Source organism: Panthera pardus, unplaced genomic scaffold, assembly GCF_024362965.1.
Source record: "Panthera pardus isolate Hobbes unplaced genomic scaffold, ASM2436296v1 HiC_scaffold_316, whole genome shotgun sequence".
NCBI classification, from domain to species: domain Eukaryota; kingdom Metazoa; phylum Chordata; class Mammalia; order Carnivora; family Felidae; genus Panthera; species Panthera pardus.
Genome location: NW_026526895.1, coordinates 628,392 through 700,480, shown reverse-complemented (window position 1 = coordinate 700,480; position 72,089 = coordinate 628,392).

Genomic DNA, 72,089 nt, shown 5'->3' with positions numbered 1-72,089 from the left:
CCTCACTTCAGCCCTCGAGGGAGATCACGAGACCGGAGTCGCTTCGGTCCTGGCCACGTCCCTGGACCGAACCCTAACCCTAGCTAAGGCTCTCTCCCCAAGAGGACCCAATGCCAACGTCTGACAACACCACGCGCCTGGGGTCCGGAAGAGGTGCAGACTGACTCGGCATGGAACCTGGAAGCTCACCATGTCGTTTCCCAGGCCCGGCTGCAGCTGCCGAGAGGATTCCGGAGGCCTCCTCGACCAGGGGCCCAATCACGTGTGTGGCCTTGGCAGCCAAAGACGGATCCTGACCGGCACGGTCCCTTGTGCCCTCCACTCAGCCCTTCGGGGAGAACACTGCCCTGCTGTGGGTTGGGCGCCTGGAGCCTCCTGGGACCTAACCCTACCCCTAACCGTACTGCGAACCGGGACCCTCCACCGCAACGTAAGCCTGCCTCGAACCCTAACCCTGCAATGGAGCCGCCTTCTGGCATGGGCCCTCGCTTCAGCCCTCGAGGGAGATCACGAGACTGCAGTCGATTCAGCCCTGGCGACGTCCCTGGACCAAACCCTAACCCTAGCTAAGGCTCCCTCCCCATGGGGACCCCATGCCGAAGTCTGACAAGACCCTGCGCCTGGGGTCCAGAGGCGGTGCAGGCTGACTCGGCATGGAAGCTGCAAGCTCACCATGTGGTTTCCCAGGCCCGTGTGCAGCTAACCTAGAGGATTCCGGAGGCCTCCTCGAACAGGGGCCGATCGACGTCTGTGGCCTTGGCAGCCAAAGACGGATCCTGACCGGCACGGTCTCTTGTGCCCTCAACTCAGGCCTTCGGGAAAACCACTGCCCTGCTGTGGTTTCGGCGCCTGGAGCCTCCTGGGACCTAACCCTAACCCTAACCCCACACCGAACGGGGACCCTCCACCGAAACCTAAGCCGGCCTCGACCCCTAACCCTGCACTTGAGCCGCCTTGCTGCATGGGCCCTCACTTCCGCCCTCGAGGCAGATCACGAGACCGGAGTCGCTTCGGCCCTAGCGACGTCCCTGGACCGAACCCTAACCCTAGCTAAGGCTCTCTCCCCAAGAGGACCCAATGCCAACGTCTGACAACACCACGCGCCTGGGGTCCGGAAGAGGTGCAGGCTGACTCAGCATGGAACCTGGAAGTTCACCATGTCGTTTCCCAGGCCCGGCTGCAGTTGCAGAGAGGATTCCGGAGGCCTCCTCGACCAGGGGCCCAATCACGTGTGTGGCCTTGGCAGCCAAAGACGGATCCTGACCGGCACGGTCCCTTGTGCCCTCCACTCAGCCCTTCGGGGAGAACACTGCCCTGCTGTGGGTTGGGCGCCTGGAGCCTCCTGGGACCTAACAGTAACCCTAACCGTACCCCGAACCGGGAACCTCCACAGCAACGTAAGCCTGCCTCGAACCCTAACCCTGCAATGGAGCCGCCTTCTGGCATGGGCCCTCACTTCAGCCCTCGAGGGAGATCACGAGACTGCAGTCGATTCTGCCCTGGCGACGTCCCTGGGCCAAACCCTAGCCCTAGCTAAGGCTCCCTCCCCATGGGGACCCCATGCCAAAGTCTGACAAGACCACGCGCCTGGGGTCCAGAGGCGGTGCAGGCTGACTCGGCATGGAAGCTGCAAGCTCACCATGTGGTTTCCCAGGCCCGTGTGCAGCTGACCGAGAGGATTCCGGAGGCCTCCTCGAACAGGGGCCGATCGACGTCTGTGGCCTTGGCAGCCAAAGACGGATCCTGACCGGCACGGTCCCTTGTGCCCTCAACTCAGGCCTTCGGGAAGACCACTGCCCTGCTGTGGGTTCGGCGCCTGGAGCCTCCTGGGACCTAACCCTAACCCTAACCGTACCCCGAACCGGGACCCTCCACCGCAACGTAAGCCTGCCTCAAACCTAACCCTGCAATGGAGCCGCCTTGTGGCATGCGCCTTCACTTCAGCCCTCGAGGGAGATCACGAGACCGGAGTCGCTTCGGCCCTGGCCACGTCCCTGGACCGAACCCTAACCCTAGCTAAGGCTCTATCCACAAGAGTACCCAATGCCAACGTCTGACAACACCACGTGCCTGGGGTCCGGAAGACGGGCAGGCTGACTCGGCATGGAACCTGGAAGCTCACCATGTCGTTTCCCAGGCCCGGCTGCAGCTGCCGAGAGGATTCCGGAGTCCTCCTCGACCAGGGGCCCAATCACGTGTGTGGCCTTGGCAGCCAAAGACGGATCCTGACCGGCACGGTCCCTTGTGCCCTCCACTCAGCCCTTCGGGGAGAACACTGCCCTGCTGTGGGTTGGGCGCCTGGAGCCTCCTGGGACCTAACCCTAACCCTAACCGTACCCTGAACCGGGACCCTCCACCGCAACGTAAGCCTGCCTCGAACCCTAACCCTGCAATGGAGCCGCCTTCTGGCATGGGCCCTCACTTCAGCCCTCGAGGGAGATCACGAGACTGGAGTCGATTCTGCCCTGGCCACGTCCCTGGACCAAACCCTAACCCTAGCTAAGGCTCCCTCCCCATGGGGACCCCATGTCAAAGTCTGACAAGACCACGCGCCTGGGGTCCAGAGGCGGTGCAGGCTGACTCGGCATGGAAGCTGCAAGCTCACCATGTGGTTTCCCAGGCCCGTGTGCAGCTGACCGAGAGGATTCCGGAGGCCTCCTCGAACAGGGGCCGATCGACGTCTGTGGCCTTGGCAGCCAAAGACGGATCCTGACCGGCACGGTCCCTTGTGCCCTCAACTCAGGCCTTCGGGAAGACCACTGCCCTGCTGTGGGTTGGGCGCCTGGAGCCTCCTGGGACCTAACCCTAACCCTAACCCCACACCGAACTGGGAGCCTCCACCCGAAACCTAAGCCGGCCTCGACCACTAACCCTGCACTTGAGCCGCCTTGCTGCATGGGCCCTCACTTCAGCCCTCGAGGGAGATCACGAGACCGGAGTCGCTTCGGCCCTGGCCACGTCCCTGGACCGAACCCTAACCCTAGCTAAGGCTCTCTCCCCAAGAGGACCCAATGCCAACGTCTGACAACACCACGCGCCTGGGGTCCGGAAGAGGTGCAGGCTGACTCGGCATGGAACCTGGAAGCTCACCATGTCGTTTCCCAGGCCCGGCTGCAGCTGCCGAGAGGATTCCGGAGGCCTCCTCGACCAGGGGCCCAATCACGTGTGTGGCCTTGGCAGCCATAGACGGATCCTGACCGGCACGGTCCCTTGTGCCCTCCACTCAGCCCTTCAGGGAGAACACTGCCCTGCTGTGGGTTGGGCGCCTGGAGCCTCCTGGGACCTAACCCTAACCCTAACCGTACCCCGAACCGGGACCCTCCACCGCAACGTAAGCCTGCCTCGAACCCTAACCCTGCAATGGAGCCGCCTTCTGGCATGGGCCCTCACTTCAGCCCTCGAGGGAGATCGCGAGACTGGAGTCGTTTCAGCCCTGGCGACGTCCCTGGACCAAACCCTAACCCTAGCTAAGGCTCGCTCCCCATGGGGACCCCATGCCAAAGTCTGACAAGACCACGCGCCTGGGGTCCAGAGGCGGTGCAGGCTGACTCGGCATGGAAGCTGCAAGCTCACCATGTGGTTTCCCAGGCCCGTGTGCAGCTGACCGAGAGGATTCCGGAGGCCTCCTCGAACAGGGGCCGATCGACGTCTGTGGCCTTGGCAGCCAAAGACGGATCCTGACCGGCACGGTCCCTTGTGCCCTCAACTCAGGCCTTCGGGAAGACCACTGCCCTGCTGTGGGTTCGGCGCCTGGAGCCTCCTGGGACCTAACCCTAACCCTAACCGTACCCCGAACCGGGACCCTCCACCGCAACCTAAGCCTGCCTCGAACCCTAACCCTGCAATGGAGCCTTCTTCTGGCATGGGTCCTCACTTCAGTCCTGGAGGGCGATCACGAGACCGGAGTCGCTTCGGCCCTGGCCACGTCCCTGGACCAAACCCTAACCCCAGATAAGGCTGCCTCCCCATGGGGACCCAATTCCAACGTGTGAGATCACCAGGCGCCTGGGTCCAGAAGCGGTATTGGCTTACTCGGCATGGAACCTGGAAGCTTACCATGTCGTTTCCCAGGCCCGGCTGCAGCTGCCGAGAGGATTCCGGAGGCCTCCACGACCAGGGGCCCAATCACGTGTGTGGCCTTTGCAGCCAAAGACGGATCCTGATGGGCAGCCTCCCTTGTGCCCTCATCTGAGGCCTTCTGGGAGACCACTGCACTCCTGTGGGTTCGGTGCCTGGAGCCTCCTGGGACCTATCCTTAACCCAAACCTTACCCCGATCCGGGACCCTCCACCGCAACCTATGCCTGCCTGGAACCCTAACCTTGCAAAGGAGCCGCCCTCTGGCATGCGCCCTCACTTCAGCCTTCGAGGGAGATCACGAGACCGGAGTAGCTTCGGCCCTGGCGAAGTCCCTGGACTAAACCCTAAGCGTATCTGAGGCTCCCTCCCATGGTGACCCAACTCCAACGTCTGAGAACACCAGGCGCCTGGGTTCCATAAGCGCTGCAGGCTGACTCGGCATGGATCCTGGAATCTCACCATGTCGTTTCCTAGGCCCGGCTGCAGTGGCCCGAGAGGATTCCGGAGGCCTCCTGGACCAGGGGCCCAATCACGTGTGTGGCCTAGATAACCAAAGACGGATCCTGACCTACAGCCTTCCTTGTGCCCTCAACTGAGCCCTTCGGGGGAAACCACTGTCCTGCTGTGTCTTCGGTGCCTGGAGCCTCCTGGGACCTAAACCGAACCCTAACCGTACCCCGAACCAGGACCCTCCACCGCCACCTAAGCCTGCCTCGTACCCTAACCCTGCAATGGAGCCGCCTTCTGGCATGGGCCCTCACTTCAGCCCTCGAGGGAGATCACGCGACTGGAGTCGCTTCAGCCCTGGCGACGTCCCTTGACCGAACCCTAACCCTAACTCTAACCTTCAACCTACCCCTACCGGGCCACTCCACCAAAACCTAAGCCTGCCTCGAACCCTACCCTGGACTTGAGCCGCTTTGATATGTGTGCCCTCACTTCAGTCCTCGAGGGAGATTACGAGACCTGAGTCGCTTCGGCCCTGGTCACGACCCTGGACCGAACCCTACCCCTAACTAACTCTCTCCCCATGGGAATCCAATACCAATGTCTGACAACACCACGTCCCTGGGGTCAACAAGCAATGCATGGTCACTCGGAATGGAACCTGAAGTCTCACCATGTCATATCCCAGGCACGGTTGCATGTGCCCAAGACGATTTCTATGGCCCTCCTGACCATAGGCCCATCGACGTGTGTGGCCTTGGCAGCCAAAGACTGATCCTGATCGGCACCCTCCCTTGTGCCCTCAACTCAGCCCTTCGGGGAGACCACTGCCCTGCCATGGGTTCGGGGCATGGAGCCTCATGGGACCTTCCCGTAACCCTAACCCTACCCCAAAACTCGACCCTCCACTGAAACCTAAGGGTGCCTCGAACTCTAACCCTACATTTGAGCCGCCTGGTCGCAAGGGCCCTCACTTCAGCGATTGAAGGAGATCATGATTCCTGAGTCACTTTGGCCAATGCGACCTCCTTGCTCTGAACCATAACCCTAGCTAAGGCTCTCTCCCCATTGGGACCCAATAACAAAGTCCAACAACATCATACACCTGGGGTCCACAAGCGGTGGAGGCTCATTCTGCATGGAACCTGGAAGCTCACCATGTTGTTTCCCTGGCCTGGCTGCAACTGCCCTAGAGTATTCCTGAGGCCTCCCGACCAGGGTCCCATCGACGTGTGTGGCCTTGGCATCCAAAGACTGATCCTGACCGGCACCTCCGTTGTGCACTCCTCTTAGCCCTTTGGGGAGACCACTGCCTTGCTGATGTTTTGGCGCCGGGTCCTCCTGGGACTTAACCTTAACATTAATTCTGCCCAGAGACAAGACCCTCCACCGAAAACTATGCCGGGCTCGAACTCTAACCCTACAGTTGAGCTGCCCCTTCGCATGGGCCCTCACTTCATCCATCGAGGGAGATCATGACACTGGAGACGCTTTGGGTATGGCGACGTTCCTGGACCAGACACTAACCCTAGCTAAGGCTCTCCTCCATGGGGACCCAGTACCAAAGTTTAACAACACCACGTGCCTGAGGTCCGAAAGCTGTGCAGGCACACTTGCCATGGAACCTGGAAGCTCACCATGTCCTTTCCCAAGTGCGGCTGCAGCAGCCCGACAGATTTCCTGAGGGCTCCCCGACCAGGGGCCCATCAACTTGTGTGGTGTTGGCCGCCAAAGACTGATTCAGACCGGCACCCTCTCTTGTGCCCTCAACTGAGCCCATCGGGGAGACCAGTCCCCTGATGTGGGTTCGGCGCCTGAAGCCTCCAGGGCCTAATCCTAACCCTACCCACGAAAGGGACCTCCAGTGAAACCTAAGGGGTCCTCCTAACCTAACCCTACACTTGAGCCGCACCATCACACATACCCTCACTTCTCCCCTCAAGGGAGTTCACGAGATCGTAGACGCTTCAGCCCTAGCGACGTCCCTGGACCAAACCCTAACCCTAGCTAAGGCTCTCTCCCCATGGGGAACCAATACCAAAGTTTGACAACACCACGCACCTGGGGTTCACAAGCGGTACAGGCTAACTCGGCATGGAACCTGGAAGCTCACCATGTTGTTTCCCAGGCCCGGCTGCAGCTACACAAGAGGATACCTGAGGCCTCCCCGACCAGGGGCCATCGACGTGTGTGGCCTTGGCAGCCAAAGACTGATCCTGAAAGGCACTCTCCGTTGTGCCCTCAATTCAGCCCTTTGGGGAGACAACTGCCCTGCTGAGTGTTTGGCGCCGGGAGCCTCCTGGGTCCTAACCCTAAGTCTAACGTACCCCAACCCGGAACCCTCCACCAAAACCTAAGTGTGCCTCGAACCCTAAACCTACACTTGAGCCGCCCCATCGCATGTTCCCTCACTTCAGCCCTCGTGGGAGATCACGAGACCAGAGTCGCTTCGGCCCTGGTGACGACCCTGGACTGAACTCTAACCCTAGTTAAGGCTCTCTCCCCATGGGGACCCAATACCAAAGTCTGACAACACCACGATCCTGGGGTCCACAAGCGGTGCAGGCTCATTCGGCATGGAACCTGGAAGCTCACCATACATTTCCCAGGCCCGGCTGCAGCTGCCCGAAAGAATTCCTGAGGCCTCCCTGACCAGGGGCCCATCCACGTGTGTGGTCCTGGCAGCCTAAGACTGATCCTGACCGGCACCCTCCCTTGTGTCCTCAACTTAGACCTTCAGGGAGACCACTGACTTGCTGTGCGTTAGGCTCCTGGAGCTCCTGGGATCTAAACTTAACCCTAACCCTACCCTTGTCGGAACCCTCCACCGAAACCTCAGCCGTCCTTGAAACTTTACCCTCCACTTGAGCTGCCCCGTCGCATGGGCACTCATTTCAGGCCTTGAGACAGATCGCCGGACCAGTGTGGCTTCGGCCCTGGTGACGTCCCTTGACCGAAACCTAACCCTAGCTAAGGCTGTCTCCCCATGGGGACCCAATCCCAACGTCTGACAACACCACACGTCTGGGGTCCAGAAGGTTTGCAGTGTCACTCGGTATGGTATCTGGAAGCTCACCATATCGTTTCCCATGCCGGTTACAGCTGCCAGAGAGGATTTCTGAGGCTTCCTCGACCAGGCGCTCATAGAGTTGTGTTGCCTGGAAGAACAGAGTCTGATCCTGCCCGGCACCCTCCCTTGTGTCCTGAACTCAGTCCTTCGGGGAGAACACTGCACTGCTCTGGCTTCAGCACCTGGGGCCTCCTGGGACCTAACCCCAACCCTACCCTTAATCGGACCCTCCACCAAATCCTAAGCCGGCCTTGAACCCTAACCCTTCGTTTTAACCCCCCCTCGCATGGGCCCTCACTTCATCTCTCAAGGGAGATCTCAAGACTGGAGTCGCTTCGGCCCTGGCTACGTCCCTTGTCCAAACACTAACCCTAGCTAAGGCTCTCTCCCCTTGGGGACCCAGTTCCAAGGTCTGGCAACACCATGTGCCTGGGGTTCCAGAAGCGGGGCAGTGTCACTCGGCATGGTGCCTGGAACCTCACAATGAGGTTTTGCAGGCCCGGCTGCAGTTGTCTGAGAGAATTCCTGAGACCTACCCGACCAGTGGCCCATAGAGTTCCGTGGCCTTGGAAGCCAAAGACTGAAACTTACCGGCCCTCTCCCCTGTGCCCTCAACTTAGACCAATCGGGAGACCACTGCCCTGCTGTGGGTTCAGTACCTGGAGCCTCTTGGGTCCTAAACCAAACTCTACCCCTAACCTGAAACCTCAACCAAATCCTAACCCAATCTTGAAACCTAGTCAAACACTTGACCCCCGCTGTCTCCTGGTCCTTTACTTCATTCCTCTAGGGAGATCAAGAGACTGGAGTTGCTTTGGCCCTGGCTACGTCCTGGACCGAACCTTAACCCTAGCTCAGACTCTCTCCCAATGGGGATGTAAGTAACAAACCATAAATCGTCTATGAGAAAAATTGAAGAAACCCAAAGAAATGGAAAACATTCCATGCTCACGAATTAGAAGAACAAACTTTGTTAAGATGTCAATACTACCAAACCAATCAACACACTCAATGCAATCCCTATCAAAATAACACGAGCTTTGTCCACAGAGCTAGAACAACCCTAAAATGTGTAAGGATCCAGAAAAGATACCAAAAGCCAAAGTCATGTTGAAAAAGAAAACAAAGGTGGAAACATAACTATTTTGGATTTGTGGTGTATTAGAAAGCTGCATTCATCAAGACAGTATGTACAGGCACAGAAACGGAGACAGACGTCAATGGAACAGAATATGGAACCCAGAAATATACCCTCCAACATATGGTGAGTAATCTTTGTTAACACAGAAAGAATATCCAATGGAATAAGAGTCTCTTCAGCAAATGGTACTAGGAATACTGGACAGTGAGAATGATGAACCTGGACACTTGTCTTAAACGACACACATACACACTCACACACAGACACACACACACACACACACACACACACACACACCTCAAAATGGATGAATGATCTAAATGTAAGTCAGGAACCATCAAAATCCTAGAGGAGATAACAGGCAATGTACCTCCTTGATCCTGGCCGCAGCAACTTCTCGCTTGTCATGTCTCCAGAAACAAGGGCAATAAAAACCACAATGAACTATTGGGTCCTGAAGATAAAAAGCTTCTGCACAGCAGGGGACAAAATCAGCCAAACTAAAAAGCAACTGAATGAAATGGGAGAAGATATTTGCAGGTGACATATCAGATAAAGGGTTAGTATCCAAAATCTATACAAAAACGTATCACACTCAACACCCAGAAACCAAATAATCCAGTGAAAAAATGGGCAAAAGACATGAAGAGACACTTTAAGAAAGATGACATCCAGATTGGTCACACATGAAAAGATGCTCAATCTCACTCGTCATCACTGAAATACAAATCAAAACCACAATGAGATATCCCCTCACCCCTATCAGAATGGCTAAAATTAACATCTCTGGAAACGACAGATGTTGGCAAGGATGCAGGGAAAGGGAACCCTTTTGCAATGCTGGTGGGAATGCAAAGTGGTGTAGCCATTCTGGAAAATAGTATGGAGATACGTCACAAAAACAAAACATAGAACTACACTAGGACCCAGCAATTGCACTACTGGGTATTTATCCAAAAGATACATTAACGCTGACTCGAAGTGGCACATGTACTCCAGTATTTATAGCAGCATTATCAACAATAGCTAAGTTATGCAAAGAGCCCAGATGACCACTGACAGATGAATGGATAAAGAAGATATGGCATATTCATACAATGGACTATTACTTGGCGATCAAAAAGAATGAAATCTCGCTATTTGCAACAACGTGGATGGAACCGGACTTTATTAAGCTAAGCAAAATGTGTCAGAGAAAGACACACATCCTATGATTTCTCTCTTATGTCGAATTTAAAAAAAAACTGATGAACATAGTGAAAGGAAAGCAAAAATAAGATACAAACAGAGAGGGAGTCAAATGATAAGAGACTGTTAAATAGAGGGAAGAATCTCAGGGTTCCTGGAGGGTTACTGAATAGGGGTATGGGCTCAATGGGTGATGGGCATTAGGGGTGGACCTTGGGATGAGTATTGGGAATATTTTGCACTTGATGGATCACTAAATTCTACTGCTGAAACTGTATTCCTCTATAAGGTAACTAACTTGGGCTTAAATTAAAAAAAAAGAAATATTAAAAATAAGTAAAGAAATGTACCACCAGGCAAAAGAAAAGAATATTTAAATCGGGCTGTTGAGTGGAAATGAAAGACTAAAAGTGTTACAAACAAGAAAGGATCAGAGAAAACATCAAGAAACAATGACAAAACAACTAGTAGAATGGGACTAAATATATACCTATCAATAATCACTCGGAATATAAATGGACTAAATGCTCCAATCAAAAGACATTGGATAGGGCGTCAGAATGGACAAAACAAACAAACAAACAAACAAACAAACAAAAAACAATGTCTATCTAGATGCTGCCTACAAAGCCTTATTTGGACTTAAGTCTCCTGCAGATTTGAAGTGAGGGAATAAAGAAATATTTATCATGCCAATAATGTCAAAAGAAAGCCAGTAGCAATACTTATATCAGGCAAAATAAACTTTAAAACCGAGACTCTACTTTGGTACCCTTAGGGTAAATACCTAATAGTGACATTGCATGCACCCAATATTTATAGCAGAATTATCAACAGTAGCCAAACTATGGAGAAAGCCCAAGTATCCATCAACTGATGAAGGTATAAAGAAGTTGTGGTGTGTGTGTGTGTGTGTGTGTATACGTATGTATATGCATATGTACATATGTGTATGTTCATATATACATACATATGTAGGTACAATGAAATATAACTCAGCTTCAAGAAGAATGAAATCTTGCCATTTGCAACGATGTGGATGGAGCTCGAATGTATTTGCTAAGTGAAATATGTCAATCAGAGAAAGACAAATATATGATTTCACTCATGTGGAATTTATGAAACAAAACACATGAAAACTAGGGAAGGGGGCAGGAAAAGAGAAGCGTGGTAACAAACCACATGAGTCTCTTAATGTTAGAGAAAAAAAAAGTGAAGGTTGATGGAGGGAGATGGGTCAGCACTGGGCTAGATGGAGGACGAGTATTAAGGAGAGCACTTGTTGTGATGAGCACTGGGTGTTGTATGTAAGGGATGAATCACCGAATACTACTCCTGAATCTGAGAATGCCCTGTATGTCAACTAAGACTTAAATTAACTTAAATTAAGATAAATAAATAAATAAATAAATAAAGCTATAATGAGATGAAGACAGACACGATCTCATACTAAAGGGGACAGCCAAACAAGAATATCCAATGATTGTAAATTTTGATGCACCCAACATGCCATCGCCAAGTATATAAAACATTTAGCAACAACCATAAAGGAACTCATTTATAATAATATGATGATAGTAGAGGACTTTAACACATCACTCCCATCAATGGACAGAACCTATAAACAGAAAGTTAACAAGGAAACAATGGCTTTGAATGACACACTGGACCAGATGGGTTTAACAGATATATTCAGAACACTCCATACTAAAATGGCAGAGTACACAATCTTTTCAAGCATACATGGGGCGCTCTCCAGTATTGATCACATTCTAGGTCACAAATCAGGCCTCAAGAGGTACCCAACGACAGAGATCAGACCAAGCATCTTTTCTAACCACAAAGCTAGGAAACTTGAAGTCAACCACAAAAAAAGGGCTGGGGGGGGGGGAAGGCCACGAATAAAGGGAGGTTAAATAACATGCTACTAAATGAATGGATCAAACAGGAAATCAATGAGAAAATACACTGAAACAAATGAAAATGAAAATGAAAATACACTGGTAAACCCTTTGGAATGCGGCAAAAGCAGTCTATGATGGAAGTATATAGCAATACAAGCCTACCTTAAAGAGCAAGAAAAATCTCAAACAATCCTAACTTACACCTAAAGGAATGAGAAAAAAGAGCAGCAGAAGGAAGGAAATAATAGAGTTTAGGGCAGAAATAAGGAATATAGAAACCAAAAAGACACTAGACCAAATCAATGAAACCAGGGGCTGGTTCTTTGAAAACAGTAATCCACTTGAAAACCTCCTAGGCAGACTCTTCACAAAGAATACAGAAAGGACTCAAATAAATAAAATCACAAATAAGAAAGGAGAAATAACAGTCAACACCACAAAAATACAATTAGAAGATAATATTATGAACAACTACATGCAACATATTGGACACTCTGAGAAAAATAGACAAATTCCTAGAAACACACAAACTACCAAAACTGAAACAGGAAGATATCTAAAATCTGAAAACAGAAAGATACCACATCAGTAATTAAAAAAATCTCCCCCCAACACAAGAGTTCATGGCCAGATGGCTTCATTGATGAATTCTACCATCCATTTAAGGAAGAGGTAATATGTATTCTCCTCGAATTATTACAAAAAATAAAAAAAGAAGGAAAACTTACAAATTCATCGTATGAGGCCATCATTACCCTGATACCAAAACCAGATGAATCCTCCACTAAAACCGAAAACTGCAGCAGCACCTGTGTGGGTCAGTCGGTTTACTGTCAACTCTTAATTTTGGATTAGGACATTATCTTGCGGTGCGTGGGTTCGAGTCCCACGTTGGGCCCTGCCATGACAGTGTGGGGCATGGCCAGGATTCTCTCCCTCCCTGTCTCTCTGCCCCTCCCTCACTTTTATGTACTCTATCTAAGGAAAGAAATAAACATTTAAAACAATGTTTAAAAATTTTTAAATAAAACTGCAGCCCGATAGCCTGATGACTATGTATGCTGAAATTCTCATTAAAATACCTTCAAATTAAAGTCAACAATACATTAATAGAATCATTTACCATAATCAAGTGGGATATATTCCTGGGCTGCAAGGGTGGTTCCACATTCACAGATCAATCAACATGATGCACCACAGTAATAGAAGAAAGGATAAGAACAATATGATGCTTTCAACAGATGCAGGAAAACTATTTGATACAATGCCACATCCATTCATGATAAAAACCCTCAGCAAAGTACATTGAGACTCAACCTACCTGCACATAATAAAGGTCATCTAGGAAAAACCCACAGCTCATCTCATCCTCAATGGGTAAAAATTGAAAGGTTTTCTTCCAAAGTCAGGGACAAGATAGGAATGACCCCTCTCACCACTGTTATCCCACATAGTACGGGAAACCCTAACCAGAGCACTCAGACAACAAAAAGAAATAAGAGGCATCCAAATCGGCAAGGAAGAAGTAGCACTTTCGCTATTTGGAACTGACATGATGTGTTCTATAAAAAGCATGAAATATTCCCTTAAAAATTGCTAGAATTGATATATGAATTCGACAAGTCACAATATACAGAAATCGAGGAACATAGATGTATTGAATTTCTAACACAAATCATGAATTAACACAGAGAGAAAGTAAGGGATCAATCCCATTGACAGGCTCACAAATACCACAAGAAACCAGGAATAAACCTAACCAAAGAGGTGAAAGACCTTTACTCTAAAGGCTATGAAACACTGATGAAATAAATGGAAGAGGACACAAAGAAATGGACATACATTTCATGTTCATGGATGGGAAGCACAAAATACTGTTAAAATGTCTACACTCCTCAAAACAATCTACACATATAATGAAATCCCTATCACACTAACAAAAACATTTGTCACAGAACAAGAACAAATAATCTCAAAATACGTATGGAATGACAAAAGTCCCCAAACAGCCAAAACAAACTTGTAGAAGAAAAGCAAAGCTGGAGACATCACAATTCCAGACTTTAGGTTACATTACAAAGCTATACTGATCAGAACAGTATGGTCAGTATGTCAGTACTGAACAGTACTGACAAAACAACAACAAAAAATAACAACAACAACAAACTCATACACATAGATCAATAGCATGGAAACCCAGAAATAAACTCACACCTCTATGGTCAACTAATTCTCAACAAAGCAGGAAAGAACATCTAATGGAAAAAAAGATAGTCTTGGGACACATGGGTGGCCCAGTCACGAAAGCGTGTGATGGTGGATTCAGCTCAGGTCATGATCTCAGGGCAGTGCAGAGCATGCGTGGGATTCTCTCTCTCCATTTCTCTCTGCCCCTCTTCTGCATGCTCTCTCTCTCTCTCTCTCTCTCTCTCTCAAAAATAAATACATAAATTTAAAAAAAGGCTCCTCAACATATGGTTTTGGAAAAACTGGACAGCAATCTGCAAAACAAAACAAAAACAACGGACCACTTTCTTACAACATACACAAAAATAAATCCAACATGGACAAAGACCTATACGTGAAACCCGAAACTATAAAAATCCCAGAGGATAACACGGGTAGTATCTTATTTGACATTGCCTGTACAAACGTCTTTGTAGATATATCTCTAGAGGTAAGGGAAACACAAGCAAAAATAATGAGGCTTCATAAAAATTAAAACCTTCTATCACCAAGGAAATAATCAACAAAACTAAAACATCAACAGAATGATATTTGCAAAAGACATCGGATAAAGGGTTAGTGTCCAAAATATATACAGTTATACAGCACCCAAAAAATGAGAAATCTGATTAAAAATGGGCAGAAGACAAAAATGGACATTTCCCGAAGGAAGACATATACATGGCCAAGAGACACATGAAAAAATGCTCAACAATACTGATCTTCAGGGAAATACAATTCAAAAGTACAATGAGATAACACATCACATCTGTCACAATGACGAAAATCAATGAAGGATGAAACAGCAGGTGTTGCCAAGGATGTGTGGAAAGAATAACCCTCTTGCACTGTGGGTAAGAATGCAAACTGGTGCAGCCACTCTGGAAAACAACATGGAGATGTCAAAAAAAAAACTGGAAATAGAAGTACCTTACAATCCAGCGATTTCACTACAAAGTATTTCCACAAAGAATACAAAATCTTCAAAGGGATACATGCACCGTGATGTTTACAGCAGCATTTTTTACAAAAGCCAAATTACGGAATCTATCCAAACATCCATCAACTGATGAATAAATTGAGATGTGGTATATGGAATGTAACATTATTTAGCCATAAAAACATGAAATCTTGTCATTTGCCACGAGGTGGATGGAGAGAGAGAATGTTATGCTGGGTGAAATAAGCCTGTCAGAGACAGACAAATACCCAATGATTTCACTAACACATGGCAAGAAAACAAAACAAAGGTGGGGGGGGGGAGACAAATGGACTCTTAACTAGGAAACAAACTGAGGAGTTCCACAGCGAGGTGAGGGAATGGGTGAAGCAGCTGATGGGGATTAAGAAGTGCACCTGGGAAGAGCACCGGGTGACCTGTGGAAGTCTTGCTCTATATTGGACACCTGAAACTAATATTACACTATTTCTTCACTCACTGGAATTTAAATTAAAAGATAACATAAGGTTAATGAGACTTACCTACCAGGTTTTCTGTAGTTTTCAATCGCTTCACTAGGTTGGAAAAATAACCATGAAATTTTTAAAAAAGCATGTATGATGTGTGGGACAGTTTGTGCCCTTACCTTGGTCTCTGGTTCCAGCAGGACTCGGAACATGGGTCCCAGCTCATTCTTCTAGAAGGTCGTGAGACGAGCATTTCATGTATCCACGTCCTAATTGAATGCAGCTCCCGTGCTTCTGAATTTCTGTTAGGGTTACTTCCCGGAAACAAGCCTGAATGTGGAACAAACCATCGACTTCATCTATGAGGTGATGTCGTGGGACCCCGCAATCCACAAGTCCTTTAGTAAAATACGTCTTGTTCAAAAACTGTCCGGGAAGGGGTGGAATGAAACACGGGAACAGCCCAGAAAATGCAAAGGCCTGTGCAGCTCAGCAACCAGCTTGACCAGGGAAGCCACCCGGCGCCCCCTCCTCAACACTCAGTACAACAAGGCAGCTTCTCTCTGGCGACTCAGGAGATGCCAAGTTGCTATAAAGCTCCCAAGGTCTCCCCTGGGGCGGGTGGCAGAACCTGCTGGAAATGCAGCTCTGCTCTCTGTACTGAGGCACCAGCAGAGGCCTGAGTCCTCTGAGAGCAATCTAAGCCCTTCCTGCTCTGAGGTGCCCTGGGTCAGAAAAGCAGATGGTGCGCCCTCTGCTGGCTATCACTGCCCAACAGAGGAACCCGCCCCTCGGGGGTCTGTGGTTCTTGAGCTCTCTCTGCTGGCCACCATGGGAATTCCTTCAATGTGGAAGGCCCTGGTTGCTCAGCTGAGAGACCGAAGGTGCTCTGGGCAACTAAGCCTGTTCTCCTCGTTGGGAAGGTTTTAGTGACAGGGTCTGGGACACAAAATCTTTTCCTTTTCTTTCTTGTGAGTGAAGAATGAAACCGAATTTATTAACGTAACGACATCATTTGTAATGTTTTAAGCAATATTCACAGAAAAATAGACCACCGATTTACACATGCTGAACAAGAGGTAATTTGTTTACCACCAAAATACTTAGGTTAGATAAAGAATGGACACCTTTGAGAGAGAGAGATACCGGCGTCCAGCTATGGAGTGAATGAGTCCTCGGGATACAAGGGACAGCCAATGGAATGGAGTCAATCCCGTCATAATATTGTTGCATGCTTTCACATGATAGCTACACTTGTGGTTGAGTACAACATAATGTATAGACATATGGAATGACTGAAATGTATGTCTAAAACTAACACAACAAATGTGTGAACAATCTTTCAATTAAAAATAGACATCCTTTACACTATCTTTAATTTCTTCTTCTTTGCCACTAAACTATCCTTCCTGGGGCGCTTGGGTGGCTTAGGCGGTTAAGCGTCCGACTTTGACTCATGATTTTTCAGTCCATGAGTTTGAGCCCCACATCAGGCTCTGTTCTGAGAGCTCAGAGCCTCGAGCCTGCCTCATATTCGGTGTCTCCCACTCTGTCCCCCTCCCCAGCTCGGGTTCTCTCAAAAAAAGAAACATTAAAAATGAAAAATCATTCCTCATTTAGAATCTGCGAATTTCCATTTATACCAGATTCTCTAACATCACCTTCTTGATGTTGAAAGCTTATCTGAAAAGTCACTAATAATATCTTAGATGAAACATATGTGACAAGATCAGAATGCAACTTCCAGGGAGCTACACATCTGTTGTGAATTTACAGTGCGTATCCTTGGCTAATATTTCCAATGAAATGTGCTTTAGGGATACGGATGGATGAAATAACGTCCATCAGTCATATAGGTCAATTTCCTATAGGACTATTATGCCTTCAATTACTAATTGCCATCTCTTCAGAACTAAAAGAAAGCTGGGTCAAGAAAATGTCTTTGAATTTGATGTAAGAGAAGACTATGGTGTTTTAAAGGGTCCACCTACCTTCTCGATTCCTCAGATTGGTTGTGGAGAGAAGGATAGCAACCTATGATTTGGATGCACACCGCTAGTCCCAGAGGGAGGATATGTATCTTATTGACAAATATTTTTTTTTAATCAATATTACTAGTCCACCTCTGCCTGGTCCAGACTTCAGGACCTGGGGGCAACACAATGCCTGATGCCTGGGTTCAGAACTTGAGGAAGGCCAGCTGGTGGGGGAGGGGGGAAATCCAACAGAGCCTGGGGCAGTGAGGGAGATGGCCCTGGGACACCTCCCCACAGGGCAGGCTATGGAGTTTACCTGCCAAAGAGCAGCACACTCTCCCTCAAGACATCCCTCTCCATGACAGAACGTGAGGCTGAACCTCACAATTCCAGAAGAAATGAGGGCTACCCATCTTTTCAATTCCAATGGCCTCTGCAGAACTTGGACCCAGGGATGTTGGAGTCTTGGGGCCACGGAACTCTGATGCCCATGATAGACGCCCTTTCTGCCCCAGCACTCAGAGCCACTTCATACATCCCCTCTCCCCTGGCCCATCTAACCCTGTCCACATACCCAGACCAGGTCTCTACTTTCCTTCTTGTACTTCCTCTTTGTCTCTGTTTCTCTCTAACCACATCTCTCTCTCTATTTCTTCCTTTCACTCTCTAGGGAGTGGTGTAATATACGGTGCCAAACTTTGTTGTTATACATGGGAATGTCCAATTTTCCCAGCACCAGTTATTCAAAAGACTACTCTTCTCCACTGTGTATTATTGACTCCCTTGTCGAATGCTAGGTGACTGTGATGCATGGGTTTAGTTTGGGCTCTCAATTTCTGTTCCATTGTCTTGTGTGTGTGCTTATGCCAGTGACATAATTGATTTCTTTGTGTGAGAATGACGCTTGAAAGCAAGAAGTGTGATGCCTCCTGTTTTGTTCTTTGTTGCGTTGGCTACTTGGGGTCTTTTTGTGCTTCCAAATAAATTTTAGGATATGATTTTCTAATTGCATAAAAATTGCATCGGAGTCTTGATAGAGATTGCACTGAATCTCTAGATGGCTTTGGGTAATATGGACATTGTATCTGTATTAATTCCTCCGAAAGTTGGATATGGGATGGCTTTTCACTGACTTGTGTGTTCTCCCCTTTCTTTCACCCAAATTGAATTTCTTCCATTCCTGCACACAGGTTTTATAGTTTTCTGTAAAGAGAGTTTCATTTCCTTGGCTAAATGTATTGCTATAATTTTTATTGTTTTTGATGCTATTGTAAATGGGATTGTTTTCTTTACTTCTTCTTAGATAATTGGGTTAGTGTATAGGAATGATACAGAATTTGATATGGTGACTTTCTAGTTTGGAACTTCACTGCATTTCTTGGTTAGATATTAACAGGTTATTTTACATTAAATTTTTTATTTCAGTCCTTTACCTTGTTTTAAAAAAATATGTTATTTGGAAATAGCTGACACACTATGTTACATTAGTTTCAGATGAACAACATAGTGATTGGACAAATGTATACATTCTGCTACGCTAACACAGGTGTAGCGATCATCTGTCACCATGCATCACTACTCCAGTACCATTCTCTATGTCCCCTATGCTATATCTTCTAGCTGTGATTCATTCATTGCATCACCAGAAGCCTGCATCACGCAATCCCCTTCACATATCTAGGGCATCCTTGTCTTGTGCCTGATCTTAGTGGAAAATCTTTCACAATTTCACTACTGAGTATGATATTAACTGTGGGCTTCACATACATGGCCTTTCTTATGTTGAGATATGTTCCTTCTACACAGAATCTTAAAGAGATTTTTAGCACAAATGGATACCAAATTTTCTCAGAACGGTTTTTCTGTGTCTATTGACATCATCACATGAGTTTTCTTTTTCTTTTTTAACATGTACTTATTTAGTTTAGTTTAAATGTATTTATGTATTTCTTTAGTATTTATTTTTTCAAGTTTTTATTTAAATTCCAGTTGGTTAACATACAGTGTAATGTTAGCGTCAAGTATAGAATGTAGTCATCCATCACTTACATACAACACCCAGTGATCCTCACTACTAGTGCCCTCCTTAGCCCATCACCCATTTAACCCATCCCCTTACCCACCTCCCTTATAGTAACCCTCCGTTTGTTATTTATAATTAAGAATCTTGTTTCGGGTTGATTTTCTTTCATTCAATTATGTGAGGGGTCATACTGATTGATTTGCATTTCTGAAACATCCTTCCTTTGCAGGGAAAAAAATCCTTCATCACGGTCAATGATCCTTTTAATGTGCTGCTGAATTTGGTTTGCCTGTCCATTATTGGAGATCATTCATCTATATTCATCACGGGGATACTGGCCTATAGATTTCTGTTCAGGTAATATCCTTCTCTGGCTTCCTACCAGGGTAATTCCAGTGTCATGAAATGAGTTTGGTGGTGTTCATTCCTTTTCAATCTGAGAGAGGACTGCTGTTAGTTCTTCTACAAACATTTGGTCAAATTCACCAGTGAATCCACCTGGCCCTGGGCTTTTCTTCCCTGGGAGAACTTCGATTACTGATTCAATTTACTTGCATTGGTTATCTTCTTGTATTGATACAGTCTTCCTTTAATGGGTCTGTGCAAACCTTCTATTTCTTCCTGGTACAATCTTGGTAGGTTGTGTGTTTCTAAGAACCTATCCATTTCTTCTAGGCAGGCGGTTTGCTGGCATCTAATCTGGCCATAGTCCCCTCTTTGTCTCCTTTATGTTTCTTCGGTATAAGGCGTAATGTCTTCTCTTTTATTCATAATTATTTTGAACTGCGTACTCTCTGTGTCTTAGCGTAGTCTATGTATAGTCTTGACAATTTTGTTTCACTCTTCTGAAAACCCCTGTTGGTCTTCTTCATATTTTCTATTGACTTCATGGTCTCAGTTTCATTGGTTTGCACTCTCGTATGGATTACTTTCTCCCTTTTGAGTACACTGTACATAGATTGTTGTTTTTTTCTAGTTCTTTGAAGTTAAAGGTAGGTTGTTCATTTGACTCCCAAATCTATCCTCCACGCATGCAAATCCAGTGGCTCATCAGAGAACCTTCAATAGGTCTTTTCTATCCTATTTCTCATTTTCAGAACTCCGAGAAATTAGAATCAGAAAATTTATTTGAAGACACAATAGATGAAAACTTCCCTAATGCGGGGAAGGAGACAGATCCAGAAGCAGGAGGCACAAAGAACCCCCAATATATTCAACGGAAGCAGATCCACACCAAGTCATATAGTAATTAAAACCCAAAATATCGTGACAAAGAAAAAATTTCAAAGCAGGAAAACAAAAGATGGCATTTACCTACAAGGGAAACCCCATAAGGTTATCACTGGATGTTTTTCAGAAGAAACTTTGAAACTGTAAGTGACCAGCATGGTATGGTAAAGTTGCGGAATGGAAAACATCTGCAGCCAAAGAGAGTCTATCCAGCAAACTATCATTCAAGTGGGAGGAGAGATCAAGAGGTTCCCAAATAAATACTCAGCGAGCTCAACACCAACAAACCACCCCTGCAAGAAATGTTAAAGGGGACTCTTTAAGTGGAAAAGAAACACCGAAAGTGACCATATTAAAGTGCGAAATGCAGAAGCAATAAAAAGGTGTATATCTGTAAAACATCAGTCAAGGTATTCATGATATTAAAGGTTTTGAAAGAGGAACACTACATAGCTATAACACGGGGAGGAGAGGAGTAAAGAACCGGTTCAAACTTAAGCAACTATCAACTTAATATAGACTTCTATATGCAGAAGTGGTTAGGTACAAACCTCATAATAACCACAGAACAAACACCACTAATACATATGCAGAGTATAAAGACAAGCAATTTCAACTGTGAAATTGTGATGAAACCCAGCAAACCAAAAAAAGAGAAAGAGAAGAAAGGATCAGAAAAATTCAGAAACAACCAACATCAAGTAGTAATAGGACACATACATGCCTATCAATTACTTTGAATGGTAACAAAATAAATGATCAAACCAAAGGCACTGGGTGCCAGAGAGGGGCAACTGCATGGCTCAATCGCTTGAAATTTAGACTCTTGATTTCGACTTAGGCTATGATCCCAGGATCATGGGATTGAGCCCCAATTGAGCTCTGCACTGAGCATGTAACTTGGGGAGGATTAATTCTCATTCTTATTCTCTCTCTCCCTCTTTCTCTCTTTGTCTCTCTCTTCCCCCATTCCCCCCACCCCGCCCTACCATGCCTGTGCTCACTCTCTTCATAATAAAAAGCACTGGGTGATAGAATGATTACAATATAGGACCCATCTATTTCCTACCTAGAAAAGACTAGTTAAGGAACAAAAGCGTCAAAAGAAAACTGCAGTAGCTCTACCTATATCAAACAAAATAGATTTAAAAATAAAACGGTAACAAGAGACAAAGAAGACACTATACTAATAAAAGGTACCATCCAGCAAAAAGATGGAACAATTGTAAACATATAAGCATTCAACCTGAGAGCATCCAAATACACAAAACAGTCCAAAACTAAAGTAAAGAATCGATAGTCATACCATCATAGTAGGGCACTTTAACACCCCAATGACATCAATGGAGAGATCATTCCATCAGAAAATCAACAAGGAAGTAGTGACTTTGAATGATAGAGTAGACCAGATGGACTTAACCGATATATTTTAGACATTCCATCCTAAAACAGCACAATACACATTCTTTTCATGTGCACATGGAACATTCCCACACTCGATAAAAAATTAGGTCATAAAACCAGCCAAAACAAAATCAAATTGATCAACGTCATACCATGTGTCTTTTCAGACTATAATGCTATGAAAGTAGAAGACTACAACAAGAAACAAAAATCTGGAAAAGGCACAAAACATGGAAGTTAAATAACATGCTACTAAACAATCAATGGTTCAACCAAGAAATCGAAGACAAAATCCAAAATGGCATGGAAACAAAAGACAATGAAAACACAGCAATCCAAACTTCTGTAAAGCAGGAAAACTGGTTCTAACAGGGAATTTTACAGCAATACATGTCTGCCTCAAGAAAAAGAAAACCCTGAAATAAACTCCATGAGCTTATAATTATAAAAGCCAGACAGAGGACAACAAACACAACCCCCAAAGAGAAGAATGATGAAAATAATTAAAGGCAGAGGAGAAATAAATGATATAAAGATTAAAAGGATGCACCCCAAGGACCAAAATTGGATGAGGCAGTAAGTGAAATCCTACCACACCGAGAGAGGGCAGGGTGATGGCGTGAAACACTCCACACCCAAGCTGGAAAGGGGCGAGGCAAAAACAATCTCCAGTGCAGGAAGACAGGGGCGATATAATGAACACAATCCCTCAGGATGGAGGGCGGTGTCCACACATGAACATCCTCCCACTACATTTGGGAGTGCAAACATGACCTACTTCTTGCTGTAGCCCTAACGCTAACACTAACCCAAATCCCACACCTAAACCTAGCAGCTAACGCTAACCATGGAACTAATTCTAAACCCTGCCCCTATCCCTAGGTCTAAACCCAACCCTAACCCAACCGAACTGTAAAGGTAAACATATCCCGTACTAACCCTAACCATCTTACCAGAATCCTACAACTCTAATCCTAAAACCCTAACCCTAATGCTCTAACTCTACCTGCTAACACTAAAATTATAAACCCAAACACTAACACTAACCCTAACCATAAAATCCTAACACTAACCCAAACGCTAACCCCTGATCCAATCCCCTAACCCGTAAGCGAACCAAAGTCCTAGACCTAGATCTCACCTTATCCCTAAACCTAAGGCAAACCCTAACACTAACGCTAACACCTAACCCTAACCCTACCATCTAACCCTAACCCTAACTCTCAAACCCAAACAATAACCCTAAACCTAAGCCTAATCCAAGTCCAGAGCTAACACCTAAACCTAACTCTAACTCAAAACCCTAACCCCTAACCATAACCCTAAACACTAACCATAACCCTAAACCCAACCCTAAAGCATAAACCTAATTCTAGCCCCTAACACTAACACCTAACACCAACCCTAACCGTAACCCTGACCCCTAACACCGAACCCAATCCCAAACCCTAAGCCAACACACACGACACACAGGAATGGTGTCACCTCGGCACTGGTGAAGTCCCTGAACAGAACATTAACCCTAGTTAAGGATCTCTCTGGATGGGGACCCAATTCCTATCTCTGAGAACACCACAAACAAATGGCCCAAAGCGGTGCAGACTTACTTGGCATGGAACATCAAACATCATCATGACATTTCCAATGCCCTCATGATGCTGCACAAGGGGGTTGATGAAGCCCAACTGAAGATGCCACACACAGCTGGCCCTGGCTCACAAAGACTAAGCCTGAACAGCCCGCTCCAATGAGGCCTACACTCAATCCTCTGGGAAGACCACTACCCTGCAAGAGTTTCAGCGCTTGGAGCTTCGTGGGACCTAACCCTAACCTTAACTGTGACACTCACATACCGCTCAAACTAAACCTCACCCCAACTCAAACCTAACCCTACACATGACCCGCACCTGCGCATGGACCCTCATCCAGACTTCCAGGGTGATCATGGCAATGGTGTCGCTTCGGCCCTGGCAACGTCCCTGGACCAAAACTTAACCTTGGCTAAAGCTTTCTCCTAATGGGGACCCAATTCCTAAGTCTGAGGACATGACGGACATGGGCCCCAGAAGCGGAAGAGGATTACTCAGCATGGAACCTGGAATATCACAATTTCATTTCCAAAGACTAGAAGGAGCTCCACAGGGGACTTCTTGAGGTCTAACCAAGGAGTGACCCTGGCACCCAAAACTCAGCCTGACTGGGACCCTCCTTAGACCCCTCTACTCAGCCCTGCGGGGGGACAACTGCCCTACTGGGGGTATAGTGCCACGACCCTCCTGTGCCCAAGCCCTAATCTTAACAGTGACCCACAGTATATACGTGAACCTAAACCTCACCTCATCTTTAACACTCACCCAAAACCTGACTCGCACCATGCATGTGCCCACACATCATCGATACAGGGAGATCACAGGACTGGTGTCACTTCAGCCCTGGAGATTTCCCTGGCACAAAACCCAAACGGAGCTGAGGCTATCTCCACATGGGGACTGAATACCACAGTATGACAAGAGCACACACACTGGGTTGAGAAGCGGTGCAAGATAATTCTCTGTGAAACGTGGAACATCACCATGTCATTTCCAAAGCATGGCTTCTGATGCACAGGAGGAATCTTGAGGCCTACATCCTGAGTGCAAAAATAGATGTCTGGCCTTGGACGCAAAGACTACTGCTGATCAGTACCCTTCTGCACACCAGTCAGCCCTTCGGGGAGACAACTGCACTACTGTACAATAAGGGCTTGGAAATGCTTGGGCACTAATCTTACCCCTAAAAAGAACTGTAACTTAACCCTAAACCTAAACCTAATACAAACTCTCACACTAACTCTACACCAGACCGACAACCGCCCAAGTGCCCACATTTTAGCCCTCCAAGGAACTCATGTGAATGGTGTTACTTTGGCCCTGGTGATGTACCTAGACTGAACACAAACCCTAACTGAGGCTCTCTCCCCATTAGGGACTTAATACCAAAGTCTGACAACACTACGCGCCTGGGGTCCAGAAGCGGTGCAGGATGCCTCAGCATAGACCAGGAACCTCACCATATCCTTTGACACAACCGGCAACAGCTTGCCGAGAGGATTCCTGAGGCCTACCCAACCAGGGGCCCATAGAGTTGTGTGGCCTTGAAAGCCAAAGACTAGTCCTGACTGGGACCCTCCCGTCTGCAATCAAATCACCATCTGGGGAGAAAACTACCCTGCTGTGTGTTCAGCATCTGGAGCCGCACAGGACTTAACAAAAACACTAAACCTACAGAACCCTAACCAGAACCCTAAACCAAATATAACCCTATATAAGACACTAACCCTACATTCCCCGGCCCCCAAGTAACATGGGCCCAGAAATCAGCCCTCCAGGGAGATCACAAGACTGGAATCGCTTCGGCCATGGTGACATCCTTGGACCGAATCCTAACCCTAGCTAAGGCTCTCTCCCCATGGGTACCCAATACCAAAGTCTGACAACACCATGCACCTGGGGTCCAGAAGCGGTGCAGGCTCACTCGGCATGGAACCTGGAAGCTCACCATGTCTTTTCCCAGGCCCGGCTGCAGCTGTCCGAGAGGATTCCTGAGACCTCCCCGACCAGGGACCCAAAGACGTGTGTGACCTTGGCAGCCAAAGACGGATCCTGACCGGCACCGTCCCTTGTGCCCTCAACTCAGCCCTTCGGGGAGACCACTGCCCTGCTGTGGGTTCAGCACCTGGAGCCTCCTGGGACCTAACACTAACCCTAAACCTATCCCAAAACTGGACCGTCCACCGAAACATAAACCGGCCTCGAAACCTAACCCTACACTGGAGCCGCCCCGTCGCAGGAGCCCTCAATTCAGCCCTCAAGGGAGATCACGAGACTGGAGTCACTTCGGCCCTGGCGACGTCCCTGGACTAAACCCTAACCCTAGCTGAGGCACTCTCCCCATGGGGAACCTATATCAAAATCTGACAACACCACGCGCCTGGGGTACATAAGCGGTGCAGGCTGACTCGGCATGGAAATTGGAAGCTCACCATGTCGTTTCCCAGGCCCGGATGCAGCTGCCCAAGACGATTCCGGAGGCATCCTCGACCAGGGGTGCATCGACGTGTGTGGCCTTGGCAGCCAAAGACGGATCCTGACCGGAACCATCCCTTGTGCCTTCAATTCAGCCCTTCGGGGAGAACAATTCCCTGCTGTGGGTTCGTCGCCTAGAGCCTCCTGAGACCTAACCCTAACCGTAACCCTACGTCGAACCGGGACACTCCACCGAAACATAACTGGGCCTCGAACCCAAAACGTACACTTGAGCCTCCCCGTCACCTAGGCCCTCACTTCACCCCTCGAGGGAGATCACGATACTGGAGTCGCTTCGGACCTGGCGATGTCCCTGGTCCGAATTCTAACCCTAGCTTAGTGTCTCTCCCCATGAGATCCCAATACCAGAGTCTGACAACACCATGCGCCTGGGGTCCACAAGCCGTGTATGCTCACTGGACATGGAACCTGGAAGCTCACCATGTCCTTTCCCAGGTCCGGCTGCAGGTGCCCGAGACAATTTTGAGGCATTCCCGACCAGGTGCCCATCGACGTGTGTGGCCTTGGCAGCCAGAGACCGATCCTGACTGGCACCCTCCCTTGTACCTCAACTCAGCCCTTCGGGGAGACTACTGCCCTATTGTGGGTTTGGTGCCTGGAGCCTCCTGGGACCTAACCCTAACACTAACCCTACCCTGAACTGGGAACTTCCACCGAAACCTAGGCGGACCTCGAAACCCAACGCTACACTTGAGTCACGCTTTCGCATGAGCCCTCATGTCTGCCCTCGAGGGAGATCACGAGACCAGAGTCGCTTCAGCCCTGACGACGTCCCAGGACTGAACCATAACTCTAGCTAAGGCACTCTTCCCGGGGGACCCAATACAGAAATCTGATAACACCACGCGCCTGGGGTGCACAAGCGGTGCAGGCTCACTCGGTATGGAATATGTAAGCTGACCATGTCGTTTACCAGGCCCAGCTGCAGCTGCCCGAGAGGATTCCTGAGACCACTCTGACCAGGGGCCCATCGACGTGTGTGGCCTTGGCAGCCTAAGACGGATCCTGACAGACACCCTCCCTTGTGTCCTCAACTCACCGCTTTGGGGAGACCACGGCCCTGCTGTGGGTTCGGCGCCAGGAGCCTCCTGGGACCTAACCCTAACCCTAACCGTACCCCGAACCGGGACCCTCCAACGAAATCTAAGCCGGCCTCAAACCGTAAAGGTACACTTGAGCCGCCCCATCGCCTGGGCCCTCACTTGCGCCCCCCGAGGGAAATCACTAGACCAGAGTCGCGTTGGCCCTGGCGACGTCCCTTGTCCGAACTGTAACACTAGCTAAGGCTCTCTCCTCATGTGGTCCCAAACCAAAGTCTGACAACACCATGCGCCTGGGGTCCACTAGCAGTGCAGGCTCAGTCGGCATGGAACATGGAAGCTGACAATGTCGTTACCCAGGCCCGGCTACAGCTGCCTGAGAGCATTCGTGAGACCTCACCAACAAGGGGCCCATTGATTGACGTGTGTGGCCTTGGCAGCCAAAGACGGATCCTGACCGGCACCCTCTCTTGAGCCCTCAACTCAGCCCTTCGGGGAGACCATTGCCCTGCTGTGGGTTCGGCGCCTGGAGCCTCCTGGGACCTAACCTTAAGCCTAACACTACCCCGAACCGGGACCCTCCACCGAAACCTAAACCGGCCTCGAAACCTAACCCTACACTTGGGCCGCCCAATTGTAAGAGCCCTCACGTCCGCCCTCGAGGGAGATCACAAGACCAGAGTCGCTTCGGCCCTGGGGACGTCCTAGGAAAGGACCCTAACCCTACTAAGGCATTCTCCCCATGGGGACCCTATACAAAAATCTCACAACACCACGCACCTGGGGTCCACAAGTCATGCAGGCTCTCTCAGCATGGAACCTGGAAGTCACCATATCGTTTCCCAGTCCCGGCTGCAGCTGCCTGAGAGGATTCCGGAGGCCTCCTCGACCAGGGGCCAATCAACGTATGTGGCATGGGCAGCCAAAGACTGATCCTGACTGTCACCGTCCCTTGTGCCCTCAACTCAGCCCTTTGGGGAGACCACTGCCCTGCTGTGGGTTCGGAGCCTGGAGCCTCCTGAGACCTAACCCTAACCCTAACCCTAACCCTAAACGGGCCCCCCCACCGAAATCTAAGCCTGCCTCGAACCCTAACCCTGCATTTGAGCCACCTTGTCTCATGGGCCCTCACTTCAGCCCTCGAGGGAGATCATGAGACCGGAGTGGCTTCGGTCCTGGCGACGTCCCTGGACCGAACGCTAACCCTAGCTAAGGCTCTATCTGCATGGGGACCCAATGCCAATATCTGTCAACACCTAGCGCCTGGGGTTCAAAAGGGGTACAGGCTAACTCGGCATGGAACCTGGAAGCTCACTATGTTGTTTCCCAGGCCCGGCTGCAGCTGCCCGAGAGGATTCCGGAGGCCTCCTCGACCAGGGCCCATCGACGTGTGTGGCCTTGGCAGCCAAAGACTGATCTTGACTGTCACCGTCCCTTGTGCCCTCAACTCAGCCCTTCGGGGAGACCACTGCCCTGCTGTGCATTTGGCGCCTGGAGCCTCCTGAGAACTAACCCTAACACTAACCCTGCCCTGAAACACGATCTTCCAACGAACCTTAAGGTGTGTTCGAACACTAACCCTACACTTGACCCGCCACGTCGCATGGGCCCTCACCTCAGCCCTGAGGGAGATCAAGAGAACGGTGTCGCTTCGGCCTTGGCGGCGTCCCTGGACAGAACCCTAACCCTACCTAAGGCTATCTCCCTACGGGTATCCAATACCAAAATCTGACAACACCACACGCCTGGGGTGCATAAGTGGTGCAGGTTCACACGGCATGGAACGTGGAAGCTCACCATGTCATTTCCCAGGCCCGGCTGCAGCTGCCCGAGAATATTCCTGAAGCCTCCCAACCAGGGGGCAATCGACGTGTGTGGAATTGGCAGCCAAGGACTAATCCTGACCGGCACCCTCCCTTTTGCCCTCAACTCAGCCCATCCGGGACACCACTGCTCTGCTGTGGGTTCGGCGCCTCGTGCTTCCTGGGACCTAACCCTAAACCTAACCCTAAACCGATCTGGGACCCTCCACCAAAACCTAAACCGGCCAGGATCCCTAACCTTACACTTGAGCCGTCCAGTCACATGGGCCCTCACTTCAGCCTACGAAGGACATGAAGAGAACTGAGATGCTACGGCCCTGGCGACGTCCCTGGACAGAACCCTAACCATATGTAAGGCTCCCTCCCTATGGGGACCCAATACCAAAGTCTAACAACACTACGCACCTGGGGTGCACAAGCAGTGCAGGTTCACTCGACATGGAACCTGGAAGCTAAACTAGTCGTTTCCTGGGCCTGGCTGCAACTTCCTGAGAGGATTCCTGAGGCCTCACCGACCTGGGACCCATCGATGTGTGTGGCCTTGGAAACCAAAGACTGATACTGACCGGCAACCTCCCTTGTGCCCTCAACTCAGCCTTTTGGGGAGACAACTGCCCTGTGTGGTTTCAGAGCTGGGAGCCTCCTGAGACCTAACCCTAACCCTACCCCGAACCGGGTCCCTCCTCCGAAACCTAAGCCAACCTCGATCCCTAACCCTACACTTAAGCCGCCTTGTCGCATGGACCCTCACTTCAGCCCTCGAGGGAGATCAAGAGAACTGAGTTGCTTCGGCCTTGGCGACTTCCATGGACCAAACCCTATCCCTGCCTATGGTCTCTCCCCATGGGGATCCAAAAGCAAAGTCTGACAACACCACGCGCCTGGGGTGCACAAACAGTGCAGTTTCACTCGGCCTGGAACATGGAAGCTCACCATGTCTTTTCCAAGGCCCAGCTGCAGCTACCCGAGAGGAGTCCTGAGGCCTCCCGACCAGGGGCCCATCAACTTGTGTGCCTGTGGCAATCAAAGACTGATCCTGACTGGCACGCTCCCTTGTGCCCTCAATGCAGCCTGTCAGGGAGACCACTACCCTGCTGTGGGAACGGTGCCTGAAGCCTCCTGGTACCTCACCCTAACCCTACCACGAACAGGACCCCCACACCGAAACCTAATCTGGCCTCGAACCCTAACCTACACTTGAGCCACCCCGTCACATGGGCTCTCACTTCAGCCCTCGAGGGAGATCACAAGAACGGACTCGCTTCAGGCCAGGCGACGTTCCTGGACCTAACCCTAACCCTATCTAAGGCCCTCTCCCCATACCAAATATGAGATACCCAATACCAAATATGAGAACACCACGTGCCTGGGGTCCAGAAGCAGTGCAGGCTCACTTGGCATGGAACCTGGCATCTCACCATGTCATTTCCCAGGCCTAGTCACAGCTGCCCGAAGGTATTCCTGAGGTGTCTTCGACCAGGGGCCCATCGACTTGTGTGGCCTTGGCAGCCAAAGATTGATCCTGATCGGCACCCTCTGTTGTGCCCTCAACTCAGCCCTTTGGGGAAACCACTGCCCTGCTGTGGCTTCGGCGCCTGGGGGCCCCTGGGAACGAACACTAACACTAACCCAATTCCGAACCGGACCCCTCCACTGAAACATAAACCGGCCTCAAACCCTAACCCTCAGTTGAGCCGCCCCTTCACATGGGCCCTCATTTCAGCCCACGAGGGAGATCATGAGACCGGATCGCATCAGCCCTGGCGACGCCCTGGACAGAACCCTAACCCTAGCTAAGGCTCTCTCCCCATGGGGACCCAAAACCAAAGTCTGACAACACCATGCCCCTGGGGTCCACAAGCAGTTCAGGCTCACTCGGCAAGGAACCTGGCAGCTCGCAATGTCATTTCCCAGGCCCGGGTGCAGCTGCCCGAGAAGATTCCTGAGGCCTCCCTGACCAGGGGCCCATCGACGTGTGTGGCCTTGGCAGCCAAACACAGATCCTGACCTGCACCCTCCCTTGTTCCCTCAACTCAGCCCTTCGGGGAGACCACTGCCCTGCTGTGGGTTCAGGGCCTGGAGCCTCCTGGGACATAACACAAACCCCAACCCTACTCTGAGACGGACCGTACCAGACTGTGGGTAAGAATGCAAACTGGTGCAGCCACTCTGGAAAACATCATGGAGAATCTCCAAAAAATAAAAAAAAATAAAAATAAAAAAAAACTGGAAATAGAAGTACCTTACAATCCAGAAATTTCACTACAAGGTATTTCCACAAAGAATACAAAATCTTCAAAGGGATAAATGCACCGTGATGTTTACAGCAGCATTTTCCACAACAGCCAAATTACGGAAACTTCCCAAGCATCCATCAAGTGATGAATAAATTGAGATGTGGTATATGGAATGTAATATTTAGCCGTAAAACCATGAAATCTTGTCATTTGCCATGAGCTAGATGTAGCGAGAGAATGTTATCCTGGGTGAAATAAGCCTTTCAGACAAAGACAAATACCAGATGATTTCACTAACACATGGAAATAAAAGAAAGCGGGGGTAGGGGGGAGGAAACAGTGACCAACAGACTTTTATCTAGGAAAGAAACTGAGAGTTTCCAGAGAAAGTTGGAGAATTGGTGAAACAGCTGCTGGGGATTAAGAAGTGCACCTGGGATGAGCACCGGGTGATGTGTGGAAGGGTTGTTCTCTATTGTACACCTGAAAGTAATACTACACTGTATCTTTACTCACTGGAATTTAAATTAAAGTTAACGTACATTAATGACTGGTACCTACCAGGTTTTCTGTATTTTGCACTCACTTCACTAAATTGGAAAAATAACCATGAAATTTTTTAAAAAGCATGTATGATGTGGGGGAAAGTTTGTGCCCTTACCTCGGTCTCTGGTTCCAGCAGGCCTCGGAAAGCGGGTCCCAGCTCATTCTTCTAGGAGTTCCCAAGAGCATTTCATGTATTCATGTCCTAAAGGAATGCAGCTCCAATTCTTCTGAATTTCTGTCAGGGTTTCTTCCCAGAAACAGCCTGAATCTGGAACAAACCATCGATTTCCTCGAAGAGGTGATGTCGTGGGACCCTGCAATCCACGAGACCTTTAGTAAAATACGTCTTGTTCAAATACTGACCGGGAAGGGGAGGAATGAAACACTGGAACAGCCCAGAAAATGCAAGGGCCTGTGCAGCTCAGCAACCAGCTTGCCCAGGGAAGCCACCCAGCGCCCACTCCTCAGCACTCAGTACAATAAGGCAAATTCTCTCTGGCGACTCAGGAGATGCCAAGTTGCTATAAAGCTCCCAAGGTCTCCCCTGGGGCGGGCAGCACAACCTGCTGGAAATGCAGCTCTGCTCTGTGTACTGAGGCAGCGGCAGAGGTCCTGAGTCCTCTGGGAGCAATCAACACCCTTCCTGCTCTCAGGTGCCCTGGGTCAGTAAAGCCGATGTTGCGCCCTCTGCTGGCCATCACTGCCTGGGCAGAGGAATCCGCCCCTCCGGGTCTGTGGTGCTCGAGCTCTCTCTGCTGGCCATTATGGGCGTTCTTGCAATGTGGAAGGCCCTGGTCGCTCAGCTGAGACACTGAAGGTGCTCAGTGCAACTAAATCTGTTCTCCACATTGGGAAAGGTTTTAATGACAGGGCCTGGGACACAAAGAAATCTTTTCCTTCTCCTTTCTTGTGAGTGAAGAATGAAACCGAATTTATTAACGTAATGACATCATTTGTAATGTTTTAAGCAATGTTCACAGAAAAATAGACCACCAATTTACACTTGCTGAGCAAGAGATAATTGTGTTTACCACCAAAATACTTAGGTTAGATAAAGAATGAACACCTTTGAGAGAGATACCGGAGTCAGCTATGGAACGAATGAGTCCTACGGATACAAGGGACAGCCAATGTAAGGGGTCAACCCTGTAATAATACTGTTGCATGGTTTCACAGGATAGCTACACTTGTGCTTAAGTACAATATAATTTATAGACATATGGAATGACTACAATATATGCCTAAAACTCATACATCGAATGTGTGAACAATATTTCAATTAAAAATAGACATCCTTTACATTATCTTTAATTTCTCCTTCTTTGCCAATAAACTATCATTCCTGGGGCGCTTGGGTGGCTTAGTTGGTTAAGCGTCTGACTTTGACGCAAGTCGTGATCTTGCAGTCCATGAGTTTGAGCCCCGCGTCAGGCTCTGTTCTGAGAGCTCAGAGCCTCGAGCCTGCCTCAGATTCAGTATCTCCCACTCTGTCCCAACTCCCCAGCCAGGGCTCTCTCAAAAAAAAAGAAAAAAGAAACATTAAAAATGAAAAATCATTCCTAATTTGGAATCTGTGAAATTCCATTTATACCAGATTCTCTAACATCACCATCTTGATGTGGAGGGCTTATCTGAAAAGTCACTAATAATATCTTTGATGACACATATGTCACAAGGTCAGAATGAAACTTACAGGGAGCTATGAATCCGTTGTGAATTTATAGTATGTATCCTTGGCTAATATTTCCAATGAAACATGCTTTAGGGACACGGATGGATGAAATAATGTCTACCAGTCATATAGGTAATTACCGTATAGGACCATTATGCCTTCAATTACTAATTGCCATCTCTTCAGAATTAAAGGAAAGCTGGGACAAGAAAGTGTCTTCGAATTTGATGTAAGAGAAGACTAGAGTGTTTTAAAGTGTTCACTTACCTTCTGGAATCCTCAGATAGTTGTGTGGAAAGGAGGATAGCAACCCACGATTGGGATGCAAACCACTAGTCCCAGAGGGAGGATATGGACTTTATTGTCAATTTTTTTTTATCAATATCAGCATTCCACCTCTTCCAGGTACAGACTTCAGGACCTGGGAGCAACATGATGCCTGATGCCTGGGTTCAGAACTTGAGGAAGGCTAGCTGGTGGGGGAGAGGGGAAATCCATCAGGGCCTGGGGCAGTTAGGGAGATGTCCCCAGGACACCCCCCCCACAAGGCAGGCTTGGAGTTTACCTGCCAAAGAGCAGCACAATCTCTTGCCTGAGTCACTCCCAGTGACTGAAGTAAAAGTCACACTCAGTGTCTGCAGTTACTCCTAGTGACAGCAGTCGTCATTCCCAGTGACTGAAGTCGGCACTCCCAGTGCTGAAGGAACTGCAAAGGAAGGACAGAGAGACAGGAGACACAGAATCCCAAGCAGCATCCAGGCTCTGTCGCCTCAGCACAGAAATTCCAGGGGAAGGTCAGAGAGAGAGGGAGACATAAAATCCCATGCAGCCTCCAGGCTCTGTGCCACGAGCACCGTGCCTCCAGGTTCTGTGCCGCGAGCACCGGGCATCCAAGCTCCATGCCGCGAGCACCAGGTTTCCAGGTACAGTGCCGCAAGCACCAGGCCTCCAGGATCTGTGCCACGAGCACAGATCCTCCAGGCTCTGTGCTGCGAGCCCAGAGGCTCCAGGCCCTGAGCCGCTCACCATGGAAGACTGCACTCCCCGTGCCTGAAATGCACAGGCACACTCTGAGGATGCATGCCATGCCTGAGAGTAGTCTCTCTGTCTCCTTGAGTTCCCTGTGCATGATGGGCCCCCCCTTGTTGAAAGACACATATACTCCCCTTTCCGGAATGGCACAGGAGCTCGCCGTCCTGAAGTGTGCCCCATGCCTCAAAAAGCTCCCAGTGCCTGAAGGCAAGCCCCTTGACTCAAGGCGCTCCCCTTGACTCAAGGGCACAGGCACTCCCTGAAATAGCCCCATGCCTGACTGCACACCCCTTGCCTGAGGGTGCCCTGAGCCTGATGGCGAGCACAGTGCCTAATGGTGCGCCCCGTGCCTGAAGAGCTCAGAGGCTCCCCTTGCCTGAAGTCACACCCTGTGCATAAAGCAGCTCACTGTACCTGAAGGTGCACCCAGTGCCTGAAGACAAGCCCCATGGTTGAAGGTGTGCCCCATGACTCAAAACGCTCCGTGTACCTAAAGCCGCCCCCTGTACCTGAGAGAAAGGAGTCACAGAATCCTAAACACCCTCCACACCCTGTAGACTCAGCTCAGAAACTCCCGGGGAAGGTCCGAGGAATGGGAGACACAGAATCCCAGGCCCCCTCCAGAGGCTGTGCAGCGAGCACAAAATCCCAAGCGAGACACAAGCGAGAATCCCAAAGAATCTCCAGACCATGTGGTCTCAGGTTAGAACCTGCCAGGATAGGTCCGAGGGATGTGAGACACAGAATCCGAAGCAGGCCCTGCGAGCCCCGAGCCTCCAGGCCCTGCGTCACCTACCATTACTAACGGCATTCCCCGTCAGGGAGCTGAAGCCACTCCCTGTACCTGAGAGAAAGGACTCACAGAATCCCAAACAGCCTCCAGACCCTGTGGGTCAGCTCAGAAACTCCCGGGGAAGGTGGGAGGAATGGGAGACACAGAATCCCAAGCAGCCCGTCCAGGGGCTGTGCAGCGAGCACAAAATCCCAAGCGAAACACAAACGAGAATCCGAAACAGCCTCCAGACCCTGTGGTCTCAGGTCAGAAACTCACAGGATAGGTCGAAGGGATGCGAGACACGGAATCCGAAGCAGCCCCTGCGAGCCCCGGGCCTCCTGGCCCTATGTCACTTACCATGGCTGACGGCATTCCCCGTCAGGGAACTGGAGCCGCTCCATGTACCTGAGAGAAAGGAGTCACAATTTACCAAACAGCCTCCAGACCCTGTGGTCTCAGCTCAGAAACTCCCGGGGAAGCTCCGAGGAATGGGAGACACAGAATCCCAAGCAGCGCGTCCAGGGGCTGCACAGCGAGCACAAAATCCCAAGCGAGACACAAGCGAGAAACCGAAACAGCCTCCAGACCCTGTCGTCTCAGGTCAGAAACTCCCGGGAGAGGTCCGAGGGATGCGCAACACAGAATCCGAAGCAGCCCCTGCGAGACCCAGGCCTCCTGGCCCTGTGTCACTTACCATGGCTGACGGCATTCCCCTTCAGGGAGCTGAAGCCGCCCCATGGACCTGAGAGAAAGGAGTCACAATATCCCAAACAGCCTCCAGACCCTGTGGTCTCAGCTCAGAAAGTCACGGGGAAGGTCCAAGGGATGGGAGACACAGAATCCCAAACAGCCTCCAGAACCTGGGGTCTCAGCTCAGAAACTCCCGGGGAAGGTCCGAGGGATGGGAGACACAGATTCCCAAGCAGCCCCTCCAGGGGCTGTGCAGTGAGCACAAAATCCCAAGCGAGACACAAGCTAGAATCCGAAAAAGCCTCCAGACCCTGGGGTGTCAGCTCCGAAACTCCCAGTATAGGTCCTAGGGATGCGAGACACAGATGGGTAGAGCCCCTGCGAGACCCGGGCCTCCAGGCCAGAGTCACTTACCATGGCTTACCATGGCTGAAGCCGCTCCCTGTAACTGACAGAAAGGGGCCCAGAATTCCAAACAGCCTCCAGACCCTGGGGTCGCAGTTCAGAAACTGCCAGGGAATGTCCGAGAAATGGGAGACACAGAATCCCAAGCAGCCCCTACAGGGGCTGTTCAGCGACCACAAAATCCCAAGCGAGACACAAGCTACAATCCCAAAAAGCCTCCAGACCCTGAGGTCTCAGCTCAGAAACTCCCGGGATAGGTCTGAGGGATGCGAGACATTGAATCCCAAGCAGCTGCTGCGAGCCCCGGGCCTCCAGGTCATGAGTCACTTACCATGGCTTACCATGGCTGAAGCCGCTCCCTGTACCTGAGGGAAAGGAGTCACAGAATCCCAAACAGCCTCCAGACCCTGTGGTCTCAGCTCAGAAACTCCCAGGATAGGTCCGAGGCATGCGAGACACAGAATCCGTAGCAGCCCCTGCGAGCCCCGGGCCTCCAGGTCCTGAGTCAATTTCCATGGCTGACGGCACATCCCGTCAGGTAGATGAAGCCGCTCCCTGTACCTGAGAGAAAGGAGTCACAGAATCCCAAACAGCCTCCTGACCCTGTGGTCTCACCTCAGAAACTCCCGGGGAACTTCCGAGGGATGGGAGGCACAGAATCCCAAGCAGACCCTCCAGGAGCTGTGCAGTGAGCACAAAATCCCAAGCGAGACACAAGCGAGAATGCCAAAAAGCCTCCAGACCCTGTGGTCTCAGCTCAGAAACTCCCGGGATAGGTCCGAGGGATGCGAGACCCAGAATCCCAAGAAGCCCCTGCTAGCCCAGGGCCTCCCTGCCCTGCTGGGCTGTGAGCCCAGGGCCTCCCTGCCCTGCTGGGCTGTGAGCCCAGGGCCTCCCTGCCCTGCTGGGCTGTGAGCCCAGGGCCTCCCTGCCCTGCTGGGCTGAGAGCCCAGTGCCTCCAGGCATTGCTGGGCTGCCAGCCCAGGGCCTCCAGGCTCTGCTGGGCTGCTAGCCCAGGGCCTCCAGGTGCTGCTGGTCTGCTAGCCCAGGGCCTCCAGGCGCTGCTGGGCTGCGAGCCCAGGGCTTCCAGGTGCTGCTGGGCTGCGAGCCCAGGGATTCCAGGTGCTGCTGGGCTGCGAGCCCAGGGCCTCCAGGCCCAGGGCTCCGATCCCAGGGCCTCCAGGCGCTGGGCTCGCAGCCCAGGTCCTCCAGGCACTGGGCTCGCTGCCCTGGGCCTGCAGGCCCTGGGCTCGCAGGCCAGAGCCGCTAGGCACAGGGCTCGTAGCCCAGGCCCTCCATGCGCTGGGCTTCTAGCCCAGGCCCTCCATGTGCTGGGCTTGCAGCCCAGGGCCTCCATGTGCTGGGCTGAGAGCCCACGGCCTCCAGGAGCTGGGCTGAGAGCCCACGGCCTCCAGGCGTTGGGCTGCGAGCCCAGGGCCTCCAGGTCCTGAGTCACTTCCCATGGCTGACTGCACTCCCCTTGCCTGAAATGCACAGGCACACTCTGAGGATGCACGCCATGTCTGAGGGTAGTCTCTCTGTCTCCTTGAGTTCCCTGTGCATGATGGGGCACCCCTTGTTGAAAAACACATGTACTCCACTTTCCTGAATGGCACAGGAGCTCCCCATCCTGAAGCTGCGCCCCATGCCTGAAAAAGCTCCCAGTGCCTGAAGGCAAGCCTCATGCCTCAAGGGGCTCCCCTTGACTCAAGGGCACAAGTACTCCCTGAAGACTTGCCCCATGCCTGACTGCACACCCCTTGCCTGAGGGCGCCCTGTGCCTGATGGCGAGCACAGTGCCTGATGGCGCACCCTGTGCCTGAAGAGCACAGAGGCTCCCCTTGCCTGAAGTCGCCCACTGTGCATGAAGCATCTCCCTGTACCTGAAGTTGCTCCAAGTGCCTGAAGACAAGCCCCATGGTTGAAGGTGTGCCCCGTGCCTCAAAATGCTCCGTGTGCCTGAAGCCGCTCCCTGTACCTGAGAGAAAGGGGTCACAGAATCCCAAACAGCCTCCAGACCCTGTGGTCTCAGCTCAGAAACTCCCGTGGAAGGTCCGAGGGATGGGAGACACAGAATCCCAAGCAGCCACTCCAGGGGCTGTGCAGCGAGCACAAAATCCCAAGTGAGACACAAGCAAGAATCCCAAACAGCCTCCAGACCCTGTGGTCTCAGCTCAGTAACTCCCGGGATAGGTCCGAGGGATGCGAGACACAGAATCTGTAGCAGCCCCTGCGAACCCTGGGCCTCCAGGCCTGGAGCTCGCAGCCCAGGGCCTCCAGGTCCTGAGTCCCTTACCATGGCTGACAGCACTCCCCGTGACTGGATTCACTGCAGGCTGCCGTGCGGCGGGAACTGGGTTCACTGGATGGTGCAGTGCTGCGGTCACTGCGTGAACAGGAGGGTGCAGTGCACTCTGTACTAGCTGCACTGGAAGCTACATTGTCGCGGGCACTGGGTTCACTGGAGGGTTCAGGGCCTGGCGGTCAGGCTTCACTGGAGGCTGCAGTGCTGCGGGCACTGGGTTCACTGGGGGCTGTAGTACCGCGGGCACTGGGTTCACTGCAGGCTGCAGTGTACCAGTCACTGAGATGAGTGGAGGCTGAAGTGATGCGGACATTGGGTTCACTTGATCTGTAGTGCCGCGGGCACTGGGTTCAAGGCTGGCTGCAGTGCCATGGACACTGGGGTCACTGGAGGGTGCAGTGCCACGGGCACTGGAGGGTGCAGTGCCACGGTCACTGGAGGGTGCAGTGTCGCGGGAAGTGGGTTCACTGGAGGCTGCAGATCCGCAGGCAGTGGGTTCACAGCAGCCTGCAGTGCCACAGGCACTGTGTTCACTGGAGGGTGCAGTGCCGCGGGCCCTTGGTTCACTGGAGTGTGCAGTGCCACGGGCTCTAGGTTCACTGCAGGTTAAATGGCCGCGGGCACTTTGTTCACTGGAGGCTGCAGTGCCGCGGGCAGTGGGTTCACTGTTGGCTGCAGTGCAGTGGGAACTGGGTTCACTGGAGGGTGCAGTGCCATGGGATCTAGGTTCCCTGGATTGTGCAGTGCTGTGGGCTCTGGGTTCACTGCTGGATGCATTGCCATGGGAACTTTATTCACTGGAGGCTGCAGTGTTGTGGGCACCGGTTCACTGCACGGTTCAGTGCCAGGGGAACTGGGTTCACTGGAGGCTGGAGTGCTTAGGGCACTTGGGTCACTGGAGGGTGAAGTGCCCCATGCATTGCGTTCACTGGAGGGTGCAGTGCAGCGGGCGCTTCCTTCCCTGGAAGTTGCAGTGCCGCGGGCAGTGGGATCACTGGAGGCTGCAGTGCCATGGGAACTGGGTTCACTGAAGGGTGCAGTGCCGCGGGCACTCGGTTCACTGCAGGCTGCAGTGCCACGGGCACTGGGTTCACTGAAGGGTGCAGTGCGGCAGGCACTGCCTTCACTGGAGGGTGCAGCGCCGTGGACAGTGGGTTCACTGGAGGCTGCTCTGAAGTGGGAACTGGCTTCACCTGAGGGTGCAGTGCACGGGCACTGGAGTCACTGCAGGCTGCATTGCACCGGTCACTGAGATAACTGGAAGCGGCAGTGCTGCGGGCACGGGAGTCACTGGAGGATGCAGTGCGTCGGGCACTGCCTTCACTGGAAGCTGCAGTGTCGCGGGCAGTGTGTTCACTGGAGGCTGCAGTGCAGAGGGCACTGGGTTCACTGCACGCTGCAGTGCCTCAGGCGCTTGGTTCACGGCTGACTGCCGTGTCGCGGGCACAGCGTTCACTCGAGTGTGCAGTGCCGCGGGCACTGGGCTCCCTGGAGGCCGCTGTGCCGCGGGCACTGGGTTCATTGGAGTCTGCAGTGACGTGGGCACTGTGGTCCCTGGAGGCTCCAGGGCCGCGGTCCCTCGGGTCACCGGAAGCTCCAGTCCCGCGGTCGCTGGGGCGTCCTGTGCCCCGGTACGGCTGGCACTGGAGCCTGGATGGGCTGCTTGGGATTCTGAGTCTCCCTGTCTGTTTTTCCCCAGGGGTCTCTGGTTGGAGCACAGAGCTGGAGGCTGCATGGGATTGTGTGTCTCCCTCTGTCTCTCTCTTTCCCCAGGAGTTTCTGTGCCGAGACCACAGAGCCTGGAGGCTGCTTGGAATTCTGTGTCTCCCTCTCTCTGTCCTTCCCCTCCAGTTCCTCCAGGAACTGGGATTGCGGACTTCAGGCACTGGGAGTGACGTCAGGAGTGACTTCAGTCCCTGGGGGTGACTTCGGGAGTGACTTCCGTCCGTGGGAGTGACTTCGAGTGGGACTTCCGTCACTGTGTGTGTCTTTGCGAGGGACTTCCGTCACTAGGAGTGACTTCGGTCATTGGGAGTGACTGACTTCAGTCCCTGGGCATGCCCTCGGGCCCTGAGCGTGCCTGTGCCCTTCAGGCGGGGGGCTAGACTTCAGGCACAGGGTGAGAATTCACGCATGAGGCAAGCCTTCAGGCATGGGGCATGCCTTCAGGCCAGGGGCGTGCCTTCAGGCCCTGGGCGGGGCTTCATGCATGGGGCAAGACTTCAGGCACAGGGCTTTCGTTCAGGCACGGGCCTTGCCTGCAGGCAAGGGGCTTTAGTACAGACACGTGGAGCTGTTTCAGGCAAGAGGCCTGCCTTCAGGAACAGGAGCCCCTTCGGGCACATGGAGCGTTTTCCAGCACGGGGCGCACCTTCAACCATGGAGCTTGTCTTCAGGCCCTGGGAGCACCTCCAGGTACAGTGAGCGGCTTCATGCACGGGGTGCGACTTCAGGCACGGGGAGCCCCTGTGCTCTTCGGGCACAGGGCGCGTCATCAGGCACTGGGCTCGCCCTCAGGCGCAGGGCGCCCTCAGGCAAGGGGTGCGCCGTCACCCACGGGGTGCGCCCTCAGAGAGCGCTTGCGCCTTCAGGCAAAGGGAATGCCTTCAGGAACGGGGAGCGCATTCAGGCACGGGGAGTGCCTTCAGGCATGGTGAGTGGCTTCAGGAACTGGAGGCTCTGTGCTGCGAGCACAGAGCCTGGAGGGGCTGCTTGGGATTCTGTGCCTCCCTCTCTGTCCTTCCCCAGGAGTCTCTGTGGTGAGAGCACAGAGCCTGGGGGCTGCATGGGATTCTGTGTCTCCCTCTGTCTCTGTCGTTCCCCGGGAGTTTCCGTGCCGAGACCACAGAGCCTGGAGGCGCTGCTTGGAATTCTGCGTCTCGCTCTCTCGGTCCTTCCCCTGCAATTCCTTCAGGCACTGGGAGTGCCGACTTCAGGCACTGGCAGTGAAGACTTCAGGCACTGGGAGTGGGAGTGACGACTGCAGTCACTAGGAGTCACTTCAGACACCGAGTGTGACATTTCCTTCCGTCACTGGGAGTAACGATGACCTCAGCAGCCGGATCAGCAGCTGGGAGTGGCTTTGACTTCAGTCCCTGGGAATGACTTCGGGAGTGACTTCCGTCACTGGGAGAGGGACTTCGAGAGGGACTTCCGTCACTGGTTGCGAATTCGGGAGTGACTTGCGTCACTGGGAGTGACATCGGGAGTGACTTCTGTCACGGGGAGTGACTTTGGGAGAGGCTTCCCTCACTTGGGAGTGACATAGCGAGTGACTTTCGTCCCTGGGAGTGACATCGGGAGAGGCTTCTGTCGCTTGGAAGGACTTTGGGAGTAACTTCCTTCACTGGGAGTGACTTTGACTTCAGTCACTTGGAGTGACTTTGGGAGTGACTTCGTTCGCTGGGCATGACTCAGTCATCGGGGGTGACCGACTTCAGTCGCTGGGCATGCCCTCAGGCACTGGGCATGCCCGTGCAATTCAGGCACGGGGCGTGCCTTCAGGCGAGGGGTGTGCCTTCAGGCACCAGGCGGGGCTTCACGCACGGGGCAAGGCTTCGGGCACTGGGCTCGCCTTCATGCAAGAGGCTTGAGTACAGGCACGTGGAGCTGTTTCAGGCAAGAGGCGTGCCTTCAGGAACAGGGAGCGGCTTCGGGCCCAGGGAACATTTTCAGGCACGGTGCACGCCTTCAACCATGGGGCTTGTCTTCGGGCACTGGGAGCACCTTCAGGTACAGTGAGCGGCTTCGTGCACAGGGCACGACTTCAGGCACGCGGAGCCTCCGTGCTCTTCGGGCACAGGGCGAGACGTCGGGCACTGGGCTCGCCAACAGGCACACGGCACCCTCAGGGGAGGGGTGCACCGGCAGGCATGGCGCAAGCCTTCAGGGAGTCCCTGTGCCCTTGAGTCAAGGGGAGCGCCTTCAGGCATGGGGCTTGCCTTCAGGCACTGGGAGCTTCTTCAGGCATGGGGTGAGTCTTCAGGCACGGGGAGCTCCTGTGCAATTCGGGCAAGGGGAGCACATGTGCCTTTCACCAAGGGATGCCCCGTCATGCACAGGGAACTCAAGGAGACACAGAGAATGCCCTCAGGCAGGGGTGCAGCTTCAGAGATTACCCATGCCATTCAGGCAATGGGAGTAACTACAGGCACCGGGAGTGCGTTCAGGCACGGGGAGGGCCTTCAGGCACGGTGAGTGGCTTCAAGAGCTGGAGGGTATGGGCCGAGGGCACTGGGGTACCGGTGGCTGCAGTGCCATGGTCACCGGGGCACTGGAGGCTGCGGTGCCGAAGGGACTGTGTTCACTGTACGGTGCACTGCCGCGGGCACTGGATTCACTGCAGGCTGCAGTGCCGCTGGCACTGTGTTCACTGGAGGGTGCAGTGCCGGGGGAACTGAGTTCACTGGAGGTTGCAGTGCCGCGGTCACTGGGTTCACTGCAGACTGCAGTGCTGCTGGCACTGGGTTCTCTGGAGGGTGCAGTGCCGCTGGCACTGGTTTCACTGGAGGGTGCAGTGCCGCGGGCACTGGATTCACTGCAGACTCCAGTGCCGCTGGCACTAGGTTCACTGGAGGGTGCAGTGCCACGGACACTCGAGTCAATGGAGGGTGCAGTGCCGCGTGCACTGGATTCGCTCCAGACTCCAGTGACACTGGCACTGGATTCACTGCATGCTGCAGTGCCACTGGCACTGGATTCACTGCATGCTGCAGTGCCCCTGGCACTGGATTCACTGCATGCTGCAGTGCCACTGGCACTGGATTCACTGCAAGCTGCAGTGCAGCTGGCAATGGGTTCACTAGAGCGTGCAGTGCCGCTGGCACTGGGTTCACTGGAGGGTGCACTGCCAGGGGCACTGGATTCACTGCAGACTCCAGTGCCACTGGCACTGGATTCACTGCATGCTGCAGTGCCACTGGCACGGATTCACTGTATGCTGCAGTGCCCCTGGCACTTGATTCACTGCATGCTGCAGTGCCGCTGGCACTGGATTCACTGCTACCTGCAGTGCCCCTGGCACTGGTTCACTTCATGCTGCAGTGCCGCTGGCACTGGGTTCACTGGAGGGTGCAGTGCCACGGACACTGGGTTCACTGGAGGGTGCAGTGCCGCGGGCACTTGCTTCACTGGAGGGTGCAGTGCCATTGGCACTGGATTCACTGCATGCTGCAGTGCCACTGGCACTGAATTCACTGCATGCTGCAGTGCCACTGGCACTGGATTCACTGCATGCTGCAGTGCCCCTGGCACTGGATTCACTGCATGCTGCAGTGCCGCTGGCACTGGGTTCACTGGAGGGTGCAGTGCCGCGGACAATGGGTTCACTGCAGACTGCAGTGCTGCTGGCACTGGGTTCACTGGAGGGTGCAGTGCCGCGGGCACTTGCTTCCCTGGAGGGTGCAGTGCCACTGGCACTGGATTCACTGCATGCTGCAGTGCCACTGGCCCTGGATTCACTGCATGCTGCAGTGCCACAGGCCCTGGATTCACTGCATGCTGCAGTGCCCCTGGCACTGGATTCACTGCATGCTGCAGTGCCACTGGCACTGGGTTCACTGCATGCTGCAGTGCCACTGGCCCTGGATTCACTGCATGCTGCAGTGCCCCTGGCACTGGTTCACTTCATGCTGCAGTGCCGCTGGCACTGGGTTCACTGGAGGGTGCAGTGCCGCGGACACTGGGTTCACTGGAGGGTGCAGTGCCATTGGCACTGGATTCACTGCATGCTGCAGTGCCACTGGCACTGGATTCACTGCATGCTGCAGTGCCACTGGCACTGGATTCACTGCATGCTGCAGTGCCCCTGGCACTGGTTCACTTCATGCTGCAGTGCCGCTGGCACTGGGTTCACTGGAGGGTGCAGTGCCGCGGACACTGGGTTCACTGGAGGGTGCAGTGCCGCTGGCACTGGGTTCACTGGAGGTTGCAGTGCCCCTGGCACTGGGTTCACTGAAGACTCCAGTGCCACTGGCACTGGATTCACTGCATGCTGCAGTGCCCCTGACACTGGGTTCACTGGAGGGTGCAGTGCCGCTGGCACTGGGTTCACTGGAGGGTGCAGTGCCGCTGGCACTGGGTTCACTGGAGGGTGCAGTGCCAGGGGCACTGGATTCACTGCATGCTGCAGTGCCACTGGCACTGGATTCACTGCATGCTGCAGTGCCACTGGCACTGGATTCACTGCATGCTGCAGTGCCACTGGCACTGGATTCACTGCATGCTGCAGTGCCCCTGGCACTGGATTCACTGCATGCTGCGGTGCCGCTGGCACTGGATTCACTGCTAGCTGCAGTGTCCCTGGCACTGGTTCACTTCATGGTGCAGTGCCGCTGGCCCTGGGTTCACTGGAGGGTGCAGTGCCGCTGGCACTGGGTTCACTGCAGACTCCAGTGCCACTGGCACTGGATTCACTGCATGCTGCAGTGCCCCTGGCACTGGTTCACTTCATGCTGCACTGCCGCTTGCACTGGGTTCACTGGAGGGTGCAGTGCCGCGGACACTGGGTTCACTGGAGGGTGCAGTGCCGCTGGCACTGGGTTCACTGGAGGGTGCAGTGCCTCTGGTACTGGGTTCACTGCATGCAGCAGTGCCGCTGGCACTGGGTTCACTGGAGGGTGCAGTGCCGCTGGCACTGGGTTCACTGGAGGGTGCAGTGCCACTGGCACTGGATTCACTGCATGCTGCAGTGCCACTGGCACTGGATTCACTGCATGCTGCAGTGCCGCTGGCAATGGGTTCAATAGAGTGTGCAGTTTCGCGGGCACTTGGTTCAATGGAGGGTGCAGTGCCGCGGGCACTGGATACACTGCAGACTCCAGTGCCACTGGCACTGGATTCACTGCATGCAGCAGTGCCACTGGCAATGGAATCACTGCATGCTGCAGTGCCGCAGGCACTGGGTTCAGTGGAGGGTGCAGTGCCTCGGGCACTGGATTCACTGCAGACTCCAGTGCCACTGGCACTGGATACACTGCTAGCTGCAGTGCCCCTGGCACTGGATTCACTGCATGCTGCAGTGCCGCTGGCACTGGGTTCACGGAGGGTGCAATGCCGCGGACACTGGGTTCACTGGATGGAGCAGTGCCGCGGGCACTGGGTTCACTGCAGACTCCAGTGCCACTGGCACTGGATTCACTGCATGCTGCAGTGCCCCTGGCACTGGGTTCACAGCATTCTGCAGTGCCACTGGCACTGGATTCACTGCATGCTGCAGTGCCGCTGGCAATGGGTTCACTAGTGGGTGCAGTGCCGCTGGCAATGGGTTCACTGGAGGGTGCAGTGCCAGGGGCACTGGATTCACAGGAGGGTTCAGTGCCGCGGGCACTGGAATCACTGCAGATTCCAGTGCCACTGGCACTGTATTCACTGCATGCTGCCGTGCCACTGGCACTGGATTCACTGAATGCTGCAGTGCCACTGGCACTGGATTCACTGCATGCTGCAGTGCCACTGGCACTGGATTCACTGCATGCTGCAGTGCCACTGGCACTGGATTCACTGCATACTGCAGTGCCACTGGCACTGGATTCACTGCATGCTGCAGTACCGCTGGCACTGGGTTCAGTGGAGGGTGCAGTGCCGCTGGCACTGGGTTCACTGGAGGGTACAGTGCCACTGGCAATGGATTCACTGCATGCTGCAGTGCCCCTGCACTGGATTCACTGCATGCTGCAGTGCCACTGGCACTGGATTCACTGCATACTGCAGTGCCACTGGCACGGGATTCACTGCATGCTGCAGTACCGCTGGCACTGGGTTCACTGGAGGCTCCACTGCCGCGGGCACTAGGTTCACTGGATGATGCAGTGTCGCGGGCCTTGTTTTCACTGGAGTGCCGACATCAGGCACTGAGATTGACGACTGCAGTCACTCGGAGTAACCGCAGACACTGAGTGTGTCTTTGACTTCAGTCACTGGGAGTGACTCTGACATCAGTCACTGCGAGTAACTTGACTTCAGTCAGTGGGAGTGACGTCAGGATTGACTTCAATCACTGGGAGATACTTCGAGAGTGACTTCGGTCAGTGGGAGTGACTTCAGTCATTCGGGGTGAGTGACTTCAGTCACTGGGCTTGACCTCAGGCACTAGGCATGCCTGTGCCCTTCAGGCAGGGGGCTAGCCTTCAGGCACAGGGTGAGAATTCAGGCATGGGGCGTGCCTTCAGGCAAGGGGCGTGCCTTCAGGCACTGGGTGGGGCTTCATGCATGGGGCAAGGCTTCAGGCACGGGGCTTGCTTTCAGGTGCGTGGCTTGCCTTCAGGCACGGAGCTTGTCTTCAGGCACGGGAGTGCCTTCAGTTATGGGGAGCCACTTCCGGCATGGGGTGTGCCTTCAGGTACTGGGAGCGTCTGTGCCCTTCAGGACACTTTCCATGGAAAGTAATGCTGCACCACTTCTGGCCCCACATGTGTGTGGTCATATCAGATTTAGGAATTTTGTCCTCATCGAGAGAGAGAGAGAGTCTTAGCTAGTGTTTGGGTTTGGGCCAGGGACTTAGATAGGGCTGAATGGACAGAAGACCCATGATCACCCTGGAAGGCTGAAGTGAGGGCCCATGCACTAATGTGTGTAAGGTTTAGGATTATGGTAAGAGTTGGTGTGAACTTTAGGTTGAGGGGTATGGTGCGGGTCAAGGTTACTGTTAGGTTTAGGTCCCAGGAGGTTCTAGGCAGTTAACTCCTAGCAGTGCAGTGGTCTCCACATAGGGTTGAATGGAGACTGCATGAAAGCCTCTAGTTCAGGCTTCGTCTTTCCATGCCAGAGCCAGCCTCCCGTGTGTGCCACTCTTCAGTTGGGCCTTAGCACCCTCCTTGTGCAACTCCATGCCGGCAGTGGAATTGACATGATGATGTTCCAATTCCATACCGAATAATACTTCAGGGTTCTGGGCCCTATGGGCGTGTTGTTCTCAGAATTCGGAACTCGATCCTCATTGGGAGAGAGCCATCTCTAGGGTTAGGGTATGTTCCAGCCACATAAGCACGGCTGAAGCGACACCAGTCCCTTGAGCTACATGGAGGTCTGAATAGGGCACATGCACAGGTGCAGGTCAGATGTAGGGTTACGGTTAGAGTTGGTGAGGTTGGTGTCTATAGTTATGTTCATTGTTATAGTTCTGTTCATAGTTATGTTCATGGTGAGGTTGGTGTGTATAGTTATGTTCATTATTGGGTTTGGGGTTAAGTCCTAGGTGGCTCCAAGCGATAAACCAACAGCAATGCAGTGAGCTTCCCGGAGGGCTCAGTGGAGGGCATATTGCAGGTTGTCCGTCATGCTTAGTCTTTGTTTGCCAGGGCAAGCCTCCATCGTGGGCCATTCTTTGATTGAGCCTCAGCAACCACTTCTGCAGCAACATCTGGGCTTTGGATATTACATGGTGATATTCCACATTTCACACCGAGTAATAGTCCTCCTCCTCTGGACTCCATGTGTGTGGTATCCTCAGACAAGAGAATTGAGTCACCATCAGGAGAGAGCCTTAGTTTGAGTTAGGGTTTGCTTCAGGGCCATAAGCAGCGCTGAAGCAACACTACTCACGTTATCTACATGGGGTGTTGGATGAGGGACCATGCACACGTGAGGGTCTGGTGTAGGATTAGTGTTAGAGTTGGAGTGAGGTTTAGGTTGAGGAGTACTGCGAGGGTCACAGTTAGGGTTAGGGTCCAGGAGGCCCTAGGTGCTGAAACCCAAGCAGTGCAGTGATCACCCTGGAAGGCTGAGGGAGGTCGCATTGGAGGGTGCCGGCCAGGCTTAGTCTTTAAGGGCTAGGGCCAGCCTCGGATATGGACCACACTTTGGTTGGGCTTCAGCCACCCCCTTGTGCAGCTCCCTCTGGGCTTTGGAAATTACCTGTCGATGTTCCATGTTCCATGCGAGTAACGCTGCAGTGCTTCTGGGCCCCATATGCGTGGTGACTGAGACTTAGGAATTTGTTCCTCAATGAGAGAGAGCCATTACTAGGGTTAGGTATCGGCCCAGGGATGTAGATAGGTCCAAATCCACATGCGTCCGTGATCGTTCTGGAGGACTCCATAGGGCCCATGCTTGGGTGCAGGTCATGTGTAGGGTTAGCGTTAGAGTTGGTGTGAAGTTTAGGTTGAGGTGTATGGTGAGGGTCAAGTTTAGTGTTAGTGTTAGGTCCCAGGAGGTTCCAGGCAGTGAACGCCTAGCAGTGCAGTGGTCTCCACAGAGGGCTGAGTGGAAGCTGCATGGAAGTCTGCAGTTCAGACTAAGTCTTTGCGTGCCAGGGAAGCATCCTATGTGTGACACTCTTAAGTTGGGCCTCAGCAACCTCCTTGTGCAGCTCCATCCCAGCAGTGCAAATGAGATGATGATGTTCCAATTCTACACTGAAGAATACTGCAGGGGTTTGGACCCTATGTGCATGGTGTTCTCAGAGTTAGGAACTGGATCCCCTTTGGGGGAGAGCCATAGCTAGGGTCAGGATTCGGTCCAGGGACATAAGCAGGGCCGAAGCAACACCAGTCCCATTATCTAGATGGAGGGCTGAATGAGCACCCATGCAGGGGTGCAGGTCAGGTGTAGTGTTACCTTTAGAGTTGGGGTGAGGTTGAGGATGATGTGTATGGTTCTGGACAATATGATGGTTAGGTTTTGTCCTGGGTCCTCCAGAAGCTGAAGCACCAGCAGTGCTGGTCTTCCTGTAGGGTTCAGTGGTGAGCACATGGGAGGGTGTAGGTCATGCTTAGTCTTTGAGAGCCAGGGTGAGCCTCCTTTGTGGGCCACACTTTGGTTGAGCCTCAGGAACCACTTCTGAAGCAACATCTGGGCTTTGGATATTACATGGTGATATTCCACATTCCATGCCGAGGAATCCGCCTCTTCTTCTGGAAGGGAGGTATCCTCAGACTTAAGAATCGGGTCACCATCTGGAGAGAGCTTTAGATAGAGTTGGGTTTCAGACCAGGGCCATGAGGAGGGCCAAAGCTACCCCATTCCACTTACCTCCATGGGGTGATGAATGGTTGCCAGTGTGCAGGTGAAGGTCAGTTGTAGGGTTAGCGTTAGTGTAAGAATGAGTTTGAGGTTCAGGGTATGGTGAGGGTCACGGTTAGTGTTAGGGTTAGGGCCCAAGAAATTCCAGACGGTGAACCCCTAGCATCACAGTGGTCTCCACGGAAGGCTGAGTGGTGGCTGCACGGGAGCCTTCAGTTCAGACTTATTCTTTGTGTTTCAAGGCCAGCCTCCCGTGTGTGCCACTATTCATTGGGTCTCAGTAGCCTCCTGGGGCAACTCCATCCCAGCAGTGGAAATGAAATGATCATGTTCCAATTCCATACTGAATAATACTGCAGGGGTTTGACCTATATGCATGGTGTTTCAGAATTAGGACCTGGATATCCATTGGGAGAGAACCACGGATAGGGTGAGGTTCTGTCCAGGGACATAAGCCGGGCTGAAGAGACACCGGTCCCATTATCTCCATGAGAGCCTGTATGAGGGCCAATGCACAGGTGAGGGTCAGGTGTAGGGTTAGCATTAGCGTTGGGGTGACGTATAGGTTGAGTAGTATGGGGAGGGTCATGGTTTGGGTTAGGGCTAGGTTCCAGGAGGCCCAAGGTGCTGAATCCAAGGCAGTGCAGTTGTTTCCCTGGGGGACCCAGAGGAGGGCGCATGGGAGGGTGCCTGTCATGCTTATTCTTTGGGTGCCAAGGCCAGCTTCTTGTGTGGGCCACTCTTCGGTTGGTCCTCAGCAACCCCCTTGTGCAGGTCCCTCTGGGCATTGGAAATGGTATGGTGATGTTCCCCGTTCCATGCCAAGTAAGCCTGCACCGCATCTGGGCCCCATGTACGTGGTTTTCTCCGAGTTAGGAATTGGGTCCCCATTGGGAATGAGCCATAGCTAGGGCAAGCGTTTGATCCAGGGACGGGACGTAAGCAAGACTGAAGAAACAACAATCCCTTTACCTCCATGGAGGGCTGAGTGAGGGCTCATGCACGGATGCAGGTCACGTGTAGGGTTAGCGTTAGGCTTAGGGTGAGGTTCCGATTGAGGAGTATGGAGTGGGTCATGATTAGGGTGAGAGATAGCTCCAAGGAGTCCCCAGGTGATGAACTCCATGCAGTGCAGTGGTCTCCTGGGAGGGCTCAGTGGAGGGCACATGGGAGGGTTCTGGTCAGGTTTAGTCTTTGGTTACCAGTGCCAGCCTTGCATGTGTGCCACTTTTGGGCCTCAGCAAGCACTTTGGCACCTCCCTCTGGTATTTGGACATGACATGGTGGTGGTCCATGCTCCATGTGGAGTAATCCTGCACTGCTTCTGGGCCACAGGTGCGTGATATTCTCTGCATTAGGAATTGGATCCCCATCGGGATAGAGAAATAGTTAGGATTACAGTTAGATCCAGGGACATAAGCAAGGCTGAAGCAACAACAGTCCATTTATCTCCACTGAGTATGAATGAGGGCCATGCGCAGTAGCAGGTCAGGTGTAGGGTTAGTGTTAGAATTGGGGTGAGGTTTAGGTTGAGGAATATGGCTAGGGTCATGGTGAGGGTTAGGGGTAGGTTCCAGGTGGCGCTTAAGTGCAGAAACCTAATAGTGCAGTGGTCTCCTAGAGGGTTGAGTGGAGGGCGCAAAGGATGGTGCCATTCCTTCTTAGTCTTAGGGTGTGAAGGCCCTCCTTGGGTGTAGGACACTCCTTAGTTGGGCCTCAGCAGCGCCCTTGTGCAGCTCCCTCTGAGCTTTGGAAATGGCATGGTGATGTTCCAGGTTCCAAGCCGAGTGATTTACACCATGAGTGTGCTGTTGTCAGTCATTGGAATTGGGTTGCCAGGAGGAGGGAGACTTAGCTAGGGTTAGGGTTCAGTGCAGGGACATCATCAGGGCAGAGTGACTCCAGTCTCATGAATTTCATGAGGGCTGAAGTGAGAAACCTTGTGAGGGTATGGGTCTGGTATAGAGTTAGTGTGAAAGATAGGTTTAGGTTTAGGTTGAGTGCTAGGGTCAGGATTCTGGTTAGCGTTGGGGATAAGTCCCACGAGACTCCAGATGCTGAACCCACAGCAGTTCAGTGGTCTCCCTGAAGTGCTGACTGGAGTACACAATGGATGCTGCGCGTCAGGATTAGTCTTTCGGTTGCCAGGCCAGACAACTGTTTCTGGCACTCTTCGGGTAAGCCTCAGGAATGCTCTCGGGCACAACGGAAGCTGCCGGTCAGGATTAGTCTTTGGGTTCCAAGGCTAGACAAGTGTATTGGACACTCTTTGGGGAAGACCTCAGGAATCCTCTTATGCAGCAGCAGCCGGGCTTTGGAAATGACATGGTGATATTCCACGTTCCAAGCTGAGTGATCCTGCACTGCTTCTTGACCCCATGTGCATTCTGTTGTCAGACAATGTAATTGGGTACCCCTAGGGAGTGAGTTTTAGCTAGGGTTAGGGTTCAGTGCAGGGATGTGGCCAGGGCCAAAGGACTCCAGTCTCGTGATCTCCTTGGAGGGCTGAAGTGAGGGCACATGCGCTGGTGTGGGTCTGGTGTAGAGGTATTGTGAGATATATGGTCAGGTGAGATTGAGGGTTATGCTCAGGGTTATGGTTATGGTTAGGGTAGGTCAAAGAATGATCCAGGCACTGTACCCAGAGCAGTGCAGTTATCTCCCCGAAGGGCTGAGTCAGTGCACAATGGAGGCTGCTTGTCAGAATTAGTGTTTGGGTTCCAAGGATGAACAACTCTATAAGATCTGGTGTAGATAGGTGAGTCTAGTGTGATAGAAACTGTTAGATTTAGGTTGAGGGTTATTGTTAGGTTTACGGTTAGGTTTAGAGTTAGGTCCCAGTAGTCTCCAGGCGCTGAACCCACAGCAGTGCAGTCGTCTCCCGGAAGGGTTGAGCGGAATGCACAACGGAGGCTGCCAGTCAGGAATAGTTTTCAGTTTCCAAGGCCAGACAACTGTATCGGGCACTCTTCAGGTAGGCCTGTTGAATCCTCGAGTGCAGTGGCAGCCGGGCTTTTGAAATGACATGATGATGTTCCACATTCCACTCCAAGTATTCCTGTACCACTTCTCGATTCCATGTGCGTGCTGATGTCAGACTGTGAATTGGGTCCCCATGGGGAAGGAGCCTTAGCCAGGGTTAGGGTTCAGTGCAGGGAAGCCACCAGGGCCGAAGCAACTCCAGTCTAGTGGTATCCCTCAAGGGCTGACCTGAGATCCCATGCGAGGCTGTGGCTCAAGTGTAGGGTTAGGGTTAGAAATAGGGTTACGATTAGGTTGAGGGTTATGGTTAGGGGTACGGTTAGGGTTTTCTTTGTTCCCAAGGCTCCATGCACTGAACCCACAGCAGTGCAGTTGCCCCCACGAATGACTGAGTGGTGTGCACAACCGAGGCTGCGGGTCAGGATTAATCTTTGGGTTCTAAGGACAGACAACTGTATCTGGTCTGGTGTAGATACATGTGTCTAGTGTGAGTGATAGGGTTAGGTTTAGGTTGAGGGTTAGCATACGGTTCTGGTTAGCATTAGGGTTAGGTTCCAGGAGGTTCCAGGCACTGAAAGCACAGCAGAGCATTTGTCTCCCCGAAGGGCAGAAGGGAGTACACAAAGGAGGGTGCTGGTCAGAATTAGTCTTTTGCTTCCAAGGCCAGACTACTGTATGGGCCACCCATCAGTTAGGCCTCAGGAATCCTCTTGTGCAGCTGCAGCCACGCTTTGGAAATACATGGTGATTTCCACATTCTATGCTGAGTGTTCATGAACCGTTTCTGGTCTTGGTGTGTGTGCTGTTATCAGTCTTTCGATATGGATCCCCATGGGGAGAGAGGCCTTAGGTTTATAGTTTTAGACTTAGCGGGTAGAGTTAGAGGGTTAGGACGAGGGTTTTAGGGTTAGAATTAGAGGCTTAGTGTTAGAGCGTTAGGGTAAGGTTAGGGTGAGTTCGGGTTATGTTTACATTTGCGGTTAGTTAGAGGTAGGGCTAGGGTTAGGGGAAGGATGGGGGCAGTATTTAGCATTAGGGTTATGGTTAGTGTTAGGTGTTAGGTTTAGGTGGTGGGATTTTGTTTAGTGATAGGGTTAGGAGTTGGGCAAGGAGTAGGTCATGCTTGCACCCCCACTTTGAGCGGGAAGGTGTTCATGCGTGGATACCGCCCTCCATGTTTGAGGGATTGTGTTCTTGCTATGGCCCCAGTCTCTCTGCACTGCAGGTTGTTCTTGCCTCGCCCATTCCAGCTTTGCTCTGGAGTTTTTCACACCATCACCCCACACTCTCTCGGTATGGTAGGATTTCACATACCACCCAATCCTTTTTGGTGCATGGGGTGTGCTCACACATGCGACCCTCCACCCCCTCTGCATGCGATGGTGTCACCCATGAGCCTCACCCCTCCTTAGATTGGGATTACTGATGCCAGTATTAAATCTGATACTGATGCCAGTATTAAATCATGAATATCTTTTTCCAATTTCACAACTGAAAAAGTAGGCGTTTCTTAAGGTAAGGTTTATGTTTAGGATTAATATTAGGTGTGAGTTAAGGTTTAGCGCATGGTTCAATCCCCCTTGGTGTGGGATGCCTTCATGAATGTGTCCCATCTGCTTCTCTTTATCCGCGATGTGGCAGTGATAGTCCTTTTAATTCAGATGTTTTCCTTGGCACCTGGATGTCTCTGGGTTAAGCTTCCCACTCCGTCTTGGTTCATGGTCTCTGGGTTTCTGGTTTTGAGCCCTGGGTAGCTTCTGTGCTGATGGCTCTGAATCTGGGGCATGCTTCAGATACTATCTGTCTCTCTCTCTCTCTCTCTCTCTCTGCCCATGCCCCACTTGTGTTCTTTGTGTCTTTCAAAAATTAATGTACCTAAAATCATTTTCAATCCGATGTTTCCTGGATGGCTCTTTTCACTTTCATTGCTGAAGAAGAAGGCGTCTGTCTCATTCATTGTTCTTTTGTTATCTTTGGCATAGCTGACAACATATACGACATTTCCCCAGCCAGCATCGGGGATGCTCAGCATTTCTTCCACCAGCCAGACACCTCTCATCCACTGTAACACTGCGTTCCTCTAGAGCATCCCACATGCTCTCGGAAACTGGACTGTAACTGTGGATGGTAGCAGTGTCCCATAGTCTTCTGATGGTATTTCAGGAGGTTCTTCATTCGCATCTTTGGTTACCTGAGTGTCTTCTGACATCTTCTCTCATGTTTCCACTAGGCCACTGCTATGATGCTCAACAGGGAACCCGAAGCACACAGGGATTCAGGAGCAGACCAACTACCGCTTTGCTCCCACAAATGGTCGCCTTGGAACTCTTTATGGAAGAGGAGAAAACACCCACCACCACCGTTTCATAACTCTGCACCGAATGTGGAGACAACAATCACCCACCCCCAAAAGGAAACTCTAGCAGGGTACATGTATCAAACCTAAGGTGTTGGTTATGTATTTTGGATCAATAAGTGAGGTTGTACTTTTGACTGGTAAGTGTACAACTAAATCCCTCAGAGGGGATATTCTCTGAGGTCACCCCAACCTAAATTGTTGGCCCATGGGGAGATGTGTTGTCCCTATTGACTGTATTGATGTTGTCTCTGTAGGCCAGTGAATTAAAGCTCCATAGGGTCTTGTCCTGTTCTTGCCTCTTGACGGGAAGGTCCATTTCACCGATTGAAAGAGACACCAAGAGAGTAGTGTTGCCACTATTAAATCTGATGTTTCATGAATGAGTCTTTTCATTTTGATGGCTGAAGAAGCAGCATCTCTTATGATGAGGGTTAGGGTTTGGATTACCCTGAGGATTAGGGTAAGGGTTAGGTCATGCTTGCACCCCCCGTTTTGGCAAGGGAGGAAGGTCACACCTGACCCCTGCCACCCTCCTTGTGGAAGGGTGTTCAGGCATGCAGCCTGCCTCCCCTCCACAAGGGAGTAGTGATGCCACTACTTAATGTGTTGTTTTATGAATGGCTCTTTTCACTTTCACAGCTGAAGAAGCAGGCATTTCTTAACATAAGGGTTATGGTTACGATTGCTGTTCATGGTTCGGGTAAGGGATAGGCCATGCCTGCACCCTCCCTTAGAGTGGGAGGGCGTTCACACATGAGCCACGACCCCCTCATCTCAGGAGTGTGTTCACCAATAGGAACCAGTCCCCTTCAGCGGGGGGATGTTGATGTATGCGCCTGCACCCATCTCGTGTGCGAGGGTGTTCATGCATGGACACCACAACGCTTGGTGAGGGAGGGCATTTGTCCATGCACCATGCCCTCCTTGGCTCAGGAGGTGTTCACGCATGAGCACAGTGCCCCCGTGGCTTGGGAAGGTGTTCAGGTATGTGCATGAACCCGCTCCCCAGCGTGGGAGGGCGTTCACGCATGTGCCCTCCCCCCTCAGGCGCTGGAGGGGGTCACCTGTGCCCAGCACCACTAGTCAGCAAGGGAGTAGTGATGCCACTATTAAATCTGACGTTTCATGGACGGCTGTTTTCTCTTTCACAGCTGAAGAAGCATGCATCTCTTAAGGTCAGGGGTAGGGTTATCATTACAGTTAGGGGTTAAGAATAGGGCTAGGTCATGCTTGCTCTCCCCCCTCAGCACCGGAAGACTTCACGCATCACCCTACTATCCTGAGCAAGGGAGAGTGTTCACCCTTTCACCCCAACCCCTGAGAGTGGTAAAATATTGAAGCACGTGCTCCACTCCACTTCCGCTGGGGAGGGCTTTCACACATGCGTAGATCCCCCCTTCGGGAAAGATTGTTCACATATGTGCATGACCACCTGTCGGGTCGGGAGGGTGTTCACTCATGGGCACACCCCACCTCTGCATGGGAGAGGTTCATGCATGTGTCTTGCTCACCTCAGCAGGGAGGGCTTTTACGCATGTGCACAGCCTCACCTTGGTGTGGGAGGAGGTCACCCATGCAGAGCGCCACCCTTCAATGAGGGAATAGTGATGCCATTATTAAATGTGACGTTTCATGAATGGTTCTTTTCAATTTCACAGCTGAAGTAGCAGACAACTCTTAAGGTAAGGGTCTGGGTTAGCATTACCATTAACGGTTATGGTAAGGGTTAGGTCATGCTTCCACACCCACCCCCTCCTCTCTAGAGTGTATTCACACAATAGCACCGCCCCTCAGTGTGGGAGAATATTCATGCATGTGTCCTGCCCCCTTCAGCGTGGGAGGGTGTTCACACATGTGCCCCATCCTCTTCAGCTTGGAAGTGCATTCACGCATTCTCACATTTGCACCACCCGTCCCAAGGTGAGGGAGGGTGTTGACACATGTGCCCTGTCTCCTTCGGCATGGGAGGTGGTACACACATGCTCCTCATCCCCTCGGTGATGGATGGTGTCACCCATGAACAGTGCCACCCCTTGGCAAGGGAGTACTGTTGCCACTATTAAATGTGACCTTTCATCAATGATTCTTTTCACTCTCACAGCTGAAGCAGCATGCATCACTTAAGGTAAGGGTTAGGGTTAGCTATACATTTAGGCTTTAGGGTAAGGGTTAGGTCATGCTTGCTTCCCCTCTCTGCACGAGAGGTGTTTCACTAATACTCCCTGCCCCCCCTGGCACAGATGGGCACAGCCCTCCATCCGTGTAGAAGGGTGTTCTCACGCACAACCCTCCTTGGCGATGGAACTTGTTTGTGCATGCACCCTGCCCCATTAGTGCGTGAGTTTGTTCTCGTGTGTGTAAGGCCCCCCCTCCTGGTGGAAGGGCGTTCACCCATGTGCACCATCCCCCCACTTTGGCATGGGAAGGTGTTGACCTATGTGACATGACATGTCAGCATGGGGGAATATTCACACATCTGCCCCGCCCCCCTCTGTCCGGGAGGGTGTTCATGCATGCGCACAGCCACCAGTGAGGGACGGTATTCATGCATGCGCACAACAACCCCTCCATGAAGGAGGGCATTCACATATGCGCCATGCATCCCTCAACAAGGGAATGGTTCAAGCATGTGCCCCATACCCATTTTGGCACGGGAGGGTGTTGACCTATGTACCTTACCCCCTCAGCGCTGGAGGGTGTTCATAGATGTGCACAGCCCCCGTTGTGGCGGAAGTGTGTTCATACTTCTGAACAACCCCGGCTGGGGGAGGGATGCCATTCTCACGTTGGCCCCACCCCATACCACTGGGTGCTGTTCACACATGTGCACAGCTCTCCCTACTGGCGTAAGAGTGTTCACACATGCACAAAACTCCTGCTCCAAGAGGTAGGGTGTTTCCACATGAGCACAATCCCCATCAGTGAGGGAGGGCATGCATGCATGCTCCTTACCCACTACCGCAGGAGGCTGTACAGGCATGCGCACTGCCCCCCCTACTGGTGTATGTTCACGCATGCACACAGCTCCCCTCAATGAGGGAAGACATTTGCACATGCGCCCCCTTCCCCTGGGCAAGGAAGGGTGTTCAGGCATGCACAGAACCACCACCTCAGCCAGGGAGGTCGTTGGTGCATGCGGCCTGCCCCACTTAGCACAGGAGGTGGTTCAGGCTTCCGCCTGGCCCCCTGTCAGCATGTGAGTCGGTCACCCATGCACAGCGCCACCCCTCAGGGAGGAAGTACTGATGTCACTATTGAATGTGATGTTTCATGAATGGTTCTTTTCACTTTCAGAGCTGAAGAAACACAGCTGAAGAAATGCGACCAGGGAGGGCATTAACATATTCTCCCCGCTCCCCTTGCCAGGATGGTGTTCACGCATGTGCAAAGCCCCCCCCCCCTTGCCAAAGGGGGTTCAGGCATGCCCACAACCCCCGCTCTGTGAGGCAGACCATTTGTACAGGCACACAACCTTCCCTCAGCAAGGGACAGTGTTCATGCTTGGCCCCACTCACCTCGGTGGGAAGGGTGTTCACACATGCACATAACCCCCCTCAGCATTGGAGGGTGTTCAAACATGTGCCCCACCCCACTTGATGCCAGAAGTGGTTCAGGATTCTGCCTTGCCCCTGGTTGGTGTGTGAGATGGTCACCCATGCACAGTGCCACCTTTTAGGGAGAGTAGTGGTGTCACTATTAAATGTGATATTTCATGAATGGTTCTTTCACTTTCACAGCTGAAGAAACACACATCTCTTAAGGTAATTAATTGTTAGGGTTGACACTGACATAAGGGGTAGGGTAAGGCTTAGGTAGTACTTCCTCCACCCTGGGTATGAAAGGTTTTCAAGCATTAGCTTCCCCCCCCCTTTGGACAGGAGGGGGTTAACACATGCGCTCTCCCACATCAAGGTAGGGGGTCACCATTGCGCCACTGTCTCTGCGATGGAGGGGTGTCACTCATGTTCTTTCCCACACCTTGGCATGGGAGGGGATCATGCATGTGCCCCTTCTGCACCCCTTCATCGGTGATGTAGCCTTGATGTTCCTTTTAGGCCAGACGTATTTTGCACTGCCTCGGCCGTTCAGTGGATTAAGTGTCCCACTTCAGGTCATAGTCTCACGGTTTGTGGTTTCGAACCCTCGCTTCATCTCTGTGCTGATGACTCTGAACATGGAGCCTGCTTCAAATCCTGTGTCTCACTCTCTGTCTGCCCCTTCCCCACGTGTGTTCTGTCTGTCTGTCTGTCTGTCTCTCTCTCTCTCTCTCAAAAAAAACAGTGAAGCTGAAAACATTTTAAAGCAGCTCCATCGGTCTACTTGTCTTCTTGCCCTATTCCCGCCTCTTCACGGGAAGGTCCATTTCACTGATTGGTTTTACGGTTTTACTAAGAGAGTAAAACCCTCGTGTGGCCATTCAAATGAGTCACTATTTAGGAAACAAGTGATTATGCTACTTTTCCACGGTCAGGATACCATGGCCATTTCATGAATGTCCCTAGGCAGGCGGGGCCTCTAAAACTAGAAATGCTAGAGGTGATTTTACTGGTAAGCAGGTGGGGTTTGTGTTCACTGAGTTCCTTTTACTTCGTTTCATCTTTCCTTGATTGCCTATCCATGTTGGGTCAACAATTAGTTTGATATTGACTTTACATTTAGGTTATTTTTATCTCATGGTTAACTATCCATGGTTATCCGCTCTGATACAGCTTACACAAGTACAAATATTTCGTGTTGCACATACTAGCATTATTGTTTCCTGTGCACCTGCAGCTGTTTCTCCCGCCCCACGGGGAGCAATCACTTCCCATCCAGCACCACTTGCTTTGTCTTCCTACGCCTAGCAGCGCACGTGCCAGTGTCTGCAGAACTTCCCTTGTTTCTCTGTCAGCTGAGTCTGAATGGGCTTCCTCTCCCACTTGTCCCTAGTTCTCATCTCTTTAATGGATGACACACATCGCTGAAGGTCACAGTGAAGTCTCAAACTTCAGTATGTGGATTACGTGGCACCATTTTACAGTCTCAATTGATTACCCCCTTTCTTTAAAAATTACTCCATTCCTCCTCCCACCGTCTGGGCCGCTGCTCACCAGTGTCTGTGTTGGTAGGTCCTCGTCTTCTTCCTGCCCCCCATCTGCTTTCCACCCGCCCTTACTTTGGGGTGATCTCAGCCAGCCTCAGGCTTCTATATGCCAGCATCTGGGGCCTCTAAGTCTTTATGCGCTGCCCACAGCTGTTCATGTCTCCAGACACCTGACTCCAGCTGTGCACCACACAGGTGCTACCCTCCCCAGACTCTGCTACCTCCCTATAGGCCTCTCCTATTCCCCTCCCGTTGTTTACTGGGCTGCTGCCACACCGGCCCCTCCCTGTTCCCTGAGCTTGTCAAGCACATACTCCTGCATCAGGTCTTTGCAATCAGTTTGCCTCTCTCTGTCGGAGATATACTTCCACGTGCCAACAAGACATACTCCCTCAATTCCGTCATAACCTTGCTCTGACATCACCTGCTCAGTGGATTCTCTGCTAGCTCTCTATGTAAAACTGAAAACTGTTCCTTCTCCGACCTGAACACCCCATATCCCTTCCCTGCATTCTTTTTCTTCCTGGCCTTTGGCACCATCTGTTTTCTTTCTTGCTTGCTGGATGTTGCCTACTGCAGTCCCTGCCAGATTGTCGGCTCCATGGGCTCCAAAGACCAAACTAGCTTTGTTTAGGGCTGGTTCCTTAGGGCCCTCGAACAGTGCCCCACTCCTTCAAAGGCTCACAAACCATTTGCTGAGCAAGTAAATATTAGGATTTCGTATTGTTTTGCTGTGTCTGCCATCACAATGTACCACAGACTGGGTGGCTTAAGCAACAGAAATTGATTTATTTATTTTCTCACACTTCAGATCAAGGTGTGGCCAGGGTGGGTGTCCTCTCTCCATGACTGGTGGATGGCCTCCTTCCCACTGTCTTCACGTGGTCTTCCTTCTGTGTGTGTAGTTGCCCACTCTCTTCCTATAGGACACCGGTTATCAGACTAGAGTCCCTCCCCGCAAATGAGCTCATTCGACCTCCACTTTACCTTTCAAGATCTGGTATCCAAGTACAGTCCCATGGGTAGTTAGGACTTCAATGTATGGATTTTGGGGGCAAATCCATTCCATAACAGGTTTATGTCTGTTGTACCTAGTCACTACCTACATGGGTTTTTTTTTTCTTTATGCCCTTGTGCCCGTTATTTGCTCACACAGTGCTAATCCCAGTTTGCCCTTAGCCCAAGTTATAACTCTGTTTATTTATTTGTATAGGCTTGCATCTTCCCTCTACCTCTATGCTCCAAGATCCTGGCTGGCACTGGAATTACATCTTTAGCACGGACATCATAACCTCCAGGTGAGGTAAGTATGATTTTCATTTTGAAAATCAACAATCTGAAGCTCAAAAGAGAGTAGGTCATGTTTCTGAGATCACAATACTAGTAAGTGCTGTCCTTTGGATAACTTTGTTCTCATGGGCTCCAAAGCCCACTTTCTTTCATCTACCATATGTCCCCAAGATGAATGGGGAAAAGCCATATTTCAGCATGGTATAATATAAGCAATGGTACGTGTAAAGCTGGTGTAACAATTCAGGAAATGGGATTAAGTTTAGTATCTGAGTAATTATACCCACAGGTTGAATTTCAATATCACATCCTTTTATTTTTTACTGCTGGAATTTCTGTTATCCTTAATGATTATATAAACGTATTCTTCCCTTTGCAAAATTTAGCCAGTAAGAATACTGAGAGAGTTTGTTTCCTTTTTAACAGGTCTGAATTATAGGATGAATTCATAATGTCAAGATAATAGCTGTTATTTTTTCCTACAATATAGAGGAAAAGGTCATTGCCTTTGTTGTGAGAGTTTACCATGTGTTCTTGGTAACATGACTGAGCTGTATTGGTGAAAACCCATCGTAGATTTTGAAAGTCAGTTATTTATAGTTAAGAGAGTATCGTTCTTTCTTTGGGTGCAGCTGATTTTTGAAATAGAACTTAGGATTTGTCTGCATAGATTGTCTATTTCAGAATGAGCTTTGTTTTAAAAAGTATGTTATATTTGCATTCATGTAAGTTGTACCATCATTAAATTGACAGGAAAGCAGCTGTTAATAGTTGTCATTTGGACATGTAGATGGAAATCCTAAGGGTCATGGTGTGACTCCTTACACGTGTTGAGCTCTGGTTTCATTTGGCATTTCCAAACCATTGCCATGACCTTATGAATGTTGATCAAGTGGCCATATAATGGTTGTTTTAAATTGGCATCAGTGGTGTAGAGATGATTCTTAAGTTGTGTATGAGGAAGCTGTTGGTTTTCTGCTTCTATGTCTGTGTAGCTCCTAAAAATAGAAGACTAGCGCATCTTATCAAAATTACTTTTGTTCAAAGTCAATTGCAACTTGTGAATGAGCTAAAGGCTTAGATAATAGTCAGTACTTTTGGAGTCTGATATTTGCAAATTTAAAATAGGTCTTCGGGCATCTGTGTGGCTCAGTTGGTTAATCATCTGACTTTGGCACAGGTCATGATCTCACTGCTCATGACTTTGAACTCCATGTTGGGCTTTGTGCTGGCAGCTGGGAGCCTGGAGCCTGATTGCGATTCTGTGTTCCCGCTCTCTGCCCCTCCCTGGCTCATGCTCTTTCTCTCTCTCTCAAATATAAACTTAAACATAGAAAATAGGTCTAGAATAAATCTGTAGACCATAACATATTTATAGTGACTGCTGATTGAAACAAAGAAATATCCTGAAATTCCAAAAATACATTACTGTTGTTTCCCTAGGCTCCCATTAAATGCCAGGTTGACCATTAAGCTGAATACAAGCAGTAATCTTTTAGTAACTTGGAAGAGATAAGCATACTATCATAGCTAGTAAGGTTTGGTATATGTCGTTTTGGTAGACCTATTTTCTTTAATGATCAAAAAATTAATTTGAGGTCTCTTTTATTTGGGTATTCAGGATTAAGAGAAGTTACCCGAGGAAAATGAATTAAGACCATTTTAGAACTGATCTGGACTTAAAAAGCCAGAGACTGGAGTCATGATAAAGATAGTTTGAACATGCCATTTCATCAAATAAAAAAAAAAAATACAGCTCCTGAATGACAATCATCATGTTGGAGGAGAGTTTCTGGCGTTCCCTCCACAAATGGTGCATGATTTCAGTCAAGGATACAGCCTCACTGACTGTACTTTTACTGACATGATGGTTCAGATACCAACAATGTTGTCTGTTGGGATTGTCTTTTACAAAACTGATATCCTTTCAGTTTTCAGCTTAATTAATATACTAAGGAGAAAAAAAATGTTTCCCTCTTTCTGAAAAATAATCCCATTTGTATTTAGAGTTATCATTAAACATAGTATTTCTAAAAATGGTTAATAAATTGGAAGTCAATATAAATTTGCTTGTGAAGTTATCAAATGGAAAACTGTTGCCAAAGCAGTTATTTTATGTTTTATAGGAAAACTAATCTTTTATGTCCTTACTGCATTTATGTTATATACTATTCACTTTTGTTTCATGCTATTTGTGTGTGTGTGTGTGTGTGTGTGTGTGTGTGTGTGTGTGTGTTTGCAACTAAGTGAAATGTGCAATATTTGGTCATTTAAATAGATTCACTAATTTAGGCAAAGTCAGCCATAAACAAATGCAATACATTATGTCCAAAGTAGTCAAGCAGATTTTGCATCATGAGTAAAAGTTGCTTTATCTTAAATGAATTTGCTTTTCTCTTTTATTTTTAACAAGCCAAGTCAAAGGTGAATATATTCTTTCTGCTCACCTTGAGGCAGGGCAAGAGCAGATTTGTGTCAGAGCGCACTGTCCGTATTTATGAGAAACTAGGGAAATTAAGAAAGCCACTTAGGTACAAACCTTAGTGGGGACTCATGACTGACACCTTTTCAACAATATTCTGTTGGGATGTCTTTTATTTACTGGGATAATTTTTTTAATTTTTAGTTAATTTATTTTTTAATTTACATCCAAGTTAGCATAATGTGGAACAATGATCTCAGTAGTAGATTACTTAAAGTCCCTTACCCATTTAGCACATCAGCCCTCCAATAGTCCCTCCAGTAACCCTGTTTATTCTCCACACTTAAGAGGGTTTTTTTTTTATATTTTTGTCCCCCTCCATGTTTTTATATTATTTTGCTTCCCGTCCTTTATATTCATCTGTTTTGTATCTTAAAGTCCTCATACGAGTGAGGTCCTATAATATTTGTCTTTCTCTGACTAAATTCGCTTAGCATAATACCCTCTAGTTCCATCCATGCAGGTTAAATGGCAACATTTTATTCTTTTGGATTGCTAAGCAATACTCTAGTGTGTGTGTGTGTGTGTGTGTGTGTGTGTGTGTGTGTGTGTGTGTGTATACACCACATCTTCTTTATCCATTCATCCATCGATGGACATTTTGGTTTTTTCCATACTTTAGCTGTTGTTGATGGTGCTTCTATAACTTTGAGGTTCACTTTTCCCTTCAAAATAGCACATCTGTATCATTCGGATAAATACCTAGTAGTGCAACTGCTGGGTTGTAGAGTAGTCCTCTTTTTCATTTTGTGAGGAACCTACCTACTGGTTTCCAGAGTGACTGTGCCAGTTTGCATTCCCGCCAGCAGTGCAAGAGTTACTCTTTCTCTGCTTCCTCGCCAACATCTGTTGTTGCCCGAGTTGTTAGTGTTAGCCATTCTCACAGGGGTGAGGTGTTATCTCATTGTGTTTTTGATTTGTACTTCCATGATGATGAGTGATGTTGAGCATTTTTTCATGTTTCATTTGGCCATCTGGATGTCATCCTTGGAAGATGTTTGCTCATGTCTTTGCTCATTTCTTCACTGGATTACTTGTTTTTTGGGTATTGAGTTCGATATGTTCTTTATAGATTTTGTATACTAATCCTTTATCTCATATGTCGTTTGCAAATATCTTCTCCCATTCTGTTGGTTGCCTTTTAGTTTTGCTGATTGTTTCCTTCACTGTGCAGAAGCTTTTTATTTTGATGAGGTCTTAATCGTTCATTTTTGCTTTTGTTTCCCTTGCCTCTGGAGACTTGTTGACTAAGAAGTTGTGGAAGCAAACATCAAAGAGGTTTCTGCCAGCTTTCTCCTCGAGGGTTTTGATGGCTTCCTATGTTACATTTAGGTCTTTCATCCATTTTGAGTGTCTTTCATCCATTTTGAGTGTGAGAAAGTGGTCCAGACTCATTCTTCTGTATGTCGCTGTCCAGTTTTCCCAGCACTCTTGCTGAGGAGACTGTATTTATTCCATTGGATATTCTATCCTTTTTGTCAAAGATTAGTTGGCCATACGTTTCTGGGTCCATTTCTGTGTTCGTATTCTCTTCCACTCATCTGAGTGTCTGTTCTTGTGGCAAGAGCATACTGTCTTGGTGATTACTGCTTTGTAATACAGCTTGAAGTCCAGGATTGTGATGCTTCCTACTTAGGTTTTCTTTTTCAAGATAGCTTTGGCTATTCCGGGTCTTTTCTGGTTCCATACAAATTGTAGGATTCTTTGTTGTAGCTCCGTGAAGAATGATGGTATTATTTTGATAAGTATTGTGTTGACTATGTAGATTGTTCTGGGTACTATTGACATTTTAACAATATTTGTTCTTCCTATCCAGGAGCATGCAATATTTGTCTTTTCTGTGTGCTTGCCATCTGCAATTTCTTTCATAAGCTTTCTATAGTTTTCAGTGTATAGATTTTTCACCTATTTGGTTAGATTTATTCCTAGGTATTTTATGGGTTTTGGTGCAATTTTAAATGGGATCGATTCCCTGATCCCTCTTTCTCTTGCTTCATTGTTGGTGCATAGGAATGCAACTGATTTCTGTGCATTGATTTTGTATCCTGCCACTTTGCTGAATTCCTGTATTATTTCTAGCAGTTTTTTGTTGACTATTGTGGGTTTTCCACATAGAGTTTCATGCCATCTATGAAGAGTGAAAGGTTGAGCTCCTCCTGGACGATTTGGATGCCTTTTATTTCTTTGTGTTGTTTGATTGCTGAGGCTAAGAATTCCCATATTATGTTGAATACCAGTGGCGAGAGTGGACATCCTTGTCTTGTTCCTGACCTTAGGAGGAAAGCTCTCAGTGTTGCCCCTTTGAGGACAATATTAGCATCGGGCCTTTCATATATGCCTTTTATGATCTCGAGGTATGATCCTTCTATCCCTACGTTCTTGAGGGATGTTATCAAGAAAGGATGCTGTAGTTTGTCAAATGCTTTCTCTGCATCTATTGAGAGGATCATGTGGTTCTTGTCCTTTCTTTTATCGATGTGATAAGTCACATTGATTGTTTTGTGGATATTGAACCCAATTTGTATTCCAGGTATTAATCCCACTTGGTCGTGGTGAGTAACGTTTAAATGTATTGTTAGATCTGGTTGGTTCATATCTTGTGTAAGATTTTTGTATCCATGTTCATCATGAAAATTTGTGTATACTTCTCCTTTTTAGTGGGTCTTTTTCTGGTTTTGGAATCAAGGTAAAGCTGGGTTCAGAGAAAATGTTTGGAAGTTTTACTTCCATTTCTTTTTTTGGGACAGCTTCAAGAGCATAGGTGTTAACTCTTCCTTAAATGTTTAGTAGAATTCCCCTGGAAAGCCATCTGGCCCTAGGCTCTTTTTCTTGGGAAATTTTTGATTAGTAATTCAATGTCTTTACTGGTTATGGGTCTGTTCAAATTTTCTATTTCTTCCTGTTTCAGTTTTGTTAGTTTATATATTTCTAGGAATTTGTCTCTTTCTTCCAGATTGTCCATTTTATTGGCATATATTTGCTGGTAATATTCTCTTATTATTTGTATTTCTGCTGCGTTGGTTGTGACCTCTCCTCTTTCATTCGTAATTTTATTTATTTGGGTCCTTTCCTTTTTCTTTTTGATCCAACTGGCTAGTGGTTTATCAATGTTATTAATTATTTCAAAGAACAAGCTTCTGGTTTCAATGATCTGTTCTACTGTTTTGTGTGTGGGTGGAGGGGGTTATTTGTTGTTGTTTTTTTTCTGTGTGTGTTTTTGTTTTTGTTTTCAGTTTCGATAGCATTGATTTTTGCTGTAATCTTTATCATTTCTTGTCTTCTGCTGGTTTTGGTTTTATTTGTTGTTCTTTTTCCAGCTCTTTAAGGTATAAAGTTGGGCTGTGTATCTGAGACCCTCTTACCTCTTTTGGAAGGCCTGGATTGTTATAAACTTCCTCTTATTACTACTTTTGCTGAATCCCAGAGGTTTAGGGGTGTGGTGTTATCCGTTTCATTGGCTTCCATGTACTTTTTAGTTTTCTCTTTAACTTCTTGGTTCACCCATTCATTCCTTTTTTTTTTCATTTTTTTTTTATGTTTTAAAATTTACATCCAAATTAGTTAGCATATAGTGCAACAATGATTTCATGAGTATATTCCTTAATTCCCCTTACCCATTTAGCCAAACCCCCTCCCACATCCTGTCCAGTAACACTCTGTCTGTCCTACATAGTTATGAGTCCATTCTGTTTTGTCCCCCTGACTGTTTTTATTTTTGTTTCCCTTCCCTTATGTTCATGTTTTGTCTCTTAAAGTCCTCATGTGAGTGAAGTCATGATTTTTGTCTTTCTCTAATTTCACTTAACATAATACCCTACAGTTCTAAACACGTAGTTGCAAATGGCAAGATTTCAGTCTTCTATATATATATATATATATATATATATATATATATATATATATATATCTCATATATATAAGTGATATATATATCACTATGTATATGTGTGTGTGTGTATGTATGTGTGTGTATATATATGTATGTGTATATTCACTCAAGTATAGTGTTTTTATATACACTCAAATCCATTGTTTGTTTGTTGATTTTCTGTTTAAATGATCTTTCTGTTGTCATAATGGGGTGTTGAAGTCCCATAGTATTATGGTTTTATTATCAATGAGCTTCCTTATATTTGTGATTAATTGATTTATATCTTTGTGTGCTTTCACATTGGGAGCATAAATGTTTACAATTGTTAGGTCTTCTTGGTGGATAGACCCCCTCAATTATGATACAACACACTTATTCATCTCTTGTTACAGTCTTTATTTTGAAATCTAGATTGTCTGATATGAGCAAGGCTACTCCGTCTTTCTTTGGCGATCATTAGCATGATAGATGGTTCTGCAGCCCCTTCCTTTCAATCTGAAGGCGCCTTTAGGTCTAATATGGGTCTCTTGTAAACAGCATATAGATGGATCTTGTTTTTTTCCCCACCCTGTTACCTTGTGTATTTTGATTGGAGCATCTATGCCATTGACGTTTAGAGTGAGTACTCACAGATATGAGATTATGGCCGTTATGTGTCTTGTAGCGTTGGATTTTGTGGTGGTGTTTTTTTGTGCTATCCAGTCTTTGGTACTTTTGGTGTTTTTTTATTCTTTTTTTTTTATCTTTTCTCCCCTCAGGGAGCCCCCCTGAAAATTTCTTGAGGAATTGCTTAGTGGTCACAAACTCCTTTAAGTTTTATTGTCTGGGAAACTTTTAATCTGTCCTTCTATTTTGAACGACAGACTTGCTGGATAAGGAATTCTTGGCTGCATAGTTTTCTGATTCAGCACATTGAGTATATCTTGCCACTCCTTTCTGGCCTGCCAAGCCTCTGTGGGTAGGTCTGCTGCAAACCTGATCTGTGTTGTCTTCCCTTGTTTGTTAAGGACTTTTTTCCCTTGCTGCATTCATGATTCTTTCCTTGCCTGAGTATTTTGTGAATTTGAATGTGATATTCCTTTTACTGGTGGATTTTTATGGAGTCTTATGAGAGTCTTCTGTGCTTCCTGGACTTTAATGTCTGTGCCTTTTCCTAGGTAAAAAAAAATATATATATCCGCTATGACTTGCTGACTTAACACTTCTACCCCTTTGTCTCTCTCTTCATCTTCTGGGAGCCCTCTGATTCTGATGTTGTCCTTTTTAATGAGACAGGGTTAGGTGTAGGTTGAGGGTTATGGTTAGGGTTAAGGTTAGGGTTAGACTTAGGACCCAGGATGCTCCAGGCACTGAAACCCCAACAGTGCACTTGTCTCCACGAAGGGCTGAGTGGAGTACACAAGGGAGGGTACCAGTCAGGATTATTCTTTGGGTTCTAAGACCAGACTACTCTATGGGACGTTATTCAGGTAGTCCTCAGAAATACTCTCTTGTAGACACACTCGCGCTTTGGAAATCACATGGTGATGTTTCAGGTTCCATGCCAAGTGTTTCTGCACCCTTTTTCGAACCCGTGTGCGTGTTGTAGTCAGACTTTGGAATTGGGTCCCATGGGGAGAGAGCCATAGCAACGGTTAGGGTTCGGACCAGGGACGACAGGGCTGAGGCGACACCAGTATCATAAATTCCATGGAGGACTGAGGTGACGGCACATGCACAGCTGTGGGCCTGCTGTAGAGTTAGTGTGATAAATAGGGTTAGGAGCAGGTTGAGGGCTAGGGTTAGGATTACGGTTAGGGTTAGGATATGTCCCAGGAGACTCCAGGCACTGACCCTACATCAGAGCAACTGTCCCCCCGAAGGGCTGAGTGGAGTACACAAGGGAGGATGCCGGTCAGGATTAGTCTTTGAGTTCCAAGGTCAGACAAATGTATAGGCCACCCTTCAGGGTGGCCTCAGGTATCCTCTTGGGCAGCTGCAGCCAGGATTTTGAAAGGACATGGTGATGGTCCAAGATTTTTGCCGAGTGATTCTGTACTGCTTCATGCGCCCAGACACGTGGTATTTTCAGACTTTGGTATTGGGTCCCCATGGGAGAGACCTTAGCTAAATTTAGGGTTCGATTGAGTGACATCACCAATGCCAAAGCGAATCCAGTCTTGTGATCTCCTTGGAGGGTTGAATTGAGGGCCCATGCAAAGGTGCATGTCATGAATAGGCTTTGAATTGAGATAGGGTTAGGGTTTTGTTGAGAGTTCTGGCTAGTGTTAGGGTTAGGGTTAGTTCCCAGGGGGATCCAAGCGCTGACCCCACAGCAGTGCAGTTGTCTCCCGGAAGGGCTGAGTGAGGGCACAGTGGATCATGCTCATCAGGATTAATTTTTGGGTTCGAAGGCCAGACAACTGTATGGGCCACTGGTCGGGTAGGCCTCAGGAATTCTCAGGGGCAGCTACAGTGGGGCTTGGAAACAACATAGTGATGTTCCAGGTTCTATGCCAGGTGATCCTGTACCGCTTCAGGACCCCAGTCGCGTGGGGTTGTCAGACTTTGGTATTGGGTACCCATGGGGAGAGAGCGTTAGCTAGGGTTAGGGTTCGATCCAGGGACATCGCCAGTGTTGACGAGACCAGTTTCGTGACCTTCCTCGAGGGCTGAAGTGGGGGCCCATGTGACTGTGTGCTTCAAGTGTAGGGTTAGAGTTCGATATAGGGTTTGGGTTCGCCTGAGTGTTCTGGTTAGGGTTTCTGTTAGGTTTAGGTCTCAGGAGCCTCCAGACACTGACCCCAAGGCAGTGCAGATGTTTCCCCGAAGGGCTGAGTGGAAGACACAAGGGAGGGTGCCGGTCATGATTAGCCTTTGGATTCTAGGCCACACAAATATCTGGGCCACCCTTCGGGTAAGCCTTGGTAAACCTCTCTTGCAGCTGCAGTCACCCTTAGAAAATGACATACTGATATACCACGTTCCATGCCGAGTATTTCTGTACCGATTCTTGAACCCTTGAGCGGGCTGTTGTTAGACTTTGGAATTGGATCCCCATGGTGAGAGAGTCTTAGCTAGGGTTAGGATTCGGTCCAGGCAAATAGACCCGGCTCAAGCGACTCCAGTTTTGTGATCTCCCTCAAGGGCTGAAATGAGGGCACATGGGAGGGTGCGCGTCAAGTGTATGGTTAGTGTTAGAGAATGGGTTAAGTGTAGGGTGAGTGTTACGGTTAGGGTTATGTGTAGGGTTAGTGTTAGGTCCCAGGAGGCTCCAGGCACTGACCCCACAGAAGAACCTTTGTCTCCCCAAGGGCTGAGTGGGGGACACAAGGGAGGGTGCTGGTCAGGATTAGTCTTTGGGTTTCAAGGCCAGATGAATGTATGGGCCATCCTTCAGGTAGGCCTCAGGAATCCTCTCGTGCAGATGCAGTCACGCTTTGAAAACGACATGGTGATGTTACACGCTCCATACTGAGTATTTCTGCACTGATTCTCGAACCCGTCTGTGTGGTATTGTCAGACTTTGGAGTTGGGACCCCATGGGAAGAGAGGCTTAGCTAGGTTTAGGATTTGGTCCAGGGAAGTTGCCAGGGCTGAAGCGACACCAGTGTTGTTAATTCCATGGAAGGTGAAGTGAGGGAAAATGTGTGGCTGTGAGTCCGCTGTAGAGTTAGTGTGCTAGATAGGGTTAGGTGTAGGGTGAGGGTTATGGTTTGGGTCATGGATAGGGTTTGGGTTAGGTCACAGGAGACTCCAGGCACTGAACTCACAGTAGATCAGTTGTCTCCCTAAAGGGCTGAGTGCACTACACAAAGGAGGGTGCCGGTCAGCATTAGGCTTTGGGTTTCAAGGCCAGAAAAATGTATTGGCCACCCTACAGGTAGGCCTCAGGAATCCTCTCATGCAGCTGCAGTCGCGCTTTGCAAATGACATGGTGAATTTCCATGTTCCATGCCGAGTATTTCTGCACTGATTGTCGATCTCATGTGCATGCTGTTTCCAGACTTGAAATTTATTCCACATGGGGAGATAGCCTTAGCTAGGGTTAGGGTTCGGTCCTGGGAAGTCACCAGGGCTGAAGCGACTCCAGTTTCATGATCTTCCTAGAGGGCTGATTGAGGGCCCATGCGAAGTTTCAGGTGAAGTACAGGGTTAGGGTTAGAGATAGGGTTAAGTGTAGGTTGAGGGATATGGTTTGGGTTATGGTTTCGGTTAGGGTTAGGTCCCAGGAGGCTCCAAGCACTGATTCCACAACAGTGCTGTTGTCTACCTGAGGGGCCGAGTGGTGTCCCCAGGGAGGGTGTCAGTCAGGATAAGTCTTTGGGTTCCAATTCCAGACTAATGTATGAGAGACACTTCAGATAGGCCTTAGGAAT